This window comes from Dama dama, chromosome 30, assembly GCF_033118175.1.
Source record: "Dama dama isolate Ldn47 chromosome 30, ASM3311817v1, whole genome shotgun sequence".
NCBI lineage: Eukaryota > Metazoa > Chordata > Mammalia > Artiodactyla > Cervidae > Dama > Dama dama.
Genome location: NC_083710.1, coordinates 21,895,576 through 21,967,341, shown reverse-complemented (window position 1 = coordinate 21,967,341; position 71,766 = coordinate 21,895,576). Strand labels below are relative to the sequence as shown.

General features: G+C 39.2%; 1 protein-coding gene across 1 annotated transcript; it reads right to left on the bottom strand.

Annotated features, from left to right (window-relative positions):
- Window positions 1-26,299: 26,299 nt before the first annotated feature.
- Window positions 26,300-50,703, bottom strand: ITM2B (integral membrane protein 2B). The gene is made up of 6 exons (XM_061133127.1): window positions 50,520-50,703; window positions 31,910-32,038; window positions 30,218-30,424; window positions 29,274-29,384; window positions 28,226-28,376; window positions 26,300-27,091 (listed from the first exon to the last, which is right to left on the bottom strand). The coding sequence occupies exons 1-6, from the start codon at window positions 50,634-50,636 to the stop codon at window positions 27,006-27,008; spliced, it is 801 nt and encodes a 266-aa protein (XP_060989110.1). The 5' UTR covers window positions 50,637-50,703; the 3' UTR covers window positions 26,300-27,005.
- Between the last annotated feature and the right edge of the window lie 21,063 nt (window positions 50,704-71,766).

Sequence of the window (71,766 nt, the reverse complement as noted above, 5' to 3'; positions counted from 1 at the left end):
ACTAAGATCTCACAAGCATAATGAAAAAAAATAATAATAATGAAAAAGATCTCATAAGCTGTGCAGCCAAAAAAGAAAAAAAAATTCAATAGTAACTGTATATTTAATGAATTTTTATTATCCAAGTTTTAGATGAGATATAGTATTATGGTTGCTTTTTAAAAAAAGAATTCCTGTCTTGTAGAGATAAGTGCTAACATATTTATGGATAAAATAATTTGATGTCTGGAATATGCTTTAATACAGTGAAGGCAAGGGAATAGCTTGACAAAATAGATCAGCTAAGAGTTGATAATTGTTGAAGTAAGTTGATAGGTACATCAGTGTTCCTTCTCCCCCATTATGTATTTTTTAAAATACTTCTTTGAGTTGAATGTTGGTGGTAGTCGTACTGGATATACATATAGGAAGGATACTAATTTTTGCCAATTTATTTTCAGCCTACAATGACAGGCTTGTTTTCAACCTTGTCTAGCAAATCTGTTCCCTTCTGTCAAATGCTGTGGAACTAAATAGTTCCCCACATTCCAATTGCTTAGAAGCCAGAATAAATAGCGATATACCACATGGCACCATCAGTCCCTGTTCACAGTCCAGAAATATCATTAGAAAATAGGTAAGTAATGCACGTCTGTCGGCTGACGGTATCATGTGAGCCACAGCGTGTCAAAACCTGCGGACTGATTATTGCCCTACAAACAGGACAGCCCTGGAGACACCGAAATGGATTTTTAGGTTAAATTTATCCATGAAGGAAGCAGAGAGGCAATGTTTATACAAAATGGTAGGAAACTGGATATGAAACACACCATCTAGCTGCTTCAAACCATTGTCCCAAGAGCTTGTTATTGAGTGAACAATTACTTATTTCCTGCCATTTATTTTTAACTTTCATGTTTGCATTTAAAAGTATAGCATAATAAAATATTTTTGCTTCAATTTTCCCTAATGTTTTACATTTTTATATTTTTCTATATTTCAGTATTTCTATAATATGATAAATAATATTACAAACTTACATTCTTCTACTTATATTTGGGAATTAAAATGGCTGTAAAAGGCACACTTATTTAAACTTTTCCTGCAAAGGATTAAAGAAACTAGAAAAAAATATAATCATAGCCTAATTTAAATGTTTTCTCTCCCTGTCTGAAGTCCTTCTTTGTATCCTGGCCCTCAGCTTACACAATAGCAGGAAGCCATTCTTGGCACATGTTTTTGCAACTGTAGGACACTTCAGAATCCGGTAAAACCAGCGCCCACCGCAAGTGTAATGAAAAGATTGTTCAAGCATTTCCTTCAGTTCATAGAGGGAAAAATTTTCAAAATGGGTTAAACTCACATAATGGTGATCAACCATTTTGCCTTTTTGCATTTCTTTTTCTTGGGTGTGGTCTTGATCACTGCCAAAGATCTGAGTTCAAATCATGTCTTGATATCAAAGCAGTTGAGATTGTTTCCCAAGTCCAAGCTTGCTCTACTTGCCCCACACAGGTCAATAACATCCAAGAGACAAGGTGCGGAGGCACGGAATATGAATTTATTCAGAAAGCTAGCTGACTGAGAAGATGATAGACTAATGGTCTCAAAATAATCATCTTATCAGGGTCTGAATGCCAGGATCCTTCTGAGAACAGAGACTGGGGAGAGGTGAGGAGGTGAAGTAGGAAGGGGCATTAATCTTACAAATATCTCCTGAAATGGCTAGTCATGGGGAGGGGATGTGTTCATTTTGTCCTTCCTGTAGCCAAGTGGACAGGGTCCTGAACAAAGGCATTTTGGTTTAACATTCAGGTAGAGAAGCAGGGTTCCCTGAGGCAAGCCTTTATGTATGGACAGTATGCTTTTAGTAAACAAAAGCAAGGAGAAGCAAAGGTTAAAGTAAAAGAAACAGATTCAACTTGAGGTCAGTTCTTCCCTGTAACAGAGTGACCTGAGGAAAGTCACTGAACCCATTGGGGCTTTAATCTCTTTGTTATATATTAAGAATGTTCCAGAGATGAGCTTTAAAATACCATCCAGTTCTAAAATTCTGTGCTTCTTTGAATTAACCCATGCAACAGGTTATGTGTGTATATATATATATATATATATATATATATATATGACAAAATTTATAGATGACTGAAAACCCAGTCTCCCCCATCACAGATTTTTATCCACTTTTCCATTCTTTACACCTACTTTCAGACTCTTAACTATCACTACCACGAGAAAAGATGAGTGTTAGTCACTCAGTCGTGTCCAGCTCTTTGCGACCCCATGGACTGGGGCTCGCCAGGCTCTTCTGTCCATGGGCTTCTTCAGGCAAGAATACTGGAGTGGGTTGCCATTTCCTTCTCCAAAAGATCTTCCCAACCCAGGGATCAAACCCAGATCTCCAGCATTGCAGGCAGACTCTTTACCATCTGAGCCACAGGACACTTCAGGGAAGCTCAAGAAAAGAGAGAAATAATAAAGATGAAGAACACAGAAAACATGTAAAACTTTGTCTTAATCTCTGAGAAATGGAAAAGTTTCTGTACTTTGTTTCTCTATGCCTAAATGGGTTTGCCTTGCTAAAGATCAGATAAAATCTCTCAAACATGTTAAGCAATGATTACATTTTATTGTGCCCATCAAGTACATATTTAACTGACTAGATAGAATAGCCCTGTTTTATATCAGGATCACAAAATTCAGGAAGGAAATGAATGTTTGGACTTTGGATTTGAATCAGAAGACTTTAAGAGTCTGGACTCAAGAGTTAAAGACTCCAGGAAGCCTGAGTGTCAATCTCCTCTTTTGTTAAATGGGAGTATAACGTTAATACCTCTCTTCACAAGGTCATTGTGACAAAAAGTAAGAAATAATGTAGAGAACACCATCTGAGAGTGGACAGGAGTACCTGACCAGAGGAAAAGAATATATCGAACCACGCAAAACTCGGTAGGACGAAGGAACTAGGGGGAAAAATAGGAGTGTTAATAGGACTGGACCTGCTCTCAGTGGGTCAGGGAACTGAAGCAGGGGTCTGATTCCCACATCGGGGCAATCACTTGAGTCAGAAGAGAAACATTTAAGGCTGAGTGAAACAGCTGATCTGTTGCAGCCTGAATGGAATGAGAATCAGACAGTCCTTGCTGCAGCCATACCTACCCCGGACAGGGACGCAGAGTTTGGGGATTGTGGGGCCATCCCAGGGTGAGGGCTGCTGTTGACTGTGGAGAGGCGGGTCAAGAGGAGGTGAGGGAGGAGCCTGCGGTGGGAAATGCCTGTGGAGGAATGCTGTGCAGCCATGGAAGCAAGGCGATACCGCTGAGTCACGCGAAGGGGGTGGAGCCATCACCACACGCCACCATCAGCAGCTGAACAAGAGGCTGGCCCATCAAACGCCTGATGCACTGAACTACAGCATAGGACCCCAGCCAGGGGGGCCCTCTGTGTGCCTGACTCGCTGAACAACAGAGAAGGACCCCAGGCAAGGGAGCCCGCTAAGTGCCTGAACAGGTGGAGCTACAGAAAAAGACTGAGGAAAGAAGCCTGATCACCAGCTACAAGAGGCTTGAAAAGACTCTGATAGGGCCATAACTCCTGCGGCGGAGGCAGCCCGTGTCCCTGCACACTTGGCGCCACCAGGGTCCCCGCAAGCCAAGCAGCTGCACCACCTTAATGCTCAATTCTCACTGGGGCAGAGCTGCCACAGGCAAAAACAGTCTTGGACCTATGTGCGCAGGGTCGCTTCGGTAGCGTCTGACTCTTTGCAACCCTGTAGACTGTGGCCTGCCAGGCTTCTCTGTCAGGGAGTATTTCTCCAGGCAAGAACACTGAAGCGTATTGGCCAACATGAGTGGCCATACCCTTCTAGACCACGATATTTCCTGCTGCCCTGGCCGCCAACTCCCCTGAGTACCTGGTGTTGCCAGAACCCCTGCGACCCAAGCAGGAGCCCCACCTCCACACCTGGCCCTCAAAGGGGCAAACCCAAGCCCTCCAGGGCAGCCTCAGGAGCAAACCCCAGTGGATGACCCACATGCAGAGGTGGAGATAAAACCACAATTGAAACCCAGGGGCAGTGTGGCTAAGGAAGAAGGCCCAAAACCTTCCCACCAGCTGTACAAGCTGCAGATTAAATCCACACGATCAACGAGGCAGACTCTGTGTCTGTGGAATATATAAAAGGATGTTGGGGGTTCCCACAAAAGAAAACGCACTAGTTCTGCTAGCTGTGAGCATTGGAGGCAAGAACACAGAGGAGTAGGAGCAGATCAGAATCTGAGCTGCCCCCAGAGCAGGTCCAGAGGTCAGCGCGGTGTGAGAGGGCGTCCTAGGGAGGGGAGGCGGACTGTGACTCCCGGCGAGGGAAAGGACTCTGACAGCAGTGACTCAAGAAAAGCATTTATTGTTCTTATGTTTTGACTTGTTCCGTAGATTCTTTTGGATTTTTTCTCTTCTTTTTCCTTTTTTACCCCCTCTGTTGTAGTTGTTGATTTTATTGGCACTATGAAATCTAATTAAGCTTTTGAGCTTTTTTATTTCAGTCACATTTTTTATTGTTATAAACCTCTGCCTCTATGTTGAGCTTTTGCAGTTCTGTGGAGGTGGGTTTTTTTTTTTTTCTGTTTTTTTAGTTTTAATTTTTAAACCTATTATTATTGTTTCTACATTTATCCCTTTGTTTGCTTTTCCTATTGTTCTTTGCCCCTTGCTGTTAATCTACCTTTATCTATCTTTATCTACCTCTATTTAAGTTTGCATATCTATTCTTTCTTCCTTTTCTTTCTTTCCTTTCCTCTCAACATATTTGTCAGTTTTATTTTCATTGTTTTATTCCCCACTTGGCACCTTGCTTTAATTTTGTTATCCAGTTTGTGCTTAGTTAGTCTTGTTCTGGTAGATATAATTTTTGGTTTCCTTTGCTCGCTGGGTCAATCTATAGTACTTTATTTTTGTTGGACTGTTTTGATTTTGCTTATGGGTGTATATGTGTATATTCAGTCACATTTTTATTGTTGCTATAAATCTCTGCCTCTACGTTGGGCTTTTGCAGTTCTGTGGAGTTTTCCTTTTTTTTCCCCCCTTTTTTCTTTCTTCTTCCATCTTTTTTTTCCTTTTCCCTTTTTGATAATTTTAATTTAAAATTTTTTTAAACCTATTATATTTTTTCTACATTTATTCCTTTGTTTGCCTTTCCTATTGTTATTTTTCCCCTTGCAGTTAATCTTTAATGTATGTAAATCTTCTTCATCTACCACTGTTTAACTTTGCATATCTATTCTTTCTTTCTTTTCTTTCTTTCCTTTCTTCTCAACATATTTGTTAGTTGGTTTTCATTGCTTTATTCCCCACTTAGCACCTTGTTTTAGTTTTGTTTTCCACTTTGTGCTTTACTTAGTTTTGTTCTTAACTGGTAAATATAATTTTTTATTTACTTTGTTGGCCAAGTCAAACTACTGTACTTTATTTTTGTTGGACTGTTTTTACTTTGCTCATGGGTGTATATGTATATACATTACATATGTATATGTAATGTATGTTCCATTATTTTAATTATTATTTGCATGATTTTATAACTGCCATTTGTCTGGGGTTCATCTTTGGCTTCTCGGTTTTGGATATTTGTTTTAATTTCACTTAATGCCAAGCCAGGCTTCAGCAATACGTGAAACCTGAACTTCCAGATGTTCAAGCTGGTTTTAGAAAAGGCAGAGGAACCAGAGATCAAATTGTCAACATCTGCTGGATCATCAAAAAAGCAAGGGAGTTCCAGAAAAAACATCTATTTCTGCTTTATTGACTATGCCAAAGCGTTTGACTGTGTGGATCACAATAAACTGGAAAATCCTGAAAGAGATGGGAATACCAGACCACCTGACCTACCTCTTGAGAAACTTGTATGCAGGTCAGGAAGCAACAGTTAGAACTGGACATGGAACAACAGACTGGTTCCAAATAGGAAAAGGAGTATGTCAAGGCTGTATATTGTCACCCTGCTTATTTAACTTATATGCAGAGTACATCATGAGAAATGCTGGGCTGGAAGAAGCACAAGCTGGAATTAAGATTGCCGGGAGAAATATCAATAACCTCAGATATGCAGATGACACAACCCATAAGGCAGAAAGTGAAGAAGAAATAAAGAGCCTCTTGATCAAAGTGAAAGAGCAGAGTGAAGAAGTTGGCTTAAAGCTTAACATTCAGAAAACTAAGATCATGGTATCTGGTCCCATCACCTCATGGGAAAGAGAGGGGGAGACAGTGTAAACAGTGTCAGACTTTATTTTGGGGGGCTCCAAAATCACCGCAGATGGTGATTGCAGCCATGAAATTAAAAGACACTTACTCCTTGGAAGGAAAGTTATGACCAACCTAGACAGCATATTAAACAGCATGGACATTACTTTGCCAACAAAGGTCCGTCTAGTCAAGGCTATGGTTTTTCCAGTGGCCATGTATAGATGTGAGAGCTGGACTAAAAAGAAAGTTGAGCACTGAAGAATTGATGCTTTTGAACTGTGGTGTTGGAGAAGACTCTTGAGAGTCCCTTGGACTGCAAGGAGATCCAACCAGTCCATCCTAAAGGAGAGCAGTCCTGGGTGTTCATTGGAAGGTCTGATGTTGAAGCTGAAACTCCAATACTTTGGCCACCTGATGCAGAGAGCTGACTCATTTGAAAAGACCCTGATGCTGGGAAAGATTGAGGGCAGGAGGAGAAGGGGACGATAGAGGGTGAGATGGTTGGATGGCATCATCGACTCAATGGACATGGGTTTGGGTGGACTCCAGGAGTTGGTGAGGACTTGGAAGGCTTGGCGTGCTGCGGTTCATGGGGTTGCAAAGAGTCAGACACGACTGAGTGACTGAACTGAACTGAACTGAATGCCATAATAAACCACTTGTGGAATCCTTGTTCCTGACTGGAGATCAAGCCCTGAGCCTTTGGAGTGGGAGCACGGATTCCAAGACCCTAGACTACCAGAGAACTAACCCTAGGGAGTATCAAATAGTGAGAACTCACACAAAGGAAACCACTATAGTACAAGACCTGGCATCATCCAACCACCAGTAGCACCCCATAAAGGACTCCTCATCTAAACAACAAACAAAACAAAAATACAAACCAAATCACCAGCAGGCAGGATTACTACCTCACTCAATCTTGTCCATCAGATGAAAAACAAACAAAAACTCAGCACAAATCTCACCCTATATGAAGCTTACACAAACCACTGGACCAACCTTAGGAGGGCAGAAGCCAAAAGGAAGAAAGAATTCAACCTTGAAGACTGGGAAAAGGAGACCTCAAACTAAGTTAAAAAAATAAATAAATAAAGGTAGAGAAATACTACATAAGTGAAGGAACAAACTAGAAACAGAGAAGTCCAAATAAATGAAGAGGAAATAGGGAAACTACCTGAAAAAGAATTCAGAATAATGATACTAAAGATGATCAAAAACCTTGAAAACAAAATGGAGAAAATGAAAAATCAATTAACAAAGACCTATAAGATTTGAAGAATAAACATACAGAGACAACACAATTACTGAAATTAAAAATATTCTAGAAAGAATCAGTAGCAGAATATCTAAAGCAGAAGAGTGAATCAGTGAGTGGAAGATAAAATGGTGGAAATGACTTCCGAAGAGCAGAATAAAGTAAAAAAAATGAAAAGAAGTGAAGATAGTCTCAGAGACCACTGGGACAAAATCAGATGTACCAACAATTGAATTATTGGGTTCCCAGAAGAAGAAGAGAGAAAGAAAGCATATGAGAAAATTTTTGAAGAGATTATAGTTGAAAATTTCCCCAAAATGAAAAAGGAAATAGTCAATCAAGTCCAAGAGGTGCAAAGAGTCCCATACAGGATAAACCCAAGGAGAAACATGCCAAGGCACATACTAATCAAACTAACAAAGACTAAACACAAAGAAAGAAAAGTAAAAGCAGCAAGGGAGAAGCAACAAGTATCATACGAGGGAAACCCCATATGCTTAACAGTTGATCTTTCAGCAAGAACTCTGCAGGTCAGAAGAGAATGGCAGGATATATTTAAAGTACTGCACAGGAAAAATCTACAACCAAGGTTACAGTACCCAGCAAGGATCTCATTCAAAATTGACGGAGAAATAAAAAGCTTTTAAGATAAGGAAAAGTTAAGAGAATTCAGTACCACAAACCAGCTTTACAACAAATGTTAAAGGACTTATACAGTCAAGAAATACAACAGAAGAAAAAAGATCTACAAAATCAACCCCAAACAATTAAGAAAATGGCAATAGGAACAGATATATTGATAATTACTTTAAATGTAAGTGGATTAAATGTGCAAATCAAAAGACACAGACTGGCTGAATGGGTACAAAAACAAGACCTATATATATGCTGTCTACAAGAAACCCACTTCAGACCTCAAAACACATATAGACTGAAAGTGAGAGGATGGAAAAATATTTTCCATGCAAATGGGAAGCAAAAATAAGCTGGAGTAGCAACCCTCAGATCAGACAAAATAGACCTTAAAGATTACAAGAGATAAGGAAGGACACTACATAATGATCAAGGGATCAATTCAAGAGAAAGACATAACAATTGTGAATATCTATGCACCCAACACAGGAGCACCTCAATGCCTAAGACAAACACTAACACGTAAGAGGAGAAATTGAGAGTAACACAACACTAGTAGGAGACTTTAACACCCCACTCATACCAATGGACAGATCATCAAAACAGAAAATTAGTAAGAAAACACAAGTCTTAAATGATACATTAGATGAGATGGAGCTCATTGATATCTTCAGGGCATTCCATCTAAATGCAGAAGAATACATCTTCTCAAGTGCACATGAAACATTCTCCAGGATAGACTATATCTTGGGTCACAGATCAAACCTCAGTAAATTTAAGAAAATTGAAATCATATCAAGCATCTTCTCCAACCACAACACTATGAGACTAGATGTCAATTACAAGAAAAAAGCTGTAAGAATCACAAATACATGGCGATTGAACAACATGTTTCTAAATAACCAACAGGTTACTGAAAAAATAAAAAAGGAAATAAAAAAATTTCTAGAAACAAATGACAATGAGAACACAACAACTCAAAACCTATGGGATGCAGCCAAAGCAGTTCCAAGAGGGAAGTTTATAGCAATACAATCCTACCTCAAGAAACAAGAAAAACATCAAATAGACAACCCAACTTTACACCTAAAACAACTAGAAAAGGAAAAACAAAAAACCCAAAATTAATAGAAGGAAAGAAATCATAAAGATCTGAGCAGAATTAAATGAAAAAGAAATGAAAGAAACAATAGTAAAGATTAATAAGACTAAAAGTTGGTTGTTTGAGAAGATAACCAAAATTGACAAACCTTTGGCCAGACTCATCAGGAAAGAAAGAGAGAAGAATGAAATCAACAAAATTAGAAATGAAAAAGGAGAGGTTACAACAGACAATGCAGAAATATAAAGGATTATTAGAGACTATTATGAACAACATATGGCAATAAAATGGAAAAATTGGACAAATTCTTAGAAAAGTTCAATCTTCCAAGACTGAACCAGGAAGAAATAGAAATTATGAACAACCCAATTACAAGCACTGAAATTGAAGCTATGATCAAAAATCTCCCAAAAACAAAAGCCCAGAACCAGATGACTTCACAGGAGAATTCTATCAAACATTTAGAAAAGAGCTAATGCCTATCCTTCTAAAACTCTTTCAAAAAATTGCAGAGGAAGGAACACTTCCAATCTCATTCTGCGAGGCCATCATCACCCTGATACCAAAACCAACAAAGACAATACTAAAAAGGAAAACTACAGACCAGTATCACTGATGAACATAGATGCAAAATTCCTCAACAAAATTTTTGTGAACAGAATTCAGCAACACATCAAAAAACTCATACACCATGATCAAGTTGGGTTTATTCCAGGAATGCAAGGATTGTTCAGTATATGCAAATAAATCAATGCAATGCACCATATTAACAAATTGAAAGATAAAAACCATATGATCATCTCAATAGATGCAGAAAGAGCCTTTGACAAAATTCAGCACCCATTTATGATTAAAACTCTTCAAAAAATGGGCATAGAAGGAACCTACCTGAACATAGTAAAGACCACATATAATAAGCCTACAGCAAACATTATTCTCAATAGTGTAAAACTGAAAGTATTCCCCCTAATATCAGGAACAAGACAAGGGTGCCCACCTTAACCACTATTATTCAACATAGTTCTGGGAGTCCTAGCTACAACAATCAGAAAAGAAAAGGAAATAAAAGGAATCCAGATGGGAAAAGAAGAATTAAAGCTCTCACTGTTTGCAGATGACATGATACCATACATAGAAAACCCTAAAGATAGTATCAGAAAACTACTAGAGCTAATCAGTGAATTCAGTGAAGTTGCAGGATACAAAATCAATACACAGAAATCACTTGCATTTATATATACTAACAATAAAAAATCAGAAAAATTAAGGAATCAATCCTATTCACATTGCAACAAAAAGAATCAAATATCTAGGAATAAACTTACCTAAGGAGACAAAAGAACCTTACACAGAAAATTATAAGACACTAATGAAAGAAATCAAAGATGATATAAACAGATGGAGGGATATTCCATGTTCCTATGTAGGAAGAATCGATATTGTGAAAATGACTATACTACCAAATGTAATCTACAGATTCAATGTGATCCCTATCAAATTACCAATGGCATTTTTCACAGAACTAAAACAAAAAATTTCACAATTCATATGGAAACACAAAAGACCCCAAATAGCCAAAGCAGTCTTGAGAAAGAAGAATGGAGCTGGAGGAATCAACCTTCCTGACTTCAGATTATACTACAAAGCTACAGTCATCAGAACAGTATGGTACTGGCCCAAAAACAGAAATATAGACCAATGGAACAAGACAGAAAGCCCAAAAATAAACCCATGCACCTATGGGTACCTTATATTTGACAAAGGAGGCAAGAATACACAATGGGGCAAAGACAGTCTCTTCAATAAAAGGTGCTGGGAAAACTGGACAGCTATATGTAAAAGAATGAAATTAGAACACTTCCTAACACCATACACAAAGATAAAGTGGATTAAAGACCTAAATGTAAGACCAGAAACTATAAAACTCTTTGAGGAAAACATAGGCAGAACACTCGATGACATAAATCAAAGCAAGATCCTCTATGACCCACCTCCTAGCATAATGGAAATGAAAACAAAAATAAACAAGTGGGACCTGATTAAACATGCAAGCTTTTGCACAGCAAAGGAAACAATAAGCAAGGTGAAAAGACAGCCCTCAGAATGGGAGAAAAAATAGCCAATGAAACAACTGACAAAGGATTAATTTCCAAAATAGACAAGCAGCTCATACAACTCAATGCCAGAAAAACAACCCAATCAAAAAGTGGGGAAAAGACCTAAACAGATATTTCTCCAAAGAAGACATACAGATGGCTAACAAACACATGAAAAGATGTTCAACATCGCTTATTATTAGAGAAATGCACATCAAAACCACAATGAGATATCACCTCATACCAGTCAGAATGGCCGTCATCAAAAAGTCTACAAACAATAAATACTGGAGAGGGTGTGGAGAAAAGGGAACACTCTTGCACTGTTGGTGGGAATGTAAATTGATCCAGCCACTATGGAAGATGGTATGGAGATTCCTTAAAAAACTAGGAATAAAACCACCATATGACCCAGCAATCCTACCCCTAGGCATATACCCTGAGGAAACCAAAATTGAAAAAGACACATGTATCCCATTGTTCATTGCAGCACTATTTACAATAGCTAGAACATGAAAGCAACTTATATGCTCATCAACAGATGAATGGATAAAGAAGCTGTGGTGCTTGCTTAGTCACTCCAGTCGTGTCTGACTCTTTGCAACCCCATGGACTGTAGACCACCAGGCTCCTCCATCCATGGGATTTTCCAGGCAAGAGTACTGGAGTGGGTTGCCATTTCCTTCTCTGAAAGAAGCTGTGGTACATATACACAATGGAATATTACTCAGCCATAAAAAGGAACACATTTGAGTCAGTTCTGATGAGGTGGATGAACCTAGAACCTATTATACAGAGTGAAGTGAATCAGAAAGAGAAGGAGAAATACCATATTCTAACGCATATATATGGAATCTAGAAAAATGGTATTTACAGGGCAGCAGTGGAGAAACAGACACAGAGAATAGACTTACGGACCCAGGGAGAGGGGAGGAGAGGGTGAGATGTGTGGAGAGAGTAACATGGAAACTTACATCACCATGTGTAAAATAGAGAGCCAATGGGAATCTGCTGTCTGGCTCAGGAAACTCAAACAGGGGCTCTGGATCAACCTGGAGGGGTGGGATGGGGAGGGAGATGGGAGGGGGGTTCAAAAAGGAGGGAATATATGTATACCTGTGGCTGATTGTTGTTTAGGTTTGACAGAAAACAACAAAATTCTGTAAAGCAATTATCCTTCAATAAGAAAATAATGTAAAAGCACTGCTACATAGCAGGTGCTCAGACTACACTCTTCCTGCCTTCCTTTCTTCTTTCTAATATCATTCACAATAATAATAATAGGTACCCCAAAATATTTGTTAACTGAAGAATTTATTGGATGATATTTTAAAAGGCAGCATAAGACTAATAGGGAAAGAAGGGAAAAACTTTCAAGATTGATCAGTCAAAACAGAATAAACCTAGAAAGACATGTGCCAAATGTAAATGGTAGTCTTCTTTAGATTGTGGGAACGCACTTACTTTTTTATTTTCGTATTTATTGCCATCTGTATTTTCTAATTTTTCCACAGGGAATGTATTATATCATAATTAAGAATTTTAAAATAGAATTTTATTTAAAATAAAGAATTTTATTTTTAAAAAATTTTATATTTATTTAAATAAATTTAAAAAATTTTTAAATAAAACAAGATTTTAATTAAAAATCTACCTGAACCCATCAGTCAAGCTGATCATCACTTCCTATTGACATGATGTTATAGGAAGATTACAGCACAGCCAATGAAATGCTCTTGCCAAAATAAATAACCTGAATTTAATTCCTCATCCAAATCTAACTCAGTTTACAAAAAATACAAGAGATACAGGAGAATTTTAAATGATTTCATGGAAATGCAATCAGAAAAATCCAAAATTTAAGAAATACTACAGGACACTTGACCCAATGTTTCAGTCAATGAATGTTAGGAGGGTGGAGAAGGGAAGATGAAATCATATATTAAAAGAGGTGTAAAGGATATAACAGTTATTGTACAGCAGAAACCAGCACAATATTGTAAAGCAATTATCCTCCAATTAAAAATTGTTAGAAAGGATATACCAATTAAATGCAAAGTATGGACCTTGCTTAAATCCCAGTTCAAACAAACCAACTATCAAAAGCCAGTTGAAGAAATCTGAACATAGATTTAGATATATATTAGTTGATTAAAAAATAATGTTAATTTTGTTGAGGATGGGGATAACAGTCCTGTGATTTTTGCTAAGAAAAGAAAAAAGATAGTATTGATGGGTGAAATGATACTTGTTTGAGAGTTACTAAAATACTCCAAAAGAAATAAAAGTAAAACAAGGGAGGGATAGATGAGATGATAAAGAAAATATTGCTAACAGGTAAAGCTCAATGATGAGCTCATGAGAATTTATCATACTTGTGTTTCTATCTTTGTACCTGTATTGGAAATTTTCCATAATTAAAAGTCAAAGATGAAGACTTCCCTGGTGGTCCAGTGGCTAAGACTCCAAATTCCCAATGTAGGGGGTCCGGGTTCAATCCCTGGTCAGGGCACTAGATCCTACATGCTACAACTGAAGATCCCACATGCCTCAATGAAAATTAAAGATCCAGCATGCTGCAACTAAGACCCAGCACAGCCACACACACAAAAAAAAGATGTCTGTGATATTTAAAAGACAAAAAAGCAGTGTTCAACAGCAAAATGTCTCTTCTCTTCCTCCTCTTTCCTTGCTGTTTTCTTGGCTTGGTCTTCTGTTCCAGTCACATAGCATGTGACCGTATAATCTGTATGTCTAAGAAGGGCTGGCTGGGTCAATAATATTGAAAACTGAGTTTCAAAGTCATTTCCAAGAGATCTTAGATTTTTAATAGTCATTCCAGGAAGCCTGTGACTTCTGGGTAAAGGTATGACTTACAGAGAAAAGGACCTTCCGTTTTCTAAAGATTGATTCTTTGTGAAATAACTGGTCAACAAGTCATACCTAGTCTCAAGCTCATCTTTCTAAGTGAATTGCAATTGACAGTCATCAACTTTGAAACAAGGAAGTTTCTACCAATTAGCTTGTGTTTTCCTCATGGGTTTTTGTTTGTTTAATTGTATGTTTTGTTGTTTAGGGTTTTTCTGGTCTGAACTCTTTCACGCTGTGATTTTTCTGCTCTGGTTTAAGTTCTCCCTACCTGCAATGCCTTGTTTGTGTGGCTCTGTGATTAAACAGAGCCAGCACTCCTAATCCTTGGCCAGATCCCTCTGCCTAGAGTTAATCTATCCAGACTTGTTTAATTTAGCAAAGTCCTTCACAGAAGCCACATAAATATTTGACTTTGCACTTTCAGTTTTTATATGTACATGGCTTCTTAAAAAACCGATTACTCTGTTTTCCATACTTATTATTTCTGACCAGAATTTGGTGTGGAATGCCCTTTTCTTACAAAAGCCATAGTAACCATCTTCCTGACCATGGTCTCTGAGTATCTGGGGAAGATGAGTCAAGTATGCAAGGTTCACTACCCTCCCAGCCACGAGATCCACCCTTGGCTCCAAACTGAGCTGATACACTATTGAAGTGATATTATATCACGCTCATAGATCCTGTCAAAATCTGCAAAACAAATTTTAGCTGTTTCCGAAATACAGAAAGAGGTGATCTATAAAACAGTTTTATCAGTCAGCATCTTTTCTTCTGCTGGAAACAATAAGACTTATAGGGAAAGAGAGGGAAGCTTATCATGCTCCTTTCAACCAGTACCTCCAGGCAGACAGAAATTGCAGACTCCTTTAGTTCAGAGCTTAGTGCTGTAATCTGTACACAAGAGTGCTCACAAATGTACTAATTTTCCACCAGGGATTTGGATTTTCTGGGTCATCTAGCAGAAAATAGTTTACTATAGAGGCAATGTTAACTTAAAAAAATAGATCACAAGTAGGATTACATATTTGAAGGAAGTCTCTGTTATACTAGACCCTTGATAAAATTATCTCTCGAACTGAATCAATGAGCAGTTAACGGTTTCTGTTTTGAGTCTCCATAACATTCACACTCATTCAGACCCCAGAATATTCAGTGTTGAATAAGCAGGATCTTTCTCAGAATGCTGCTTCCAAGAGGCCTTTTACTTGTCAACTGGACTGGACTTCAGCCTTTTATTCTCCAAAGTAATTCAGGCTTATCACATTCAAGGGATCCCTAGATTACAGGCAATTTGAACTTTAAACATTAAATAAGAAAATAAATTTTCTTATACTCTGGCTACTGAAGACACAGTATCCAGTTCACTGTCCTAACATGGCAACAAAACCAGTGCCAAGTCTGAGGTATATGTGGCTTGCACTCCCAAGGTCATGAAAAGAAAGTGTCAGTCACTCAGTCATGTCCGACTCTTTTCGACCCCATGGACTGTAGCCCACCAGGCTCCTCTGTCCATGGGACTCCCCAGGCACGAATACTAGAGTGGGTTGCCATGCCCTTCTCCAGGACCCAGGAATCAAACCTGGGTATCCTGCATTGCAGGCAGATTCTTTACTGTCTGAATCACCAAGGTAGCCCATTTCAACCCCTAAATAACATTCTGAAACTCAAAGGAAAGAAAAAAGCCAAAAGAGAGGTTTGGTTTGGTTTGACATTAACAGCCGCTAAAGTCCTTACAATGATACCAATTTTGGGGGGAGACTACATAGAACGATGTTAAATGCATTGAACAAAATTAATTCAGTAAATCTTTATTATTTACTATGTGCCAGCTGCCATTCTAGGTACTGGGGAAGGGATATAGCATGAATGAGAAGAGTCGAGTCTCTGTTGTCAGGGAACTTAACATTTTACTTGGGGAAACAAGCAACAAATAGGCACAAAAGCAAAGATATAATAGGTCGGGCGATAATAAGAATCATGGAGAAGGTAAGGCATTATGGTAATTCATGGCTTCTAAGAGGACAGACCAGAAAACTCTTAGACCCTGTGGCGTGCAGGCAGAGATGAAAGGAGATTATCAAAGCCACAAAGTCACCCACGCACAGGCCCTGATGATTGGTCTCACTGTGCAGCAGAATGATAAGACAGGTGGTTTCCAGCTGCTGGATGCCGAGGGGTGAGGGGAGGCGGCTAAGGCAAGCCCACAGTTCTGTGCTCCTCGACCCTAGTGGACGTTTCACTCCAGACAGACTAAGGGGACCACAGAATCCCAGAGGAGCTTCCATGAGAAAACAGGGGAGGCTGTAGAGAGTGTTCCCAACCACCTAAAAAAAAATAAATTTTCCTTTTTAATATTTATTCTTATTTGGCTGCTCCAGGTCTTAGCTGTGGCATGTGGGATTTAGTTCCCTGACCCGGGACCAAACCCAGTCCCCTGCACTGGGAGCTTGGAGTCTTAGTCACTGGACCACCAGGGAAGTCCCCCCAATCACTTTCTTACTTCTTTCTTCTTTGCATTACTTATTAACTGTTTTAAGAGCATTGAGTCAAGTTCTTGTCATCATTTTTGCCCTTCCTTCAACTTGAAGCAGTCTTTGTGGTCTGGTCTGGGTTGGGCTAAGAACACAGTACAAATTGACATTGCTGGTGTTGAGGGTGGAGGTGGGATCCACTTTAGAAAAGGTGCTCAGACCAGACCTACCCAATGAAGTGACGCTAAGTAGAGACATGGATAAAGTAAGGCAGTGAGCCTTGGGCTATATGTAGGAACTGGAGGTAGAAGGGTGGAATTCCTGGCCCAGAAATAGCAAGTGTTAAAGTTCTGAGGCAGGATTGCTCTAGGTAGTTTAAAGAAAGGTGAGGCAGCCACATGACTGGAGAGGAAGGAGAAAGGGGAGAGAGAGCCAATGAAGGGGAGGTCGGGGGATCACTTATGGCCTTGCAGAACATGTGAGAACTCTGACTTTTATTCTGAATGAAAATGGATTGGAGTGACTGATGTACCTGAGACTCTAGCTGCTCTGTTTGGACTCGGCTCTAGGGAACAAAGATAGAAGCAGCAAGACTGGTTCTTAACGGAGGCTATTTCACTGATCCCATCAAGAGCTGACAGTGGCTTTGACGAGCATGTTAGCAGTAGGGACAGCGATAAGGGGCTGGCTTCCCGATAGTCTGTGTTTTGAAGGTGGAACACACCAGATTTACTACTTGATTAGGTGCGAGGTTTCTGAAAAAAAGAGGTATCAAGGATGAAGACACATTTTTAGCTTGAGCAACTGAGAGTTGAGATGAGAATATGGAAAGGCTAGTTTATTTTATTTCTTTTTGCGGGGATGGGTGGGATGGATAAAATTTTCCTTTGAATATGTTGAATCTGGTATGCCTACTGGACAAGTAAAATGAGGATGTGAAAAGACAGCGACTATAGCTTTGTTGTTGTTGTTTAGTTGCTAAGTCATGTCTGACTCTGTAAGCCCATGGACTGCAGCACACCTGGCCTCCCCGTCCCTTACCATCGCCCAAGTTCATGTCCATTGAATCGATGATGGCATCCAACCTTTAGCTTAGGGGAAATTTAAGTGAGAAGTTTTCCAAATGACGGATGTTTATTTGAAGGGATAAGTTATGTACTTGCCTTGGCCTTCAGTTTCAAAACAATGGGAAACTAAAATTTGTAAGTTGTTTTTAGTGTTTAAGTTATGATGTAAATCTAATACTGGGACTGCTGTATTTTCACTCCCCCTCCCCATCCAGATGTGGGGTTTACAATAAAGATACTTTCACAATGAAAACATTAAACAAACATTTTAAAACATGAGCTAACCACAAAGAATTGTGCATGAATGCTCATACCAACTTTATCCATAATAGTCAAGCATTGGAAATAACTCCATATGCAGGAGAAATGATAAACAAATTATAGTATCTATTAAAAAGTAAAATTGTTTAGTTGCTAAGTCATGTCCAACCCTTTGGGAACCTCATGGACTGTAGACTGCCAGGCTCCTCTGTCCATAGAATTCTCCAGGCAATAATACTGAAGTGGGGTGCCACTTCCTCCTCCAGGGGATCTTCCCAACCCAGAGATAGAACACGTCTCCTGCCTTGCCAGGTGAATTCTTTACCACTTCACAACCTGGGAAGCCCCTAGGTAAAATACTCCTCAGCAATTAAAAACAAATACTGATTCATGCAACAACATGGATGTCAAAAATATTAAGTGAAAAAAGCCAGACTAAAAGATTACAAGTTCTATGATTCAAGTAAATTTCAAGAACAACGAAAAACTAATCTATGGTCACAGAATTCAGCAAGTAGTTGCATCAGATGGAGGAAAAATTGATCGGAAAGGAGTACAAGGAAACTCTCTGGGGTAATGAAGTTGTTCTGGTGATTGTTAGCCCAGACATAGAAAATCATCATAATTCACTGTATTGAACACATGTACACTTTATTAAATGTAAATTCTATCTAAAATACACAACAGGACATGAGCCAACTGCTGAAAGGATTATATACTACTGAAAAACCTAGGCAAAAAGCAATTAGTCTAATTGAGCACAAACTGGGAGTTCTGAGTTTTCCAGCAATCAAAGCAAAAGGGAAACATTATTTAGCTCTATTATCTAATATCAGCATGTTTAAAAGAAAAAAATTTTGCTATCACTACATTTTAAAGAATATCCAGGGGAATTCCCTGGCAGTCCAGTGGTTAAGACTCAGCACTTTCAGTGCAGGGGGTGTGAGCTCCATTCCTGCTCAAGGAACTAAGATACAGCATGCCACAATGCAGTCAAAAAACAAAAAAGACTATTTCGATAAAAATATCTTACAAATTTTTTCAATAAAACCTTCCTAAAAGTTGAAGAAACATTTTGGGCTCGTTTTTATTTCTGTCAGTCCTCAACAGAAGTAAGAGAATATTAAGTTATGGCTCCATGAAGTAGGGCCTCCCTGGCGGCTCAGTGGTAAAGAACCTGCCTGCAACGCGGGTGATACAGGTTCGATTTTTGGGTCAGGAAGAGCCCCCGGAGAAGGGAACGGCTACCCACTCCAGCATTCTTCCCTGAAGAATTCCATGGACAAAGAGAGCCTGGCAGACTATAGTGCATGGGGTTGCAGAGTCAGACACTGAGCCACTTTCACTATGAAGGGATTTCTATGGGGAACCTGAAGGAGGCATTCAAGGTAGCTTTCTAGAGTGCCACCTAGCTGCAAGGATAGAATCTAGGGACTCATTCTTGAGAAATAAAGGATTCTCAGATTTCAGAAGCTCACTTTTCTGCATGCCTCAGCTGGGTTTGTGACAGGAGTTGGATATCAGATAATTAGGGGTTAACGAAAGTGGAATGTTCTCTGGAGTTGGTTAAAACTATATATATGGAGTTCAGCTACTGAACTTGTATTTGGTTAATTATATGTTTAAGAACCTTTCTGGGACTTCCCTCATGGTCCAGTGGTTAAGACTTTCAATGCAGGGGTACAGCTTGGATCCCTGGTTGGGGGAGCTTAGATCCCATATGCCTCTCAGTCAAAGAACCAAAACATGGAAACAATATTGTAACAAATACAATAAAGGCTTTAAAAATGGTCCATTAAAAAAAACAAAAACAAAAAAAAAAAAACCCTTAAAAGAAAAAAAAGTTCTAAGAAGCTGCCATATTCACACCCAAATAGAAAACCATGCCTGGGTCTGCTTAGTTGGGACTTGATGGATAACTTCCTCTCTGGCATTTAGGTATCTCTGCCACAACCCCTTCCTGTGCTTCCCAGCAGTGCTGTAATTGACAAAATTAAGCAGGGAAGTACTTTGTTAGGGCTTTCTTGGTGGCTCAGCTGGTAAAGAATCTGCCTGCCAATGCAGGAGACATTAAGAGATCCAGGTTCAGTCCCTGGCTTGGGAAGACCCACTGGAGGAGGAAATGGCAACCCACTCTAGTGTTCTTGCCTGGAAAACCCCACGGACAGAGGAGTCTGGCGGACTACAGTTCATGGGGTCACAAAGAGTTGGACATGACTGAGCATGTGCACACACATATACACACACACACAGTACTTTGTTGTTCAGGACTCCCACCTTTTAACACATTTTGCATCCTTGGCTCCACTCAGGAAGTACAAGTAGCATCCTTAGCCTTATGACAACCAAATAGTCCTGCTCTGTTTTTAAACTTAGCATCACCCCTTTCGGGAAACACTGGGGCTTAAAAGAAAGTTGGTATCCTTTTGAATGTGGAAGAGGATCTGATCCCAAATTCAGTGGAATCACATGACACAGAAATAGATATAAGCTTGGTTTGAAACATTTGGGGGACATATAATATCAGTTATCCACTTGTGTCATACAAAAACTTAATATGGCTCTCACAGAACATTTTACTTAGAACAAGGCTATGTCTTTGCACAATGAGCCTGCCAGGATAAAACAGCCTCCAAGTAAAATCTTCACCAGCTGAATTAGTTGAACCCACAAAATGTTGCTCATTCATTCAACAAATATTGATTGAATTGTCCATTCGAATGATGAAGATTATCTGCCCCAAATACTTTGGTTATAATAAAGTTGATGTTAAACTTTTTGTTCTCTAGATACAATGGTCAAGAAGTTAGTTTATTCCTTCATTCAGTGTTAAGACTTATTACATTCCAAGTAAAGAGGACACAGTGGTAAGCTTTGCTGATAGTCTACTGGAAGGTTTCAGGGAAATAGATAACAAATATGGAAGTTATTAATATTAGAATTAAAGAGTTATCATGGCTTTTTCTGAGGAAATGTTTAAATTGAGATATAAAGGATGAATAGAAATTAAATGTTTTGTTTGTGGGGAGGGAGGGGTTTAGGGAGAGAGAAAATTGTTTTAGGCAGGGGCACCAGATTATACAAAAGCCAGAACAGGTTAGCATGAAAACAGAAAACTGGTGAAGACAAATCTAGTGAGGGCAGAATTTTAGGGCTTGGTAATATTTCGACCTTTCTCCTAAGTGTAGCAAAACACCATCATAAAATTTACCAAAAAAAAAAGACATGATCAGACTTACATTTAACCCAACTCATTCAGGTCCAAAATGGACAGACTGGAGAAAGCCAACTTAGATTTTGGAAGAGACATCTAGACAACTGGGTGGGCAACGTTATATTACGTAGTAAAGGTGATGGTGGGCAAGACAAGGGAATGAAGGTGGAACAGGGAGGAATGATTGATTCACTGAGTAAATAATTATGAGCTCCAACTATATGCCAGTGCCCTATTAAGATACTGATGAGTCAAGTGGGGGAAATAAGCAGGAATAACAAAACAAACTTTCAGTCATAGTACCCTAAAGGAGAAATATGTGATACCATGAAGTCGTGAAACAACTCCTAATGCTTCAGAAAAGGTCTCCTTTGAGAAAGGGAACTAGATTCTGCAGATTGACTAGAAGTCAACTACAGGGCATGGCGAAAAATGAACGGGAATAATTTTCAAGGGAGGAAAAACAGCGTTTATACTGTAAGGAAGCCAGTGTGAGAGACTCCAAAGAGCAAAGGGGAGCTTGATGAAGACGAGGTTGCAGAGGTGGGATAGCACTGTATTATGCAGCAGTAAGGAATCTGTCCTTTATTCTAAGAGCTAGGGAAAGCCCTGAACATGTTTTAAAGCTGTGTGTATTATTTTAAAAAAAAACACATCAAATTTGTGTCTTGAAGAGATTGTTGTGGCTGCAGTAAGAATAGATTGCAGGGGTGAAGTGGATATTAAGCCATCTCTGCAAAAACCATAAAGATGCTGGGAGGTGAAGGACTTGGTGACTGGGGAGAGGATGGGGTTTCTGGGTTGGGCTTCTTAAACAGGCTCCCAGTTCATGACAGGTAAAAGCACATCACCTGACTAGAAGTTTTTCATCTTTTTTTTTTTTTTTTTTAATATTTATTTGGCTGGCTATGTCTTAGCTGTGGCATGCAGGATCTAAGTCTTTGTGGAATCATTAGTCGCAGCATGCAAACTCTTAAGTGGCGGCATGTGGGATCTAGTTCCCTGACCAGGGATGGAACTCGGGCCCCCTGCACTGGGAGCGTGGAGTCTCAGCCACTGGACCACCGGCGAAGTCCCTGTTCTCACCTTCTTACTCACTAGGGCAAGAATTACATCTTGCCCTGGTCATCTAAAAATTACATGCTATATATATGGAATTTAAAAAGATGGTAACGCTAACCCTATATGCAAAACAGAAAAAGAGACACAGATGTACAAAACAGACTTTGGGACTCTGTGGGAGAAGGCGAGGGTGGGATGATCTGAGAGAATAGCATTGAAACAAGTATACTATCAAGGGTGAAACAGATCACCAGCCCAGGTTGGATGCATGAGACAAGTACTCAGGGCTGGTGCATTGGGAACACCCAGAGGGATGGGATGGGGAGGGAGGCGGGAGGGGAGATCGGGATGGGGAACACATGTAAATCCATGGCTGATTCATGTCAATGTATGGCAAAAACCACTACAATATTGTCAAGTAATTAGCCTCCAACTAATAAAAATAAATGAAAAAAAAATAAAAATAAAAAAATAAAAATTACGTGCTACATTATACGTTCAACTGTCAACAATGGTGGGAATGGGATGAAAGAGGATGGTAGAAAGAGGGGGGCATTCGCCTTTTACCATCAACATTTCTATATTACATGACTTTTACAATAAAAATGTGAATACAAATGTAAGTTGAAAATTGAATATAGAAACCCCATCAAATTATTTACAAATACAAGCAAGAAAGCTAGGATTACCTTGTTTTATGGCACTTAGAAATGGATTTTGAGCTCTGAAGAGCCCACTCCCACCCATCCTGCTTCTTGGGAGTCATCTGCAATAGAAGACTGGAGGGATTAAGAGTCCACACCAAATAAAGGCTACAGTATATGCAGGAGATGCAAGTTCAATCCCTGGGTCAGGAACATCCTCTGAAGAAGGAAATGGCAACCCACTCAAGTATTCATGCCTGGACAGAGGAGCCTGGTGGGCTATAGTCCATGGGGTTGCAGAGTCAGACACGACTGAGTACACATGCGTATTTTTTTAATCTTAAATTGTGATTAATATTTTGTCAGTAAGATAAAAGCCTAACAATGATCAACAGTGAGACAGCGGACTAGACTACACTTTTCCCTCATGTAATACTTGAATGAGAAAGACCGAGAGAGAAGAGAGCTAACCCTGACTTTGGACAAGACATTTAACAATCTGACAGCTCTGCAGTTTTGTGGAGCTGAAACGATGTCCTTTTTATAAACACATACACATGACGTCCTCACCTGGGAAACTGAATCTCAGAGTTAAACATGCAAGGATTGGTGCCCATCATTCAGAGCAGGACTCATAATTCCAGCCAACAAACTCCTCTCTAGGTGGAAAGGAGGTGTCCAATAAACCATTAAATGTGCACTTAGCAGGATGTTAGCCATTCAGCCAGCATTAACTCATAACTGCATTCAAATGTGGCATCTGGACTTTTTCCTTCCAATAATCCACTTGCTTCTTGTTTTATTATTAAACTGCCTTTGAGTTTCTTTATAGTCTACACCTCACTTCTGCTGTTTGAGATAAATACCCTTGAGAACACTGTTTTGTTTTGCTTTGTTTTTGCATCCTACTTATTTTAACATGGATGTGGAGAATCTAAAACAGACACAGCAAAAGCCAAAAATTTAAAAACATGCACTGAAAAATAGGATCAGTGTTTACTTGCTAACACATACCAGTGATGGGGGTTCCCAAAAAACTAGATAAGGGTTACCAACAACTAGACGGCACTGTACAAAGCTCTTTCACATTTATTATTTTGTTCCATCTTCTGCCACAGTGATCAGACCAGAGTCCTAATGACGTGCAAAGATTTTAATCTTCTGACATGTATGCTCTTTATTCAGCCATGCAGTAGGATGTTTCTGGAAGGGAGCTGGATTAGAGCAATCGTAGATAAACATGCACATACACAAGACCGAGAGCCTCGGAGAACTCAAGGGTAGGGAAGCATGTATGAGTCTCCTCCCACACCCCAGGAAACCAGGCAGTCCTCTCTGCCTGCCTGATTCGGTCATCTTCTCACTCACTTCCTTTGCCTTCTGCTTTCCCCAAGCTCATGACCGTACCAAGACTGTAGTCTCAGGCAGGGCGTGAGTTCAAAGGGTACAATCCTGAATCTCAGCTGGAGCTCCAAAATTCCTGGGCCACATCTGACTGACCAAGTTTGGGTGAGAGGGACACCTCTGTTCAACTGACTCTAAATAAGGGATACACACCTCAGCATTTTTAATGGCAAAAATGTCATCCATTACCAAAATGTCCAACAAGAGAGAACTTACTAGACAGTTACACCACACCCACAATAAATATAATGCAGAATGTTCAATGACCTGGGAAAGTGCTTATGTTAAGTGGAGGAAAAGACCATACAACAGTAAAGACACAGAAGTGCATACATCAAAATAACAACAAAAATCACAGTGAGTTCTTGGTAGGGAATAATTTCCCCTTTTCCTTGTGTTTCTATGTATTTTCCAAATCTACAAAGAGCATGCTGCAATTACAGCTAAGATGATACAGTTTTAAATATACACTCAATTCCTTATTATGATTATTGCTGGGTAATGGAATTATAGAGGGAGGATCTTTATTTTCTTGTGAGTTTTTTTTTTCCTTCATCCATGCGAACTGTCCACTCGTGGTAAAAAAAAAAAAGACAATGCTTTGTGTTCAGCACATCATTTTGGTCCTCTTCCTGGACACACCTGATGACTACATTCCCCACCTCCCTTACCACTGGCCTGAGGTCATAGGGCTGGGTTCTGGCCAATGGAAATGGGGAGAAGTGATGCATACCCTAGCAGGCCTGCCCATAAACCCCTCCAGCTCCTCTTCTTCCAGGGCAAGTCTGAGGATTCAAAGCTGGCACTGTCACAAGATGGGCAAGTCTGGGTCCCTGGGAACCTTCCTGCCACATTGAAGTAATGATGAAAATGACAAAAGTCCTGCTGTCCGAAACCACTGAGATGTTGGAATTGTTACAGCAGTTCATCTATCCTATTACTATTATCAGTAGGAAAAGACAAATTAAGATGCTCCTTCCAGAACACAAACCTTCAATATCAGTCCATGATCTATTAGAAAGAAGTCCTCAGGATGGCAGAAAAGGTCCACCATGACCTGGTCCCATGCACTTCACATCCCCAAAAATCTCACACTCCTAAAGGCTCCTAAAACCTCTGGACCCAATCTTCCCATATTCCGGCACCAATCACAACTGTGTTACAATTAGTTGGTTATTAATCGGTTCCTCTCATCAGACTGACCGTCTCTGCTAAGGCACAGTTGTCTTTCTTTTTCACAGGTGTAACTTCAACACTTAATGCCATGTGCACGGCATATAAAGGATGCCAAGTATCTGCTGAATGAATTAATAATGTGCTCCTAAGTGTTCATAGCCCCTAAAAACCATGAAATTTTAGTGCCTTGGAGACAGGAAAAGCAATTCTCATTTCATCAGAATATATTCTCTTCTAAAACAAATTTCAATCCCCAGGTATCTGTCTAGCCAGCCTAAAGCTTTTGCAGTATTACTGAAAGGAAACCAAAAGCCAGGACTCAAAATAATATCCTTGTAAAATAATAATAACAATATCCTTGTTAGCCTAGTACTGGTTCCTAGACTAAATCTTTTATGGGTTTGTAAAGCTTTAAAAAATCTGACTTCTTAAATTCAGAATTGGAATTTGTCTCAAGAATTTACAGTGAAATTACTCTTAGATATTTTAAATAGAGGTGGATTCTAAATTATTTCATATAGGAAACAAACTTAGAAATATAAGAATCACCACGATAACTCAAAATGCTCCATTTGTGAAGAGATATTCCCAGGAAAGCACTTTAGTTTATGCTCCTTGGAAAGTTTAGGTTTAATGATAGCCCTTCCATTAAATACAAAAACATTCCTTCAAAATGTTTAAACAGCATCTTGAGTCTTAGATGTTACTTGAACAGTATCCATGAAGAACATAGTTATGAAACCTATGACTTTACCCACTGTATATAGAGAACTGGATTTTTAAGAAATAGTTTCTTCTTTAATATGGATTATTACCTCAAGATATGAAGGACCAAATTACTCTTTGGTTTTATTATATGGGAAAAACAACACACAGTCCTTTAGTCAAACAGCTTTGTGATATTTATATTCCATTGCACAAGTAGAGATTATACAAATTAGTAATACAAGTTATTCCTTAAATTCCAAACAGTTTCTAAAATATCATTACACCAGATGCCTAGAATATTAAAACATCGAGGTGGAAATCATACTCTAAATAGTTAAATATGACACTGAAAATACTACACATTTTAATTAGAGGAGAAAATTAAAATGTGTGCTAAAATGCTCTAACAAACTAAGTAGCAGGGCAACAGCTACAAGTAAGTCCCTGTGGTCCATTTTAAGTATGCATATATGTGATTAATAGAGAACCTCTCTTCTTGAAAATGCATAATTAAAACACAAAAATCTGGGTACATGGATTAATGAAATTTAAACACTTCCTAATACCTAAGCTCTATGATGAAATGTACTATTACCTATGACTTCATATAACTAATTCAAGATAAAAGACACCACACTTGGAAAGAAAAAAAGATTTTTAAAGATAATGGTTTTAATTGAGTTAATGAGATGAAAAAATCGTGAAGCCCTATGTGCTACTTACATGAAAGAAGATTTTTTAAAAAATAATCACTGCACAAAATACAAAGGGCGGGGTTATGCTGTGGTGTTAAATTCTCTCCATTATGTTTTTCTTGACTGTTCAAGAGCAAATTAAAGTTTCCACGGCAAATCTGTTCTCAAAATGCCGAATCGTAGCACAGACGCTGGCTTCACGTTTCTGAATACCTGTTTAAAAGGAAAAGTTGTTTAAATTTCTGGTTCTTCAGTAATAAATATTCATATTAATCTTCACAACTATTATTCAGACATATACAAATATTTTACTCTATCTATAGTCCATTAACTTCTGTAGTTTGATTTGTTTTAACATGGCAGAAGATAATTTCCGATCTTTTCTACACTAAGTATCTTTACAGAGGTTGGTAACAATAACAATGCCATACATATAAATTTATGACCCTGAAGGTAACAGAGACATTCTATATCTTGATATGGTGGTGATCTGTTGAAATTCAGAACTACACACTAAAAAAATTATGTATAATTTTATTATACATAAAATTATGGCTTTAAAAAAATTATGAACCATGAAGTTCATTTCACAATGTAAGACATCAAGCCTCAGGTTTCAGCTAACTCATCATCAAAGTATCATCAAACAGTAGATCAGAATCATCAAAAGTGCTAACAAAAAGCCAGAAATGCATTTAACCAGGTGCCACAATTTCAAAGAAATCACATCATAGTGTATCTGCATGGCATGTCTTACTTTCTAAAGTTCTGTCACCTGTACTTTCATTTTATTTTTTCAATGATCTTGAAAAGAAATGAGATAATGTCAGCACGTGAGAAAACAAAGGTTAAGCGATTCGGCAAATCGCTGTTATAACAAACCTTAGTTATGTCAATGCTTCTAATTCTTCAGTCCAGTTCCTTTCTAACTAACCTGACTGTGGTTATCTTCAATGCGATCCAAAAGGCACACTCTGCTTAGAACCTGAGTACATGCCTGAGAGCTACCTTAGAGACTCTCTGGGTAAGCAGAACCCTTGCATAGTATGGCTGAACCCAAGTGGGAGGATGGAAATGTAGATAGGGTGACCATACGGAAAGTGAGCTAACAGCACATCTAGGAAATGAATTTCACATTCACCTATTCTCTACATCTGAAAAGGAGTAGATTTAGAATTAAGGTGATTCTTCAGTAATCTAGAAATATTATACAGTGTACAATACAGTTTTATTTCTTACTCATGGCCAATGTAATGGTAACAATGACAAGCTTACAACTAAATCTAATTTAACACAATGAAGTGAAACAAACTTTTCTGCCAACACTCTAACATTCAAAAGTATTACCTTTAATGGTTTCTCTGCGTTGCAGTTTGTACGTTTCCTTGTCATGGCACAGTCGATAAATATAGAAACCCAGGTGGTCAATGTTTTCAATGCGATCAGTGATGACCATGTGTTCATGAATCAGATATGACTGAGGCAAGTAGGTCCCAGCCTACATTTGGAAAAGAATTATATTACATGGATATCTCAAAACATACATTGAACAGACAAAGAAAACAAACAAAATTTTTAGAGATTATATACAAAACAGAGATTGGCAAACTATCACCCACCATCTGTTTCTATAAAGTTTAACTGAGGACTTCTCTGATGGGCCAGTGGTTAAGAATCTGCCTGCCAATGCAGGGGACACAGTGCGATCCCTGCTCTGGGAAGATTCCATATGCCACAGGAAAACGAGGCCCAAGAGCCATAAGTACTGAAGCCCAAGCACCCTAGAGTCCATGCTCCGCAACAAGAGAAACCACCACCACGAGAAGCCCACGCACCGCAACTAGAGAAAGCCCGCACACGGCAACAAAGACCCAAGCACAGCCAAAAATAAATAAATAATTTTTAAGAAGTTTTATTGGAGTGTAGTTGTGCCCATTTGTTTACATGTTGTCTATGGCATCAAAATCGAATAGCTGCAACACAGACCTTATTTCTTAAAAGCCTACTATTTATCCTCTGACCCTTTAGGAAAAGTTAAATATGATATAATTTAAGAAATCACATTTTAATTTCAATAAATAAAATATTACAAGAGACAAGGAAAAAAACCCAAACCACTAGTTTCAGTTACTTGTCATAAGATGCTTATTAGCTATACCGTCAGTAAGTGAAGTGAAGTGAAGTCACTCAGTCGTGTCTGACTCTTTGCGACCCCATGGACTGTAGCCTACAGGCTCCTCCGTCCATGGGATTTTCCAGGCAAGAATACTGGAGTGGGTTGCCATTTCCTTCTCCACCGTCAGTAAGATGGGCTCCTATAGGGCTAATTTCTCAATAAGGAATTCCAAGATCCTATAATAGCATCAATAAGAAGAAGTATCTGAAAGTTTTATACCTTTATGTTAATAAGTAACTCCAATAGGTTTTTGGGTGGCATGACAATGGAAGTGTTCAGAGGAATCACATAGCACTTATCCAGGTTAAGATCCAAATAGGCGGTGAGTTTCTGGGAAGAAAAAGATAATATTTTTGTTAGATTCATGTATAAATATTACAAATATATTTGTAATAATATTTGTAAACAGGCAGCAACTAGATTTTTAAGAACAATTTGTACCATTAAAATGGGTTGGCTTTAGAATGTGTCAGTCACTTGCATTTCAACAAATCAAGAATTTGGTAGGATAGGAATGGAAGTAATAAGGGGAGAGGAAATTCTGCTACTAGTTAGTATTTACATAGTGATCAGATAACAACAAACTATTAAAACTAACTCCAATGACCTATCATCTGATTAAGAGACTTAGTCCCTGCACTTATAAACCATCATGCCCTCCAAGGCATCCATCTATTGTATATAAAAATTAACTTCTCACTGATGCATCTAGAAAGTATTGGCTAGTTACTACCATCCACCAGAGAACTGGATGAAATTGACTGAAATAAGTCAATTAAATGACTCTGTTCTTATGGTTCAGATGAGAAAGCGTGATTGAGAAAGACTAAGTCAACAGGATGGTTCTTAGGATTAAAATGAGTTAAACCAAAACATATAAATATTTAGATTTCTAAAAGCAATTTAACAGCAGAGAAGGAATAGCATCTGGTGTGCATTAAGATAGACAAGGAAAGAGGGAGAAAAAGTAGGTTTCCTGAGGGTTAGCTTCAGACAAAGAGCCCATCAAATGTTGGAGTTTTTCTTGTAGGGCAGAAGGCCTTTTTTAAAATTTTCTTTTCAAACAGTAAACCATAAATAGAATAAGTTAGCCAATATTAAAACTACAAAAGCATCCATCAAGGGGCCTGCATTCTTTTTACACTTCAGGGCACCTGGCTCACCTTGTTAAAGTCATGAACAATATTGGCAGGGTCACTATCTGCAAACTCTGGGACAGGCACGCTGATGAATTCAACCTCGTCTTCCTCAAAGATCTTGATATTTTCCTCAATGGTCTGGTAGCGAGCGGCTGGGGCGTCTGCAGAAGGCTCATTTAAGATGACATCATCTTTGATGTACTTTATTCCACAGTAGTAGACATCATCTGGCTATAGAGAGTTTAAACACTATTTCAGCAATGCAGTGGGAGACAGGTTTTTAAATGTAAGTATTACTTAAGCTGCCACCTTTATCTAAACAGCATTTTGCTTGCAAACTCCTACTTTTAGATGACAAGTCAGACAGTTTAATTACAGAGTTAACACATTCTTTAAGATCAGGTTTTGAAGCATTGTTAAAAAAACCGGTTCAGAAGGAAAAAAGCAGTTGATTTCTCCTTTACTTTTTGTATTTGATTAAAAATAGACTATAAAAGCAATTATCCATCTGGTGACAAGTAAATCTGAAGAAACATACACCTCTTCCTACCTGTAGACCTTAATTTTATAAAAGGAATATACTCAGAAACCAGGAATATTTTTCTTCAAGAATATACTTTTAATTTTGCTGTGATTCACTGATTAGATGATTTTTCTCTTATTAGCTAAAAAAGGGATGGTTTTTCTGTCATTTCTGCAGGCATACAGGTAGCTCTCATTTTTCCTTAAAATATATCACAGTTAAGTGGAAAATATCAGATTACAGCCAATCATAAAGATTTTTTTTTAAAGTAGGCATATATAATAAAGATTATGAGCATATAACAAAAAGATAGATCAACAAATATCTGTAGACAGTGGAACTGCAATGACTTTTTATATCAAAAATACATTTCTTATAAAAAACTGCATTAAGATGACTTGTATTTCACTAAAGTCTATCACCGTGCTATTATCTCAAACATACAGAAAATGAGAACAAAACTTATACATCCTCTATAGAATGTTTCATTATTTTAATAAAATCTATCTGTCAACAGTTTCTCCAAATTCTGGTATATTAAAAGAAATAAACCTATTAGATTATTGCCAGAGAAATAAGTCACAAAAGAGAGATCATAAATCTTAATAATTGTAATCAGAAGAAAAAAACTGCCTCAATCCACTGGAATTCCTATTCTATAACAAATTACAAACAACTTTCATCCTAAATTACATCAGCATTATTGCCAAAGTCCCAATTCTTAAGATAAACCAGTGGCTGAGAAAGAGGCAGAGAGAAATGCAACAAGTGTACCCTGGGCCCAGAAGCAAAAAGCTACTGTGGGGAAGCCCAAAATGTCGATCCAATAAATTACAGTTCATCAACATGACATCTGAGGCTGGTATATTTATTCAATTGGCAACTGAAAAATCCTGTAACTTAGCTATTAATTATGGTAGGAAAATTGAGGGTTAGTCAGTTTTGAAAAATCATCCAGCAATCTATATCCTTCAGTCAGGAACATTTCAAAACAATGTTATTCTGCTTTTAGCGACTGTCTAATAGGCTCAGTGAACTTATGCTCAGGGAATTTTTGAACATAACCAGAAAACAGAACCACCACTCTGGCTAAAAGGCCACGGACAAAAAGCGCAGACTTAGAATAAGTTTGGGCCAATTTTCTAGTACAGGTGAAGGAAAGGCAGAAGTGTCCTTAGCATTTTCCCACTTACTTGAAGTGCAAAGTATTTGTACAGGTACGCTCCCCCTAGAATGACACCCGCGAGCATAAACGCCAGTCCAAAGCACATGCACCAACACCAAGCTCTTCTTTGGCCAACTGGAACCACTTCATCTGGGTCCTGAAATGTGAAAGACTGATGGTCAGTATCTTATCTCCAGTCAGAACCACAGAAATGTCAAGCCTGAAAGAAACCTTAAGAATTATCACTTCCCACCTGCCACCCATACCTCTAGAGCAATCAATAACACACTCAACAATTTCTACTTTCTGTGCATTAATTTTTGTGGTTAAAATATCTTCTAATATTTAAAAATTCAGAAAAGGCTACAACCTTGTCATGCAAAATTATGGTGCTGAATCTTGTGTATTGGGCTTCCCCTACGGCTCAGTGGTAAAGAATCTGCCTGCCAATGCAGGAGATTCAGGTTAATCCTTGGGTCGAGAAGATCCCCTGGAAAAGGAAATGGCAACCCACTCCAGTATTCTTGCCTGGAAAATTTCATGGTCAGAGGAGCCTGGCGGGCTATAGTCCATGGGGTCACAAAGAGTCATACATGACTGAGCACACACACACATCTTATGTATTACAACTTCAGGGTATGTGAGGTTATTCACAAAATTATATGTCAGCCTGCTGCAGGTAGTTAATATTTCACACTAGGTACAAAGCCATTCCTAACCAAACACAAGAAAAATTAACAGGAAAATTGGGACAGACCAAATAATATTAAACAGATTCTTTAAGTAATCAGAATCTCAAAAGAAGTAGGACAAACATATTCAGAAATAATCCTATTAATGCACTGCTCTACCCTAAAGAATCCCAGTTTGTAACAAAGTTTTTCACTTTAAAGATAGAAGGAGTAGAAAATTGAGGAAAGACTCAGTAAGAAAAACTTAATGATTAAGAGACATACAACTAGTATGCAATTGTTAGAATTCTGATTCCGACCCATTCAAGGAAGTAATTTAGCCCTGAAACATCACCAAGGATCAGGATATGCACAGCCCTTAGATACACTTGCCCTTCTAACTCTGTCCTTCCACCCTGCCATTTCAAAGTTACAGCTAATTTCTTATCTGTACTCAGGTTTATGTGCAAAGAGCTAACAAATAAATGAGATTAGCTGCTGGTGTTATATAACCAGTGACTCAAAAAACAGTACAGACAGCAAAAGAGAGGCTCCAATGGACTTGAAACCAACATAATAAAAGATGATCTAGTAAGTAGTATGTGTGTGCACCTCTCAAGTACTGTATGTAACTCTGACCTTTACTTGGAAAACTCATTATGGGATGGGTTAAAGGACAAAGTAGACTTGACCCCACAATTACATAGATAAATAGGATATAACTTAAGAGTTAGGAATGAAAACTGTATGAACCATACTGGAGGGAATTCTCTGGTGGTCCAGTGATTGGGACTCCGAACTTTCAATGCCTCGGCCCGGGATCGATCCCTGGTTGGAGAAAAGGGATCCTGCAAGTCATGTGGCACAACCAAACCAAAACAAAACAACACAGCAAAACAAACACTGGATATAACTGAAGCAAGAGTTCAGATAGGAAAGAATGAAAGCTAAACTTACGTTTTCAACTCTTAAGATGAGGAATCTTAACTTGATGTCACTTAGGAAAAGCCCAAGCCCAGATGTCCCAGCCAACCAAGAACAATTTAAGGCAACCTGGGTTGGTTGAAGTTTAAACACTGTAGAAAAAATGTCTCTCAATCTAGGGATTAACTCAGATGCTGTGAGATCATCACACTTTGCTGGGGTAGGTGTACCTGTCAACAGACTGTATGTATACTTAGAGGACGACAAGTGCATTGCAAGGAATTAGAATGTACCAGAGAATAAACCTAAGGAATTTATCAGGTCAGGTAAGACATCCCATCTGTGAACAGAAAGTTACCAGAATTCCATGGAGTCATCAGGTATTATGAATCCTGAATACCAAAGAACATACAGTGTTTTGCTTGAGCCCTTGTCTGACACAAATATCTAAGAAGACAGGAAACAGTTCCAAGGATAGTTAATTTTAGGGTGGAGGCAGGGTGGGGAGATGAAAATGACAGATGGAAACAGTAACTTCTAAACATTTGGTATCAGCTGCTGAGACCGTCAGATGTGTGTATAACACCCCCGTTTCAGCAGGCCCTCTTCAGCAGCAGCACTTCAAGCAGGAGCCAGAGAACATGGGGAGACCCTTGGAAAGGAATATGCAGTCCCAACTGGTAATTGGATGACAAGTTTCCAGGCCTTTTGCTCTACCATTTTTAATGGGTCAACAAGCAATATTTTCAAGACTAAATTATAAATGCCTACTATGGGCCAAGTGCTATGGGTATATAGCCACAGCCAAGAAAGAGGGCATTCAGGTCAGCCTGGAAAATCAATCTACAAAAAAGAACATAAATATGATACAAGCTCTAACAGGAGAAGGTAGAGAACACAGGAGGACTGATTTGGGAAAGACTTCCCAGGGGAGAAAATACTGGAGTGGAATGAAGGACAAATACTCATTAACTGTGCAGAAAGTGGAGTTAAAGGGCGTCATATGTAGGGCAAAGAATGAATAACCAGAGCGCGTTACTTCTCCAGTCACCTGGGGTATGGCTAGAGTGCCCAGTATGGTGGCAACTGGTGCAGAGAGGAGAATGGAGGAGTTACTGGGGCGGGTCGCAAAGGTACTTTATGTAACATGCTATCTCTTGTTCATTCAAAAACCACATTTCAGGGCTACGGCAATAAAAATTTAAACTTCTCATAAGAATCTAACTTATACAATCATTTATTGCATAAAAGAATCTTCAGGTCTTCAAAGTCTAACTAATCTCTTGTTTTCTCTAAATTCCTACAAGGTTAGTATGGTAGCTCCAAGCCAACCTTGGCAATGGCACTCAATAAATAACTGATGAGTGGATAAAATTTAAAAGCTTTAAAACTTGGTTATTTTTTAATGACCCCCAAAGTTACATCAACAGCCAGCATGGTAATGAAAGGTGGGGGCAACGTAAGAATTTATTAACCCACAAGAGACTGTGGCTCTTTAGCAAAGAATAGTAGCCCTAAGTACTTAGCCCAGTTCAACATTAAGGGCCTGTTATTTGCAACGTACTGTGCTACATCCTGTGGGAAATTCAAATGTGATTAAGATATGGCTGAGGTCTTAAGCAATTTACAGTCAAAATTAACAGTATGCATGACAGTTAAATGATGTTCCTTTATTACAGTCTTAAGTTAGTCATGGAGAAGGGATGAAAGTATATCCAAGATAGAAAACTTTTTAACCTAAGTGATTAAAAAATGTATTTTTAGTAACTAAATTTTAAAACTTGAAAAAGCTCAGAGGAAAAAAAAGCCACATATAAGATTAAAGAAAAGACCCATGACCATCTCAAAATATGTAGAAAATGCATTTGATAAACTCTCACTCCCATTCATAATAAAATCTCTTTTCAAACTAGAATAGTTGAAATTCATTAACATGAAAAAGGTTAATAATCAAAAATCTGTCCCAAGCCTCACATGTAACGGTTAAGCTTCAGAGTTAAACCATAACCTTTCAAGTCAGGAATATGAGGACGCTAACTAGAACTGATTCTTTGTTTCTGTTTGAACACTGTACTAGAGATCCTACATAGTTCAAAAATGACAGAACATGAACAGAAAAGAAGATTAGAAAAAAGAATACAAAGCTGTCATTATGTTAAGTGATATAACTGTCTATGCAGAAAATCTGAGAAAGCCACATTATTCAAACTAATTAGAGTTCAGCAAAATTGCTGAAGATCAGTAATGAAAAATCAACAGGTCAAAGATTTATACATAAATAGTCATAGCATCATTATTCATAATAGCCCCAAACCAGAAACAACATAACTATCCACTAACTGATGCACGGATAAATAAAGTGTGGTTTAATCACACTGAATCTCAAAAACATTGGAGTGAAAAAAATTCCAAATCAAAAGACTAGCTATGAAAAGGAAAAACTACAATGACAGAAAGCAGCTTAGTGGCTATCAGGGTGAAAGGAAGATAGAAGAGCCACAGGGAAATTTTTTAGGGTGATGGAAATGTTTCATATCATGAGTGGTGGTGGATATGACTTTATACAATGACCATAATTTCAATCAAATTATATACATAAAACAAGTGTATTTTACTGTCTGTAAAGTTGTTTGTTCTTGTTTTTTTTTTTTTTTTGGCTGCTCTGGGTGTTCGTTGCTGTGCGTGGGCTTTCTCTAGTATTGGGGCAGGGGCGTCTCACTGCGGTGGTTCCTCCTGCTGCAGGCTTAGCAGTCGTGGTGCACGGGCTTAGTTACCCCTTGGCGTGAGGAATCTTCCCAGACCAGGGACTGAATCCGTGTCCACCACACTGGCCGGCAGACTCCCAGCCACTAGATCACCAAGCAAGTCCTACTGCCTGTAAAGCTTATTTCAATATGGGGAGTGAGAGAAAAAAACATCAACTGAGTTCCTATACACTCGGCAATAAAAGAAAGTCTAACAATACCAGTGCTGGATAAAGTGTGGAACAATGCGAATTGAGAACTTTCGCACAGCTAAAGACAGGAGCTGGTACAAATGTTCAGAATGACAATCTGGCAGGATCTAATACAAATAAAGGTATGTATGTATCTTACAAGCCAGTAATTCCATTCCTGGCACTATAACCCTAGATAAACACTTTTGTACAAAGAAAAGAGGCTCAATAACGGTAACTGCAGAATGGTCATTAAGAAGAAAATTGGATAACTTAAATGTCCATCAAGTAAAGAATAAAGTATTACAGGTTCATACAATTAAAGCCTAAATGAAACCAACTAGCACTGCTGACTTTGAGATTAATCTTAGAAACAGAATTCTGAACCAAAAAAAGTCAAGTTGGATTAAAAAATGACACCACATATTTAACATTTAAAAAACATAAATGGTACTCTAAACTCTTTTTTTCTTTTTGGTATGTTTGGATTATTTCATAATTAACCATCACAGTAAGAAAAAGGAAAACCACTCACGAACAAGAACATCTTCACTGAGATCTATAACTTCACTTGGCCTAATTTAAACAAGTAACAGACATTTCCTCCCCTGGTACTGCAATAAAACTGGTGCACCTTAAATTATGCTGATAAGGTAAGAGAACTCCCACAGGTGCTATACAATTATCATCTCATTAATCTTCCTAAAACCTCAAGTTTTTTATCCCAGTTTATAAATGAAGATGCTGAAGCACACAGTGGCCCATAATCACCCTTGTCACCCTTCACAGTAGGAACAGAAAGAAACTGCTTCAAACGCATTATCACTCCGACACTACTAATCTCTGGTTCAAATGAATCTTATCACCGTATTATAAAGTAAAATTATTTAACCAGTTATATCTTAAGCAAAATGAAGGATAAATTCAGTTCTGATACTTCAATTAGTTAAGAATTAGGTCACCTCAATGAATTCCCTAAGAGGCTTTACTAAATGTGCTTCAGTTATAAACTGAACTCAGACAAGATGCAAGGGTTTTCATATAATTTTTATTCTGTTCCACACTAACAGCTCACTTCACGAGCCTTTGCAGAATGATATGAGGAGACATTTTTTCAAAGCTCCCAGAAATATTACTTTGCATTATTAGAGCAAATGCAACAGGGCTGTAAGAACCAAAATTACCAAAGAGGAAAATATCTCTCAGAGTTAAAAATCGTATTACAAAAAAGAAAAAGAACGTGATGGTGTAAAAACACTTTAATATAAATACTGAAATACAGGGGAAAAAATACAATTTATTCACCTCAGAGCAGCGTCAGAAGTAGATTTAGTTTATTTCAAAATATGTACTTTTTAAAACACATTCAGTAATATGGATAAATATGGGGATGCACAGGCTGGCTGCCCATGGGTGTGCTGTTTAGCCTGTATACTGTTTTACAAAATTAGCTGCCAACATTTAAAAAAATCTAATAATTCAAATTTTCATAAATAAACTTCTCATCTATGTTCTCATTTTCTCAACTTCTCCCTCATCATTTTTCTTCCTGCTGCTAAGTCGCTTCAGTCGTGTCCAACTCTGTGCGACCCCATAGATGGCAGCCCACCAGGCTCCCCCGTCCCTGGGATTCTCCAGGCAAGAACACTGGAGTGGGCTGGTTTCCTTCTCCAATGCATGAAAGTGAAAAGTGAGAGTGAAGTCGCTCAGTCGTGTTTTTCTTCCTAGTGAAGACCAAATATACTAAGTTCTTTTCTACAAAGTCACTTAATTTTGAACTTCAATCTTCACTTCCATACCTATGATTAGGTATGTATGATTCCTTCTGAGTATCTAATTTTAAACCACTTCTCCACATAAAAGGATTTAGAGTTCTGGGTTTTAGAGACTACATTAATATGGTGAATAAAGCATCTTAATCCTTTAAATGACAGAACAGGTATTCTTTTGCAAAGAATAAATCCAAGCATGAATGGCACAAGCAAAAATGGTGACAGAGATGAGCCAGGTATCAGATAAGCTCGGAGAAAGCTATGGTCCAAGAACTGTGGGCATCAAAGATGTTTGAGATGACGCCCAGTTCTCAGGACAGGAACAATGAGAATGACGGACAGCCACTCCCGGTATAATACCGTCGGAATGAGGTTCTGGAAAGGGTAAATTATAGAAACAGAAAACTGGAACAAACTACAAAGTGATATGATCACACAACTGCATATATTGGTCAAAATTAACTGTATAAAGTTCGAGGGGCTGAAACTTTCAGTATATAATACTCCAATAAATCTGAATTCCTCTCCTTTCCCAGCTTATGAGGAGCAAGGAGAGGATTTTTTCCTAAGACCCCATTAAATGAAAGATTGAAGGCAGGAGGAGAAGGGGATGGCAGAGGATGAGATGATTGGATGGCATCACTGACTGGATGGACATGAGTTTGAGCAAACTCCAGGAGTTGGTGATGGACAGGGAAGCCTGACGTGCTGCAGTCCACGGGGTCACAAAGAGTCAGACACAACTGAGCAACTGAACACAAAGTACTGAAAAAGCCAATTAAAAAAGACATTACTAGAGGAAAAGAAAATGACTTCCTACTCCAATAAGAAATAAAAATAAAAACCTTGGTCATCACTTAAGATCTATTTTAAAGTATTTCCAAAATAATTTCCTAACTAGACTCTTCAAACCACTGAAGTAATACAGGCAATTGCTCCATCTGATTACTATCATGTAGAATAGCAATGTCACTCATTTACCACTGGTACTTGTTCTAGTCACCTGGCTTCTACATTAGCTTTCTTTCCCATCATGGAAGCATCAAAAAGACACGATCCAGCGAGATGTTCACCATTAACAGCATTAACTGGTTACCAAATATATTCTGCTATATGTAAAACACAAAAATCTATGGCTAAGAAGCTAAAAAATCTATAAAGTCACCAAACATCTGTTTGCAGTTTCTCTTGCTCATTTAAATAAGTAACACTGAACTTTATCTTCTTATTTGACTTTTCAAGTAAGTAAGACTGCTACTATCTCAACCATGTGAGAAAGTCCACATGAGATATCTTGTGTATTAGATGCAAAAAGGGAGCAGTTTTCCAAGTGATTGGCATTATATGGATAATATGGTTATTGCATTATCTTACACTTGAGTAGGGAGAGATTTTTCACAATAGAAACTAATCTAAAAGTATAATGTCTACAAAACCAATTTCTCTTTATCATCCTTTATTTGTTAACAAATCCTATGACACAAACAGCAAAACAGGAATTAAAAAATTAACAATTTAAATCCACTGCATAACAATTTAACTACTGTGAGAAATTAAAAATCTGAACCAAATTATTGGCATTATGTAAACTTAGCACAGGCTGAGGTTAAACAAAAAAATAGGCCAGAGCTATAAAAAAGAAAAAGATCAGGCTGTAAATGCTTTTAGTGCTGGATTGTCACTTAATCACTTTTTACATCAGGAGCAAGCAGAGTATCTGGTACATAGCAGAATATTCATATAGGAATACCTTAAAATCTTCTATTCTTTTATCTACTTATTTTAAAAGATGACCATTTCTATGTAGTGTTTATTGCATTTACACTGAAGAGAAGTGTAATATTTCATCAGGTTTTCAAATTCATATGAGTAAGATATAAAGGTAGTGGGTAGTCAAAAGAAAAACCTAGAACACTAACAGATGTTTGTAAACAACACTATAATATACACATGACATTTACTGTGAGTAACAGTCTTTACAAGGGATAGACAGACTGGTCACAACAGATTTCTTCTGCTACTGACTGAGTCATGAGTTCATACTGTTCTTAATGAGAGTATCAACCATCTTCCAAAAATTTTCAAGTATGATAGGAATGCTCTGCTCTATAATTCATCATAGAATTATGTGTCAAGATTAGAGGGGGGAAAGCAAACCTGTTCTGGACCCATTTTTGTATAAATCTTCGACTTCAATGTCATTCAACAAGATAATTATACATTTGTATTCAACTATGAGTCATTCTATTTAAAATGCAGAATTTTTGACAAGAAAATTCCAAGTATAGTCTTTTAAAAGTATAAAATAATTCGAAGGTGGAAAGCTATATCTTCCATCCAAGTTCAGAAATTTGGAAGTTATACAAAATGACTATTAGAAAAAATAATTCCAGTTCCTGAGATCACAGATATTTGTATCTGTATAGTGAACATGTAAAACATGTTTTGAACCTATGCCTAGCACCAAATACATGTCCAGTATAAACATTCAGCAGTCATTTGATTTCACTCCCTTATCCGACTACTCACCTCACTCTTGGTTGGATCCAGGAGGGTTGTTCTTTGGTGAAAACAGATACAGACAGCTCTTAGAAAGAAATGATCCTCTATGCAAGAGCCGTGAGAAGTCATTTAGTCCAATACGTCATTTTACAGATAAATATCCAACCAGAAATGATCTGAGTTTCTACAGCTTTTCCCTATCATAATAGGTTTACTCAAATTGAGTCACACTCATAGGAAGCACAATGTGTTAACTGTTACAACAGTAGTGTTGTTGTTATTAATGTGTTGACAAAGTTAATAGAATTTTTCTCTATTATTCATCAAATTAACACAAAGGATAGTAACAAAAAGTACTTAAATCATATGCACATGAAGGAAGAACAATGAAGGAAAATAAGTCAGGCTCACTAGGATATAAACATTTCAAAGATGAAAAAGGCAAGATGTTATTACAAAAATGAAGCTAGTAAAGTCAGAGAAATAAAGTCACAAAGCAAAAATCATGAAGTTGGCAGTGAGGGAGCTGTGTCTAAAATTACTCATGAAAAGACAATTTTGGAATATTAAAAAAGGAGACAAGTCGATGCCTCTCTATAGGTTATCCTGTCAGACCTTAAACTGATGCTAATAAAAATGAACATGGTTTCCTATTATTATCTACTATTCCTATTGTTATCTATTATTATCATTAAAAGTCCATTTTCAATGTTAAATAAAACGATCTAATAAGTCTTAAAGCTATGAAGACAGCTGAAAAAGTCCTGTTATTGATTTCCAGTTAAACAGTCATCTTTACTTCCTCCTGAAAGCTCGACAGAGTGATTGTAAAGGGATCAACAAATAAACCGTAAGCCAGAAAATGGAAACGACAGAAGGTAAAGTATGTCAATAGAAATTTTAGAAGCTGAAAGCATAAGGAAAAAAAATCTCAAGCTTCTTGAGGGAAAGTAAAACAAAAGTGGTCATATTCAAAGAACCAGGAATCAGAATGGCATCAGACTAGAAGATGGAGCAATGCCATTAAAATGCTGAAAGAAAATTACAGCTAACCTAGAATTTTATGCCCAGATAAATGATCAATTACATGTGAAAACAGAGTAAAGATTCTCAGACAGGTTTAAAAAAAAAAATTCATCTCAAATGCTGTTTCTTGGATTTATAGAACTGAAGAGCCAATGGAAGATGGAGGCAAAGGCAGAAAAACTTGAGGATAATAATTACTCTCAGGACATCTGTGCAGCCACATACCTAGAGTACAACCATCTGGGTGGAAAGGCTGAAGAATGACAAGTGAAATATCACCACGAAAAACTGAAAACTCGGTAAATTATCTGATAAGTCTGTAGATATGAAAGTTTGTTATCTGAAAGTTTGTCAGAGACATTGAGGATGAACTAGCAATACACAGAAAATTAAGTAACCCTCTCTTGACTCAAGAAGCCAATTATCAAATTCAGGGAAAATAAAAATGGCTTTGTACAAGAAAGGAAGTAGAAAAAGTTATACTACATTACTCTGATATAAATTTCATGTCAATTACAATAAAAGCATGGGCCAGAAATTTAATCAGACATTACTATAACTATACCAGGACAAGAGACTATGTATATACTACATAAACAGATAGAAAAGGCTAAATAGTCACTTCCCATTTTAGGAAGCCAGGAGGTAATATCTAAAATTGCAAAAAACACAAATGAAAACAAAAACCATGAAATAGCAAGTATTTAGAAGTTCTCCAAATGTGCTCTAAGGACAGACACCACAATGTCAGGGGGGTCCACAATGTCAAAACTAATTTCGTAATAAAAATAAGACTTCCCCCCCATTCTCACTCTCTGGACAGTGTACAGTGGAGTTTCCCAGAAGCTGAATGTGTGACACACACAGAAGCTAACTGGAGAATTCAGCTGTCTCCTATGAAGCCATCGGTAAAGGGTAAAAATTTAAAATGACGTTGCTGTTACTGTTCTTAAAATCTGTTGGTTATATGGAAATTTTTATTTATAAATGTTATTTTTGCTAACATAGGTTTTGTATTATTTTAAATCAATAAATAGTTTTAATTTTGAATACAGTAAATATCAATAAGTATAACCAATATAAATCAAAAGCTCTTTGGGACCCTCAACAATTTTTAAGAGTACAAAGGGGTCCTGAGACCAAAAAGTTTGAGAATCATTAGTGTACAAAGTGGGTTCCCAAAAAAGGTGCGTTCTTCAGAGATAGGGCAGGACAGTTATTTGCATTTTAAAACTAAGTATTACTTTGGTTAAACCCCCAATTAAATTTATAAAATTTTATCAACATTCTATTCTGTAATAAGAAATACTTCTATACAGAAATGGACACAGCTACTGAATGCTAAGGATTTTTATGTTGCAGGAATGACTCTTTGGCAGAATATCTAGGGGGAGCAGGGTGTTACTTATCAACAATACTGTAATTTAACTGACATGTGAGGTAGGGATAAGCAATAATAGTAACACAAGAAGTAACATTCCAACAAAAGAATGATGAGGGGGTAAAAATGGGACTTTTAACAGATGGGGACTGGGGAAAAGTGCTAACATTTAATGAGTTTCTATGTACCAGGGACTGTTAATTCTACCACAAGAACACTATTTAAGGTCAGTGCCATTATTCTATTTTACAAGTGAGGGAACTGGGGCTTGGGAGGTTGCGGGACTTGCCCAAGTTACCAGATCCAGGTAATAATATTAATCTTTGCCAGTAGGCTCTGACACTATCTGAAAACAGTGTTGAGTTTGAAGTATTAACCTATAAAAAACAGTACAAAATGAGTAACTGCCCTGCTTCATTAATTTTCTACTTCTACCTGGCTTCCGCTATGGCTGAGAGAGTATAGAGTCTGCCTGCAATGCAGGAGACACAGGAGCCTCAGGTTCGATCCCCTAGAGGAAGGAGGAAAGGGCAACCCACTCCAGTACTCTTGCCTGGAAAACCCCATAGACAGAGGAGCCTGGCGGGCTACAGTCCATGGGGTCGCAAAGAGCTGGGCATGACTGAGCACACAGCCACATCCACCCTGAAGTCTACTTCCAGAAATCTCTAAGATGCAGCAGTGCCAAATAAATGGAGAAGGAAATGGCAACCCACTCCAGTGTTCTTGCCTGGAGAATCCCAGGGACGGCGGAGCCTGGTGGGCTGCCGTCTATGGGGTCGCACAGAGTCGGACACGACTGAAGCGACTTAGCAGCAGCAGCAGTGCCAAATAAAAGTTTGAATCATTAAAAAAAAATCTGTAGTAGCAATAATAGCATCTACTGAGTCATACGCTGTTCCAGGTATTGTGATACACTTTTTACAAATTATCTCATTCCCCAGTTAGCTGATGCAGAAAGACACAGAGAGTTGTAGTAACTTACCCGAAGTATCGCAGTAGATGGTAGAGACAGAATCTAAACCCTTAAAGTATAAACTGCATAGTCTGAGTTCTCAATAAGTAGTGTGGCTCCCCAAACGATACCCTTTTTTCGACTGTGAGGGAACTGGAGCAAATGGGAGAAATTGATTATTTCTCCCCAAACATCTAAAAATATGTATTTTTAAAAAATCATTCTTGGCTCACGGGTTATACAAAAACAGGTAGTAGGCCATAATCTGCCAGTTCTGCTCTCCACTGTAAAGGAGACTGTAAAACGGTGGCTTGTGTCAGTCACCCGTGTTTCTGCATGAAATTTTTGTATGAATTAGTTGTTAATATTTAAAAATCAAGTTTTAAATGAAACCGCTTCCAGCTTGCCTTTAAAACCTGGAGGATCAAGCAACATTGGATCCTTCACTTTTTAAATGAAAATGAAGAACATTCTAAGTTGCTTAATATGCAAAAAAAATGAAAAAAGAAAAAAGCTTAGCTTCACTAAAATATCTACTCGGGCCCAAGAGCATTAAGTTTGCCATCTCTGCTTAACATTCCTAATTTCTGCTCGAGCTAAAACTGATGGGATTAGGAAACTCTTCCTAGCATGAAAACAAGGTAAAATAAACTAAAGAGAAAGCTAGAAGATGAAAAATGAAAAAACTGCCAGAGTATATACAGCAAAAATGAAATACTAGAGAGGCTGGCTGAAAAAAAAATGAATTTTAAGACATGAAGACTAGGTTCCCTAGTGGCCTAGTGGTGAGGATTCCAGGCTTTCTCTCATGGCCGGTGCTCAAATCCTGGTCAGGAAAGTGAGATCCCACAAAAGCCACACAGAGTCCTCCCACCCCCACCCCCCAAAAAACTGCAGACCTAGATGGACTGACCCTTTAAAGTCATTTTTCCCAGCATAAAGATGATTCCTCTTCTGGATGTTGCAGTAAGTGACTTAATAATGCAACTTACCTTTTAGATTTTTATATTACAAAATTTTAAACATCATAATCATAATTAAAGCAGAGAAAACAATCCAAGATTAACTTTGGCATTAAAAGTTAAAAACATTCAAACATACAAAACTTCGTTAAACCTTCTTTTTTAAAATATGAAATTCAACTATGCCAAAAAAGGTTTATGCAAGTATTTCAGAATCTTAAAAGTACTAAATACCTCACACCCACTTAGTACCAATTTCCCAAATAAACTCCCTATATATTTAATTTGAAAATGTTTAGGATTTATAAACTGTGCAAATTTAATTTCAACATTAATTTATCTTCTGACAAATATATCTTAGCTTGAGCTTATATAATTACTGCTAGAAATTTATCAATGTTAATATTATCATTTATCAATGATAAATATTGATAAATATTAAATGAAAAATTAGAATATCCCTCTATCATAAAAACAAGAGTAATTTTTTCATTTTTTGGAAATTCTTCTGCATAAGTCTATGTTCGTTTTACTTGATTTTCCCCGAGATGAATTATAGAAATACTTCATTAAGTTATTAAGTTCTTTTTTCCCCGTTGATCAATTCAAGAGTTCAAAAAAACTTCAGTTGTTTACAAACAATTTTGCTCAACTGTTGGTAACATAAAATAGGATTATTTAAAGCTACTACGTATATGTATCATAAACACTGATTAAAAGAGAAAATCACAATTGAATTATTTTTAATGATATTCTTAGGGTCATATCTATAACAAAATTTCTAATTTTCAACTTTCAGTTGTCTACCCTGTAAAATTTTCATTGTTAAGCCGTGCAAAGTAAATAGGAAAGACAGGAAATAACTCTTTACACATAAGCTTCTTGAAAACATAACTCCAGTGTTACTGCTTTCTATAGCATTTTGACAAAAACCACCACATTCAGAAATTCAGCACTGTCAAATCCTTTATTTTTAACAGGCAGCAGCTATGACCTGAAAAAGTCCTTTGATGGCAGAGTCCTTAACTCCTTCAGTCGAAGCTCTAATAAAAAGTGACAAGTTTACCAAAAAGTTTAAGAGGATGGATTCACTGATGTCATTTTGAAAAGACACAAATTTTTTTCTGGCTCTTCCTCTGCTGACACTGTGATAAACAAAAGAGTTCAAGAAGTTTTAGTTATGCCATGAATTCAGAAAGCATTTTCCTTTTGGTGGAAAAAAAAAAAAATGCCTTTTAAATAGACATCCCAGGTATTTAAGTTAGAGTATGAAAGAACAAATAAGAAATAAAATGTCCCACCTTACATCAAGCTCTAGCAATACATATTGAAAACTTTTAAAGTTAAATTCTAAGTCAATTTAAATAGGCCTTACCATGTGTTCCGAGAGATGTTTCTGGTTAAAGTAATACTTCTATTCACCTAAATCTCTAATATGGCTGAGCTGAATTCCAAAATGTCTTACAGGTTTATGATTTTGCCAAGTATAATATACTCGGTTCTATCTAGTCCGAAGATGATTATGTTTAAGGTGACACTGGGAAGACCCCAAAAAGGGTCTTGGGGCAGTTTCCAGCTGCACAACGTACACTTTTTCCACCCTCTGGAGCAGCAGCCGCCCAATGAGGCCTGTGTACACACGAGATCCTGCCAAGGTCACTTGGTATGCATAGGGGCAATTAATTTATCTCCCAGCAGTAAATCCTCACTTCAGATATCAATACCCTCACGAAGAACTAAAATGCAGTGACTGTAAAGGTTTTGCTGGCCAATGTTTTACTGACACTAAATTATACAACGGGGTAATGATACGCACTTTTGTTAAAGGGAACCAAGCTCCCCATCCCTTCTCTAAAGACCAAAACATTTTAGTATATGGCATCAGATTTTATGTTCCTCCTCCCCTCTACTTCTCCCCAAACAAAAAATAAAATGAACACCAACACCACCAAAAAGCTAAATGACCAGTCCTGTTTTATGCAGAGAGAAATGCCAGAAAGTGAAAAGAATTAGGAGGGAGATAGCCGTTTTGTGATGGGTGGACTCAGAACTTACTGGGTTAGTAGTCCTTCACTTAGGCTTCCATCCTGCCCTTTCTTTCCCCTCCACAAGCATTTCACTTTTCCTTTTAAGGATGTCTACAACTACAATGCACTGCAGAGAAGAGGCAACATTATTTATCAGCAAAACAATTTACAGGGTTATCTATGAAGAAAACTTGAGCTTCTTCGAGGCCTGATACTGGGAAAGGCATTTCATAATCAGGCATGACAACAGGAGTTATTGACAGCTACTGTTCTACAATGAGGTAACCCAAAATGAAAATTTAGCTTATTACATAATACCTCTAGCCATCTCCTTTCTCCGTGACCCACAGCTACTTAATAAGAGGAAGGCATGTAACAAGCTGAACAAGGGGAGGAAAAAAAGGAACAGTCTAGTTAGGGTGAGAGGGGAACTATTATTTTTCACAGCTAAAACTATCTGACTCCTGCCAAATATAATTATGTAATTCTTGCCATTTTCATAGAATTTTAAAACTGAAAGAGTCCTCTACAGACCATCTGGTCCTACCCTGTCATCTTACACATAAAGAACTCTTAAAAAAAAAAAAACAAACTTAAACCCAAGATCAAGCAGTTGTGTACTGACAAAACTGGGACTTCTGACTCAGGACATTAAGTATTTTCTTTGATATTTACACATATATAACAAACAATGTTTCAAAGTTCAAAGTAAAAACACAGAAGTTCATGAATGAATTGCTGCCTCTCACATAAAACATTCGTAATTTCAAATTCACCTCTATTACATAAAACCTAGGGGGAAATGTAGAGAAAGAATAATAAACAGCAAGCTAGTTGAGACAATATAATCCACAGACGTGGCTGCTGGGATTAATAGCTACTGAAAAGACAAATCTGAAAGATGGGACAATGCAACAGCTTCCAGAGAAAAGAGTTAAAGAAATAACAAAAGACAGGAGCAGTGTAAAAGTACTGGAATGTGAGTTACATAAGCCAGCCGATTGGAGGGATCAGAATTCTTTACTGCAGAAGGTCTGAAGAATCTGCATTTTTAAACCAGAATCCCAGGTGATACCAGGTGATCCTTAAGGGTACAACTGGAGAAACAATGGCCTTCAGGACACCGTGGTCTGGGAGGGTTAAAGATCCTCAAAATTCTTATTCAGGAGTTTTTGCTAACTAGCTAAACCGGATCCTCTTGACCAACCGGGCAAGGAAATGCCCGAGGCAAACACAGGAAGACAGATTCTGTGCAGAATTCAGAGTCAGACTCAGCGGTCACGGTACAGTCACCAGAGGAGTCAAAGAACATTATGTAACCACCGTCCGAGCTCTAAGAGACCGTCCGCAAATGCCTGTTACTAAGCAAGCTTTGCATTTACTGTTAAGTGACTGACGGGTTATAATGATTCTCCTAACGTACAGCAATATTCTGTCACTCACTTAAGAGGTCTTTGAGTTCACAGCTCGAAAAAGAATTAGTCATTTTGTATCTGCCAGTTCATCCATGACTGCTGTGTGGTTATAAAGGAAGACAGGCCCTCACAGCTTAGTTCTAGCATTTTTCTTTGGATATGGGGATCTGAGAAAACAGCTAGGAATGGTTACTTTTTTTTTTTTTTCTTTTACTGCTGCTATGACCACAATATTTGAATATGGTGAAATTGTGAGAAATTCTGAGAATCTGAAAACACAGTCATCATTTCAGAACTGATAATAAATGTCCAAAATCAGATTTACAGCTGCCCAGCAAATTATTTCTGATTTTTGTCCAGCGTTTCAAATCTCCTTCACAACAGGAACTGGGAAAAGCTATCTGAAGTGACATCATCGGATTCTTTCTTCCTCTCTTTTTTAATGAGAGGAATTGTATTTGTTCATAGGATTTTTAAAAAGATATGTAATAGGATTAAAATCTACCTAATCTCTATATATGTATTTCAGTCTGTTATGACAGGGTACTTGACTATCAATCTAATTTAGGTACAATGAATGTTAGACAAATACAGAACTCAGATAATAATTTACGGCTGGAATTATCCTCTGTGGATTCCAAACATTTTCTCTAAAACCTAGACTTTGCAATGGGTTCAGGCAAACAAATACCAATACCAAAACGCTTAATCCTTTTAGGGAATCTGTCCACTTCCTATTTCAAGGCAAGACAGTCATTGAAAAATCAACTCCTGACATTTGTGTTTTTAACTAGAACATTTCCAAAAACCCAGTATAGGCACGTGCAGATTAACACTGTATTTTCACACATTTTTCACACTGCGTTTCCCAGTAGTAGTAATATATTAAAAAACAGTGTTTATACCTGCACAAGTTACTGGGTTTTTTAGAGTTAAAACTAAGTTTATCCTACTTATAGCAGGTCTTCAAAAATGCTAACAAAAAAATTAAAAGTTACAGAACATAAATAATTCTACAACTAATTTCTACAGGATTAAATATTTGCAGCCTGAAGATCTGGTAGAAAGGTTGTGAACCTTTCCTGTTTATTCAACTTCTGAGACAATTACAATCACATCCTAAATGAGTATTACTGTAGCACGATAATAGTTCTTCTCCGGATTTTTGCTTAGGGCTAAAAGGGGGATTTTGTAAAATAAAGAAGAGTTTTTGAAGGGACGGTGGACAATTTTAAAAGGGATGAAGGACAATTTTGAAAGAGACGCGGGACAAGTTTGTTTAGTTTCACTTAGCTTAAGGGGTTCTCGTAAAGTTGCTGATATAATTTAAAAGTCAATTGTCGGTTTTACACTAACATCCAGATAGTAATTAGTAACCTTTACCAGGAATATTTCAGTTATAAAGTGAACAGCCAGAACCTACTCTGAGCAGACCATCACCTTGCCTTCTCCCCTCGCCCGCTCCCTCCCTCTCCAGACCCCACGGCGAAGTTCACCTACCGCTACCAAAGGGCCGCGAAGAAAGAGAAGGTTAAAGGGAAAAAAACGCTTTTAAAATTAAGAGGCTTACAGGAGCCGGACTTAGTCCTAGTGCAGTTCAGCCTGGAAACGAAAGTAAGGAAGCAACTGCGGTTTAGGCTTGTGATGATGTCAGCCATCTTAGGGACATTATTTATACTGGGAGGACGTGCCAAACTCTTGTTGTTGTTTTGTCGTTTTGCATGTCGCTGCCGGTCTCCAGGCGGAACGAACCCCGGCCCGGCCCCACACACATTCCTCGACTGCACCCAGCACCGTGCACTCGGCCCCTTTCTCCAATCCTCCTCCCCCGGAGCCCCCCAAGCCCCCGGTCCCGCGCCGGGCACCGCTTTCTGCACACGCACTCTCTTACAAAGAAGCTGCGCCGGACAGGAACGGGGAGCAGCCAGAGAGAAGGGAGCGCTCGGCCCTCTCGGGGACCCCCGTCCCGCGCGCGCCCCGCGCAGCCCCGGGCGCACAGCCGCCCTGGCCTGGCGCAGCTCTCCCGGGGCCCCAGCCGGCCCACTTCCCCGAGCCCCGGCCCTCGGACCTTGCAGTCCACGGCAACGGCGTCCGGAGGGATGATGAGCGCCTCCTCGCCGCTCTTTGCCTCGTCCTTCTTGGCCTCCTTCTGGGCCAGAGCCGAATTGAACGTCACCTTCACCATGGCGCGGCCTGGGGCGCCCTCGGAGGGCGGCGGCGGCGGCGGGCTCGGGGCGCGGGCTGCGGGCTCCTGGCGGCGGCGGCAGCCTCCTCGGCCGGGCTCCGAGCACAGCTAAGCGGTGGCGGAGGCGGACCGGCAGCTGCGCAGTGGCCGAGGCGGCGACTGCGGCACCCGTCCCGCAGCCTCGCAGCTCGGGGGCGAGGGCGGAGACGGCGCTCTCCCCGACGGGGGCGGGCCGATCAAGGTGGGCGGGGGCGGGGCGGGGCCGGAGGCCATATGGGCGGGGTCCCGCAGTCTGACCCCCACAAGTGACCAACCGATTCCCGGGGGTCGGCGACCCCTGCCCTCATCCGAGTCTGAGGAGGGGATCGGGCAGGGAAGGAAAGGCGTGGGGGAGCGGGGGGTGCTTTGGGGCGAGGGCCTGGATTTTGCAGTTCCGATTTCGCTTCCAACCCTGTTTACCTCCGTGCACAGGATTGTAGCTTTTTAGCAAAATCAGGTGAACTTTCCTGGGTCCGCCCTAACCGTGCGTTGACCTCTGGCATAGCCAGGTCGACGCTTCCCTGCCTGTTGCCCCCACCGTGAACCTAAAGGCTGTGGACTCTGGGGGCCTCCATACCTCCACTGTCTAACTTTATTATGGATCCGACTCAGTGGAACACAAATGTTCAGTGCTCTCTGTCCTTATGATCTCACTTCTTTATCTTCCCCGGACCCCACCCAAGGGCGTTACCTGACTCACACTTGCCTTGTTTTCTGCCCCCCCTCGCCGCCCTCGCAAGGTCCCAGGCTGCCCTGCCTAGTCCCAGAGCAATTCGGAGGAAGGTTCTTGGCAGATTTGTATTTCATACATCTCACATTTCTAAAACAAAATGTTCCCCTCTTGTGTAGACTTGGACAAAACCCACATGCACACGGGGCTGATTTGTGATTCATATTCGCTGATGAGTCTTTAGCTGCTTTCTGCAAAATTAGAAAAAAAATATGGATAAAGCAAAATTTTGTTTTGAAGCGATTTCACTTACAACTAATTCGAGAGAGGATACGGGCCTGCAGTGATACTGTTAATGACAGTCAACAGATGACCCTTTGGACGAATGGTTGATCTTGAATCTTTGTTTCACTCCACTCTGTCCACAGTAAACCAGAGATGTGGGCGTACTCTCCAATGTTTCAGCTGTGTCAGCTCTGCTCTGAGTCAACCGTGAAGAAAGTGGGTTGAGTGTGAGGTTCTGGGGATTTGGTTCTGTTCAAGGAGGGGGTTAGGTCTCTTAGACTCTCCACAGAATCAGACCATGTGTGAGTGCTAAGTCCCTTCAGACGTATCTCTTTGCAACGCTATGGACTGTAGTCCCCCAGTCTCCTCTGAGATTCTGCAGGCAAGAATACTGGAATGGGTTGTCATGTTCTCCTCCAGGGGATCTTCCCAATCCAGGGATGGAAGATGTGGTCTGTTGTTTCCTGCGTTGGCAGGTGAGTTCTTTACCACTAGGGCCACCTGGGAAGCCCATAATCAGACCATAATTCCCTGCAATCATACCAAGATCTCAGAATCTTCCAGATCATATATTTACAAGAGTCATCCTGGACTGAGGTAGAAATCCAGCCCAAACCTTGAGTCTGCTTAAGCATCCTGAAATTCGAGTACAAATGAGTTATGTGTTCAGTTGAAAATACTAAGAGTTAGGTTCAAGTCCTGCCACGTCCTGACCCTAGCTAGCCATATGACTTGCAGTGATTTATTTAAACTCCCTGGGTTTCCCTAGTCCGGGGATCAACTCTGTGGGGCTGACTCTGTGAACTGACATAGTTTCAGAGATTTCTTGAAACTCTACAATTGAAGACCAAGAAATTCTGGGAGCAAGATCTAGATGATTGTAAATGGTTATACATATATCCTTCCTGCTCCTCTTTTAATGATACTAGAATGGTGGAAAAATACCCAAGGCATTTTGCACTATAGAGAATTAGGGAAGAAAACAAAATTATGAACAGCACTATTAAACAAATTAAGAAACTGAGGCAAAGAAAGAACAAAGATGTTTGACAGAACCAAAAATTAACTACCCCCTCCCATTTCTAGTCTAAAAATTCAGGAATAAAACACTATTCCTTGTTTTGTGTACCAGCAGCAAGCAATAGTTTAAAATCAGCTGGCAAGCAGTCTGGGACTAATCTGGCTTTGTTTCTCCACTTTATCCGGTGTGTCTACAAAACTGTGTAGTACACAACAGAAGAGATAATGAAGAAGCTGGAACAAGACCAAACAAAGCAAATCCAGTCCTGTGATTTATAAAGGGTTGCCCAATGGCCCTGGATACCAAGTCGGGGAGGAGGAGTCAATGACTTAACAGAAGAAAGTTGAAAACATAGTCATAAGTTACCACTAACTACTGAATGTAAAGAGAGTCTTGGAAGACCTCTGTCTTCCCTTTCCATGTTGATTTTGAGAGAGTGATGGGAGGACAAACTAGAGTCAGCAAAATAAACTCAAGGATCTTAGATCATTTAGATTTGTGTGATGTGCTGGAAAGGGATTCAGTGGCCAAATCCCTCCCCGCCCCACCCCCTGCCCCTGCCTGCCCCAGGGTTCTTTTACATCTTCATACTTTCTGTGCATTCTCCTTCAGATTTAGCAGGTTGATCAGGAAAACATTTTTGCAAATATAGGACCCTTAGTGAAACAACATCCCTGAATATGCCCTTTAAAATGTGTTCTTGACAACATCCCTCTTAACCCAGTGTGTGACTATAGCTGAACACCTTGTGGCTTTGTCTTAGCTTTTATCTATTTATTTTTTTAATGGTGTTTCTTCTAGGCAAAAAGGTGAAGGCATCTACTTGCTTCTCTCTAGACTTAAGCAAGCACTGTTTTCCTCACTCCTTCCTAATTTCAAAATTGTTGTTGTTCAGTTGCTCAGTCATGTCCGACTCTTTGTGACCCCATGGACTGCAGCACACCAGGCTTTCTTGTCCTCTACCATCTCCCGGAGCTTGCTCAAACTCATGTCCATTGAGTCAGTGATGCCATCCAAACATCTCATTCTCTGTGGCCCCCTTCTCCTCCTGCCTTCAATCTGTCCCAGCATCAGGGTCTTTTCTAATGAGTTGGTTCTTTGCATCAGGTGGCCAAGGTATTGGGGTTTCAGCTTCAGCACCAGTCCTTCCAATGAATATTCAGGGTTGATTTCCTTTAGGATTAACTGGTTTGATCTCCTTGCAGTCCAAGGGATTCTCAAGAGTCTTTTCCAACACCACAGTTCAAAAGCATCAGTTCTTTGGTGCTCAGCTATCTTTATGGTCCAACTCTCACATCTGTACAGCTACTGGAAAAACCATAGCTTTGACTAAACAGACCTTTGTCGGTGAAGTAATGTCTCTGCTGTCTAGGTTGGTCATAGCTTTTCTTCCAAGGAGCAGTCGTCTTTTAATTTCATGGCTGCAGTCACCATCTGCAGTGATTTTGGAGCCCCCAAAAATAAAGTCTGTCACTCTTTCCATTGTTTCCCCATCTATGTGCCATGAAGTGATGGAACCTGATGTCATGATCTTAGTTTTTTTGAATGTTGAGTTTCAAGCCAGCTTTTTCACTCTCCTCTTTAACCTTCATCAAGAGGCTCTTTAGTTCCTCTTTGCTTTCTGCCAGAAGGGTGGTGTCATCTGCATATCTGAGGTTGTTGCTATTTCCCCCAGCAGTACTTCAGATAGCCTTTATTGTTTCTAAATTTCTTACCTCCCAAGTTTATATATTTTATTGCCTCCCCACCTCAATTGTTGTTTTTGTTCAGACACACCAAGTTGTGTCTGACTCGGTGACCCCATGGACTGCAGCATGTCAGGCTTCCCTGTCTTTCGCTGTCTCCCTGAGTTGACTCAAACTCATGTCCAATGCCATCCAACCATCTCATTCTCTGTTGCCTCCTTCTCCTCCTGTCCTCAATCCTATATATGTTTTCCAATTATTTTATTTTATACCATGTCACTGTTTTCCCGGATGAACTAAATTAGTTCTTAGGGGTGTTGTAATAGGCCAGTGTTAGTCGCTCAGTCATATCTGACTCTGCAACCTCATGAACTGTAGCCTGGCAGGCTCCTCTGCCCAAGGAATTCTCCAGGAAAGAATACTGGAGTGGGTTGCCATTTCTTTCTCCAGGGGATCTTCCCAACCCAGGGATCGAACCTTGGTCTCCTGCATTGCAGGCGGATTCTTTACCTTCTGAGCCACTAGGGAAGTCAACCTGTAATACACCAACCCTTTGGGAATTGTCTTGTTTATAAATGTAGTTCTCTTTTGATTCGATTGACTGTGGCATTGACATTTTTACAGTATTTCAGTTTGAGTGTGAGAAGAGTAGGTATGTTCCACTCCCAGTGCTTTAGTTTTCTAGTTGCCATCTGTCTGTTGCCCTCCTCCAAAGCCTGGCTATCAAGTCCATTCATGCTAAGGATATGAGTCTTCACATTTAAAACAGAGGGCGGGGCGGTGGGGGGGAGGTGGTGGGAAGAAACCATAAGAAAAGCAAGTTGAAAAAATAAATGACAGAGATATGAAACGAGAGATATGGCAAGAAGGCACAAAGATAGTCCAACGGACAGGATCCGCTCAGACCTGAACCCTTCTCTGGCTTAAACCTCATCTTGCCTCAGATTTTATCAGCAGTGCTCAACAAATAAACCATCTGTTCAGAGTAAGAGGTTGGAGGCTGGAATGACCTGGAGGGGCCTGGTAAGTTTTCACAGAGACAAGATTTTAGTTGGAGGAATGGGAAGGATTTGGATGCAGACAGCGCGAAAAACTCCAAGACCACTAGAAAGGACTGAACCAGGCAAAGAGCGGCCTCTGGGAGAGGGTGTATGCTAAGCAATGTGGGGATCAACAGCTGCAGAGGGTGGATGGAGCTATAAATCTGCATGTCCTGTTAGAATGACTAGTGTGGAATTTTTCCTGAGGGGATTGCTGAACATTTCTGCAAAAAACCTATTTGGAAAAAAAAAGTTTTCTCTATAAAGATTAATCTGGCATTCTGAGGAAATGAAAAAGAAGCAAACACCAAAAACCGTTAAAACAGCTTTCCAGACCATTGAATCAACTTCCCTCTTAAAAAAAAAAAAAAAAATGAGGATAAAGATGTTCCTTAATGCTTTTATTTATGTTAGAATAAAGGATACCATATAAACCAGCATAGCTAATAATAACATATGATAGAGAGAGAGTATGTGTGTTTCTAGGTCAAATAAGTTTTTATAAAAGTCAGGCACGCAAAGACTGGCCGAAGACGATAGAAAGTCTGCCCTGCTCTAGTTAACTTTCACCAAGCGTCAAAGGCCTTCCTTCATCCAGGAAGCCTAAGAACTTTCAGGCAAATGGTGCAGAGGTGCTGCTGTTGTCATAACTATTATTTTGGCAACACAGATTGTGGGGGAAGGCGCTAATATTTCTCTATTGTGAGTGCATATGTACATAGTCCACACACACAGGCAGTGTGTGTGTGTGTGTGTGAGTGTATGTGCATGTGTGTAGCCTAAACTTTTTAAGGTCCTCTATCATCGAATCAATCTTATGTTCCCAGTGAACTCTCTTCAGTCTATTCTGGGCAGTCTTGTCCAACTTGTATCTTTTTCAGAATCTTTTTTTCTCATTAATACAGAGAAAGCAGATAGTTTGCCGTTTTGTTACAACAAAAGAGGAAAGAATATGAAATCAGTATTAAGAAATTTATTTTCATGAGTTTCTTAGATGTTTGATGAAATTTCCAGATAGTTTCTTTTTTTTTGTTCACTTTTTAAAAAATTAGACACTGTTACTGACACTTTTGAGTCCCAACAAAGGTTCTCATGCCCGATGTTGCTTGAGCCAATAGAACAAGACCAAGTTCAGCTCAGAAGCAACAGAAATTAAAAAAAATTTTTTTTATTTATAGTATTATTTGGCTTCACCAGGTTTTAGTTGCAGCATGCAGGATCTCTAGTTACAGCATGTGGGATCTAGTTCCCTAACCAGGGATTGAAACTAGGCCTCCTGCATTGGAGGGTGGAGTCTTAGCCACTGGACCACCAGGGAAGTCCTGGAAACATTTCTTTTATCAAAGAATGGAGAGCCAAGTGTGAGCTTGGGCTCCAGAGCACTTAACTCCACAGGCTGTGGGCAAGCTGCTTTATAGGGGCCTGTTCAGCAGGGAGGGGGCAGGGTTCTCCCAGGAAGGTGCATCTGAGCAACACAGCCTGTCTGCACACAGCCCGCCACTGCCATTGTGGACTGAGGTATCGTGTGTGTGTGTGTGTGTGTGTGTGTGTGTGTGAGATCTGCAAACGGCCCTCCCAGCTGAGGTGTGGAAGGAGCCATTCTGAACCAGGAACTCTGGTCTGAAGTGCCAAGTTCAAGTCCTCTGCACGTGGCCCTCTATGAGCATGTGAAACTAGATTAAGCACAGAAGAAAAAAATGCTTGGATTTTATTTTCTATTTTGGTTTCCCAGGAATTATTAACAGGCTTGGTCAATGACAGTAGGACACATATGAACACCTGAAGGCAGACTTCATCTAACACTGATTTTTTTTTTGATGTATTCATTACCCTAGGATTAACAGGCCCCATGTGATTCCTAAATATTTTTTTCTTCCTTACTTTTTGACTTTTTCTTTACAGCTGAAACAGAAACAGTGCTCACTACATGAATTCTGCTGAGTTATTTACCATTCCGACACTTTAGTGACATAAAGGAAAGAATATCACTTAACCCTAACTCCAAAAGTATTATTTGAAGTGTAGGTGCATTTATTATTGGAACGTATGGCAACATATGTTCTCTCCTGGAAATATTTTCATAAATTTAATTGCCAAATAACTTGTAAAATTAATTTGCCTAGAAGCTTTATGAGAATGGCTAAGATAGTCTAGTCATGGTTTGAGATACCACATCTCTAAATATTTTTGTATATTATATCTTGTATTTAATGTATACTCATTAATTACATCTAAGTTATATATGCAATTTTAAATCTAGGTCAAAATAGAAAAATAAAGGTTGGGCAGGGAATTTAAGAGTTAACTTGGCTGTTTGGGAATAGTCAAATTTCTGAAAACCATAAATGTGAAATCTCATGTTCTCAAACTAAACAGCCAGAGGATTTTGCCTTGTGTTCACTGTTCTACCTAATACAATCAATGTCCTGGAAAAGACTTCAAGAAGTCTTCTGATAGTTGTTTTACTGCCTTGTCCAAGAACAGACTGCAATACAATCTAATGGGAAGGCCATGCTTCCTCAGACATAACGCAAAATAACTTTCCTTCCAATCGCTAAAAACAAAATTCAAAAAATAAAAAAAAAAACTTGAATTCATTTGGTCTCCTGCACAACTGTGGTCAACTGAGCTATGATCACTAAAATGACATTTCCAACTTGGGACCTCAAGATCCATTGCATCCAGCTATGGTTATTAAGCAAGGAAAACATTCATAAAGCAGCATAACTAATGGGCTAGTAACAGTAAGGGCTTTATTGCACATTGAATCTTTGTGGCTTCTAGGTGGTAGTACAACCCAAACCCAGCCATAGATACTGATTAGGAGGCTATGTGTGTGTTCCTGCTAAGTCGCTTCAGTTGTGTCCGACCCTGTGCAACACTATGGGCTGTAGCCCGCCGGGCCCTTCTGTCCATGGGATTCTCCAGGCAAGAATCCTGGAGTGGGTTCCCATGCCATTCTCCAAGGGATCTTCCCGACCCAAGGATTGAACCCACATTTCCTGCATCTCCTTTTTCCAGCAGTAAAAGAATCCACTACCGCTGAGCCACCTCGGGAGCCCAATGAAGAGGCTATTTCCTATTTACTCAGAGATCATTTCTTAGATCACCATGACAGTCTATGCCTAACTAAAACTTTCCCTGTATTTCTAGCCCTTAGTAGACCCAAAGACCTGGGAAAGACCTTACAATGAGTTACTGACAAACCCTTAGCCCCTACTTGCGCAGTTAATCTGTGTTGCCCGATTCTGACTCCTTGCTACTACACTCCTAGGGCAAACAGAGGTGGGGCATATATTCAGAGCTGTGTTTCTTAAACTTGGTAATAATTGCAAGATCTTTGGGATGGTGAATGAGTTGCTTTCTTCTCTTCAGTTCTGCCCCAGTAATCTCTAAAAATACTTTAAGTTTTTTCCATGCCCAAGAGGAGACTATTAAAAATATATATCTTTAGGGGATGATATCTGTAAAACAAATTAGCAGACTACAACTAAAGGAGCTCAAGATAAGATGTATAACAATGAACTGTGCTGTGCGACCCATACCAGGGACAAAAGAAGGTCTTGGGAAGTATGTTTAAGAGCCTCCCCATCAGATTGTACCTTAAAAAACACTTGGATACAAAAGGAATTATTTTATTCCCCACTTAGGGAATGTGGGTGCCAAATCACTTTAACCAACTGCAAAAGAACATGAGAAATGCAAATAAGTCCACCAGAGCAGGAGAAATCTACTTGGATTTTTACTTTGAATGTGGTATCATCAACTTCCTTCTGCTTTGAATCGTAGCATAAGAGGGAAGGCATATACCCAAGAGAAAAACTGTACCTTGAGTCAGAAAGCATCTAAAGAGATCATTTCTGTATAATCTTTCGTTTAGTTTTCCTCTGGCTAAATTTAAGAAAAGTGGGGGGGGGGAGGGGGGCGGGGCGGAGTTTGATTTATGAAAACTCTAGAGAATCAAGACCCAAGTATTTATTTAGAAACTTCTTTTTTATGTTTATAATTTCCTTTAAAAGATGTTTCAGGCAGATAAAATAGGAGCAGAGCTGGAATATACATTTTGAAGGCCAAGGGAAATTCAGGCATGCTAAGTATACTAAACACACACGTTTCTCCTTAGGATGTTCTTGGAGCTGGTTGATTACACGACGTAATAGGCTTATAAAATCCATCTTGAGAAATTACCTGACCTAATCCAGAAACTGCTCATTTAGCTGCCATTTGCTTTAAGAGACCACATGGAAGGGAAAAAATAATATTATAAAAGAAAATCAGATAAGATGCTAAAAGATAGACCGAGGAAGTGGCCCACCTTTGGTTTCATCAGAGATAACAGCAAAGGAATAAAGAATAGTATCTTCTTCCTCTTTCAAAGTGCTCAGTCTGGACGATTTTTTTTAGATGTATAAGAATTGAAGGAACAAACACAGTAAGACATTCCCTGAAAGAACAAAATCGTGCAGAACTGCAAATAAACTTCCAGTCATAGAAAAAAAAAATTCCTTGTAGTTTCAGAAATGTCCATACACTTAGGCACGTATTTAAAGTAGCCTAATCTCAATGATCATCCTTTAAGTTACTAAAAGGAAAAGGGAGATGTGGGGGCAATACTTCACTGCGACTTGCACTATTCAGAAGAGGACCATTTGTTCTTTTTGTTAAGATTTTTTTTTTTTTTTTTTTGATGTGGACCATTTTTAAAGTCTTTGTTGAATTTGTTACAGTATTGATTCTGTTTTATGTTTTGTTTTTTCTGGCCATGAGGCATTTGGGATCTTGGCTCCCTGAACCTGCACCCTCTGCACTGGAAGGCAAAGTCTTAACCACTGGATCTCCAGGGAGGTCTGAGGATCTTTTGTTCTTAACTCTTTCAATGCCTCTCAGCGCTGTGGGTCAAACCACCACCTATGGAGCCTGCTGCTCTAGATATACCACACCGAGTTTTTCTTTCCTTTGGGTTATTCAGTTTTCAAAAAATTCATTTCTTTCTAAAATGAACTAGTTACATTTTTGCAAAAAGAAAGATGATACTTTGGAGGCATAATAAAGTTTATTGCATTATAGACAATCCCAAGAAATAGCATGGCCATCATTCTAAGACACCAGGGTTAATTGAATGAAAACGAGAGTGCTTATAACAGACCCAAACGTGTGTATGCTGCAGATGAGGAATCTTAATGGCATTTAACCGAAGCAATTCAATTCAATTTTTTAAGAAACCATTTGCCACAGTACCTATAGACACTTTATAAAAAGGCATAACTGAAATAAGGAGGGTGAGAAAGGTCCCTTGTTAAAAAAAACAAGTAGATTCCTTGTTAATAGCAAGTTGGCTGCAGAACAGTGTGCCAAGACTCAAAGATAAAGGAAGACTTGAGCAAAGAGGGTGACGCCTATGAGACGTGGAAGAAAGGACACATATCATTAAGAACAAGCAGTTTTGTGAGGCAAGAATTTAAACTAAAATATCTTATTGTCAAATGGAATGCATCCAAAAGGAAAGTAAATGGCTGAGTTGATGCTTCTGTCAGGTTTCCAAGAAGACTTTCTTACTGAGTTCCCAAGAAAAGCCAGTCTTTTGGGATCTCTAGTACCCATGATCTAAACGGTATTTTCAAACAACTGAGGAGGGAGGCAGGACTAACATGCTTGAAGTCATGACTTAATGAAGAAGAGAAGGTAGGAGAAGAATTATTGCTAAACTGAAGTTAACCCCGAACCCAAAGGCACAGAGCATGCAAGCTTCTATTCCCAAGGTGATGCTGCTCTCATTTGGGGAACTTCGCCCTCCCATCCAAACTGAAAACTCTTACTTAGAGTAGGCTCCCTTTGGAAGAAACCTGAGGAAGATATAACACACACACACACACACACACACACACACACACACACACACAGAAAAGGAAGCGAAAAGAGTGTTTTTAGTCTCACACATCCTGTGCTTTTTTCAGCTGCTATTTTGAAGGATAAACATTACATTTGTGGTTGAATTTTTCCCTAGGGTCAAGAAAAACAAAATAATATGGTCGTGAAAAGAAGAGATTTGAGAGGGAGCTGCTGATCTTGGAAATGCAAGCTGCTTTCCTGGTTTTTAAAAAAAAAACAAAATAAAACAAAGAAACCTTTTTAAAAAAACAAAACCCAAACATAAAGTGGCTGAAAAAGAGTGAAGACCTTGTATCTATCTCCAGTGGCCAGGGGGCCCCAGGCTGCTTCTGAAGGAACCCAAACACAAAGACACTCTGTCAAGTGGGAATTTCTGTGAGCAGAGAAAAGACATGCTGTACCTGTATGGCTGCATTCCATTTTTAGGTTTCATTCAACTGGCTTTTTGTAAGGCAGGACATCTTGCTCAACTCTGGTCTTATGGAAGCTAGAATGTTTCCATGTTCTTCTCAGCCAGATAATTATAGCCAACCGTATTTAGGAAACTGGCAGAATTTTTTTTCAAGATTTGAAGGCACCTACTTTACCAGCGTGTCAGTTCCATACAATTATTTGTTTTCATATTAGATACCAAAGGTAGTTCTTATTTCTAAATCCAGGAATCTTGCTGTCATTACAAACACTGTCCTAAAGGCTAGAGTCTCCTGAGAGATGGGAGAATTTGAAAGGTGACAGATCCTTGGAGATCAACCTGCACAGAACTGGTGGGGGCAGTGGGTGGGCAGTGCTGATCTGCATGCTATTGAGCTGCCTTGAAAAATAACTCAAGCTGGCTGATAATGTATGTGTGGAAGGGTGCTGTAAAGAGGCTTCTTTCACTCAGTTTACAGTGTGATTGACTTGTGTGGTGCCATTAGGTCAGAACTGGAAGATAAAAAAAGGTTTCGGGAGCCCACGAATGTATGATTCTTAAATCTCCCTATAACTGAAAAAGTATTATTGGATGGGAATCATATTCACTTCTTATGGCGGCTCTAACAAATTATCTCAGAAGTGATGGCTTCAAGCAATAGAGATGTATTCCCTCACAGATCTGTAAGTCAGAAGTCCTGAACTCATATCACCAGACTGAAATCAAGGTGTTGATGGAGCCACACGTCCTCCAAAGGGAGAATCCATCCATTGATTCTTCTTGCTTTTGCTGGTTCTTGACATTCCTTGGCCTGTGGCTTCATCAGTCAAATCTTCAAGCACAGCATCTTTAAGTCTGTCTCTGCTTTGTCCTCTTTGTTTAGTCACTAAGTTGTGTCTGGGCTCTTTTGTGACCCCATGGACTACAGTCCACTAGGCTCCAGCACCTCCAGAATTTCCCAGGCAAGAATACTGGAGGGGGTAACCATTTCCTCCTCCAAGGGAACTTCCCAACCCAAGGATTGAACCCGGGACTCCTGCATCTCCTACATTGGCAGTCAGATTCTTAACCACTGTGTCATCCTGGGAAGCCCATCCTCTACAAAGCTAGAATTTAAAAGTAATGAACCACCTGGACAATTGCACTCATCTCACACGCTAGTAAGGTAATGCTCAAAATTCTCCAAGCCAGGCTTCAACAGTACGTGAACCGTAAACTTTCAGATGTTGAAGCTGGTTTTAGAAAAGGCAGAGGAACCAGAGATCAAATTGCCAACATCTGTTGGATCATCAAAATAGCAAGAGAGTTCCAGAAAAACATCTACTTCTGCTTTACTGACTATGCCAAAGCCTTTGACTATGTGGATCACAACAAACTGTGGAAAATTTTTCAAGAGGTGGGAATACCAGACCACCTGACCTGCCTCTAGAGAAATCTGTATGCAGGTCAGGAAGCAACAGTTAGAACTGGACATGGAACAACAAACTGGTTCCAAATCAGGAAAGGATACATCAAGGCTGTATATTGTCACCTGCTTATTTAACTTCTATGCAGAGTACATCATGAGAAACGCTAGGCTGGATGAAGCACAACCAGGAATCAAGATTTCCAGGAGAAATATCAGCCACCTCAGATATGCAGATGACACCACCCTTATGGCAGAAAGCAAAGAGGAACCAAAGAGCCTCTTGATGAAAGTGAAAGAGACAAGCGAAAAAGTTGGCTTGGAACTCAACATTCAGAAAACTAAGATCATGGCATCTGGTCCCATCACTTTATGGCAAATAGATGGGGAAACAATGGAAACAGTGATAGATTTTATTTTCTTGGGCTCCAAAATCACTGCAGATGGTGATAGCAGCCATGAAATTAAAAGACTCTTGCTCCTCGGAAGGAAAGTTATGACCAACCTAGACAGCATATTAAAAAGCAGACACATTACTTTGCCAACAAAGGTCCGTCTTGTCAAATCTATGGATGTGAGAGTTGGGCCATAAAGAAAGCTGAGCGCTGAAGAATTGATGCTTTTTAACTGTGCTGTTGGAGAAGACTCTTGAGAGTCCCTTGGACTACAAGGAGATCCAACTAATCCATCCTAAAGGAAATCAGTCCTGAGTGTTCATTGGAAGGACTGATGCTGAAGCTGAAACTCCAACACTTTGGCCCCGATGCGAAGAGTTGACTCATCTGAAAAGACCCTGATGCTGGGAAAGATTGAAGGTGGGAGGAGAAGGGGATGACAGAGGATGAGATGGTTCGATGGCATCACTGACTCAATGGACATGAGTTTGAGTTAACACCAGAAGTGGGTGATGGAGAGAGAGGCCTGGCGTGCTGCAGTCCATGGGGTCGCAAAGAGTCAGACACGACTGAGTGAATGAACTGAGCTGAACTGATTGATTAAACAGGGGCTTTCCAGGGGGTGCTAGTGTTAAAGAACCCACTTGCCAAGGCAGATGTAAGAGATGTGGATTCCATCCCTGGGTCAGAAAGATCCCCTGGAGGAGGGCATGGCAAGCAACCCAATATTCTTGCCTGGAGAATCCCATGGACAGAGGAGCCTGGCGGGCTACAGTCCATGGGTTGCACAGGGTGGCCGTGACTAAAGCAACTTGGCACGCACACATTGATGCTGCTGCTGCTAAGTCTCGTCAGTCGTGTCCGACTCTGTGCGGCCCCGCAGGCGATAGCCCACCAGGCTCCTCTCTCCCTGGGATTCTCCAGGCAAGAATACTGGAGTGGGTTGACATTTGAAACAGCATATATTATCAGAATCAAGTTGTATACTCTTCAAAGTGTTCAGTGAACATTGTAGTTGACAGTCCAACACCTATTCCATTCTAATCACATTTAAGAGATTTGGTTATAGATTGAGGACATACCCAGTGGATGTAAGTCTTCAAAGAAAAGCTTTTTTCCTTTTATGAGAGAACCAAAAGAGAGATGACTTTTCTTCTTCCTTTATATTTTGTCATATCTGGGTATGACAGAATTATTTTCACACTATGTTACTTTTTTTTCCTTTTTGGCCTTGGTCCATGGCTTGTGGGATCTTCATTTCCTGACCAGGGACTGAAGCCAGACCCTAGGCAGTAAAAGCACAGAGTCCTAGCCACCGAAACACCACAGAATTCCCCCCACTGTGTTACTAATAGAAAATCTAAGAGCTAAATAGAACCTGGGTCTTTGATGGCATTACAAAAAAATATGGTAGTGAACTAATTTATTCTTATTTTTTTTTAGGTTGGCTGCGGTGGGTCTTTATTGCAGAATTTGGGTTTTCTCTAGTTGCTATGCTCAGGTTTAGTTGCCTGGAGGCATGTGAGATCTTAGCTCCCCAACCAGGGATCGAACCCATGTTCCCTGCAATGGAAGGCTGATTCTCAACCACTGGACCGCTAGGGAAGTCCTCTGATGTCAAGACTGAGATAATACACTGACCCACTGCAGATCGCCCCTTACCTCTGCTTAAGTTAGTTAAGCTATTTCCTTCTTAAGTCAGTTTTTATTGTGGTTTGTTTTTACTCTGTTTTCTGTAGCTGTACTAGAAAGAACCCTGACTGATACCAAGTATAAAAATAAAGTAAATGTGTATCAGTGCAACTTTTTTGAAAAACATGGAAAACACAGTAGAGAATATGTGAAAATATGTAACTGCTGGGAATGGCTAGCATTTAAACAAGATTTGCTGTTGGCTGGGCACTGGGCTAAGTATTTTATATACGTTAACTCATTTTATCCTCATAATACTTCTAATGAGGTGATTACCATTATCATCCCACTTAACAGATAACAAGCTACCTGTTGACAATTAGTCAGTGCTTGGCAGAGCCAGAATTTGACCCCAGGCAGTCAACTTCTAGAATACTCATATGTTATGCTGTATTACCTCTCATGTCTCTATATTTCTCTCTCTCTTTTTTTTTTTAAGAGGCTCTTCCAAATAAAGAGTTAAACAACTCCATGTCAACATTCCTAACTGCCCTTGATAAGTGGTTAAAGGAGATATGCACACTGTATCAGTTATCAACTGTTGGGTCACAAACCAGCCCCAAATTCTGTGCTTTAAAACAAAAACAATTATTTATTTTGCTCATAAATGTTTAAATCGGGCAGCACTCAGCAGGATTACCTTACTTCTGCCCCTCACCCCACAGCATCAGCAGGGGTGACTAGTTTGAGCACTAGTGAGTCAAGATGACTCATGCATGTGGTTAGCAAGTGGGTGCTGGCTTGTTCTGAGCTCAGCCAGGACCATGTGTTGTAGGCCTCTGTAGTGCTCCACCTGGACCCCCTCACAGTGACTTGGGCTTTCTCACAGCAAAGTGGCTAAGTCCTAAGAGCAAGTGTATAATTCGATGCACTTATTTTGAACTGAAGCAGACACTATATTGCTTTTTTTTTTTTAACTTAGCCTTGGAGGTCACATAGTGTCACTTCTGCCAGAGTCACAAGCCCACCCAAAATCAAGGGGAAGAGCATAGAGCTTATCGCTCAGTGGGAAGAGTGTCAAAGAAAAATGTATTGGATGATTAGGTTGTTATAGACAGATTAGGAAAACATAATCTGCCACAAACACTTTTATGCCTGGGACAATACAGATAGGAAGTCAGTGAGTGGGAAAACACAGTCACAAAGGTGGGGGAAAAAAATGCCAATTTAAAAACTTCCAAAAGAATAAAAAATTTTGTGTTTGGCAAGGCTGAAGGTGAACTGTAAATGGGGACTTTTTTTAGAAAGCCTCTTGACAGTATTCATACTCTTTGACACAATATAAAAATATTCTTAACTCTTAATACTGAGAAGATATCTGTAAAGATGGATGATTTCCATTCTGTATGACAATTATATAAGTAAGGCTTCTCTAGTGGTGCAGAGGTTAAGAATTTACTTTGCAATGCAGGGGACGATCCTATATGCCGAGAGACAGCTAAGCCCATGCGCCACAACCCCTGAGCCCGTGCTCTGGAGCCCACGAGCTGCAACTACTGAGCCCACGTGCCGCAACTACTGAAGGCCACGCACCCTGGAGCCTGTGCTCCACAAAAAGAGAAGCCGCTGCAATGAGAGGCCCACGCACTGCAACTAGAGAATGGCCCCTGCTCCCTGCAACTAGAGAAAGCCTGAGCGCCTCAGTGAAGATCCAGCACAGCCATAAACAGATAAAATTATCTTAAAAGTAATTATGTGGGTAGTAAAAATGGCAACTTTGTAGAACTGTAAGTATAAGTAAACACGTATGCTAACATAACAGCACAAAAGTAGTAAGCATAAAGTATTAGGACTATGCAATATGTGTACATATATACTGATAGATTAAAAGTGAACATGGAACAATAGAAATAGAATTTAATGGCTTTTGTGGTCTTCTGTAAATTTACTTAAACATACAGTATTGATGTATCATTTTAATATATGATATAAGTTAAATATATCATAAGCTCCAACAATCATAAGTATAGCACATTAAAGAAAGAACCCATGAAAACAGAGCCCTGCTGCTTCATCATACATAGGCTAATACACATGATTTGTTATGAATGTAGAATATTTAGTGAAGAATAACTTACTCATCTTTTAGAATTTAGAAGATTCTCGGTAAATTGGAGGATTGCTGATACAAGTTAAAATAACAGCCTGTGGAAGTTAATTACTACCTCAGCCTCCTTTTTTTGAAATTATGGTAGCACTGTCTCTCTAGAAGATTGATTTAAGATGGAGGACTATAAGGAAAGGTCTCCCTACCCACCTGTTCCAGTCCCTCAAAATTACAAAAATTATAAAGACAAAGCAGAATTCATACTATTGCTTGAAAATAACAAAATATACTACCAGTAGGTCCAAGTGTTTGAAGAATTCCAGAAATATTGAAAGCTTGTATCATTGGATTAACAGAGCAAACATCAGCTGAAAACCAAATGCCAACTGTAACCAATGCACCACACACTGAGGCGGATGTTGATGGTGGGGGAGGCTGTGTGGTGTGGGGAGGGAGTATATGAGAACGGCCTGTACTTCCTGCTCAATTTTGCTGTGAACCTAAAACTGCTCTAAAGAATAAAGTTTATTAAAAGAACAACAGCAACTAGACATCCTAGTGCATCAGAGACTCTAGAGGTAGGAAGGACTCGGGCAATGTTAGGATGTTCTGATATGATCATTGAAATAAAAGTCCTAGTAAGTAAACCAAATAAGGGCTTCCCAGGTAGATCAGTGGGAAAGAATCCACCTGTCAATGCAGGTTTGATCCCTGGGTCGGAAGATGCCCTGGAGAAGGAAATGGCAACCTGCTCCAGGATTCTTGCCTGGAGAATCCCATGGACAGAGGAGCCTGGTGGGCTACAGTCCACGGGGTCCTAAAAGAGTCAGACACAACTCAGCGACTAAACAACAACAGATAAACCAAATAGCAACATAAACACATCAAAGTATATTAACTAGTGAATTTTAAGAAATGAACCAAAAAATTCAGCCACAATAGAGTGTACCAAAGATGAAGTGTAATACATATAAAAAGGAATTTAAAGAAAATAAATTAGTGCATTTTAATCTCGTTACTGTATTTTTGGGGGAAAAAAAATAAAGCAACTTGTATTTACATGTAAATGTGGTAAGCAGTTTTCTAAAACGAATCTTAATAATCCCTGCTAGTAATGTGATCTTGTAAAGTTTTAATCTACTTTTCTATAAGAAGGGAACTTGATAGGCCAACATTATGAAGTGCTAACTTCATAAGATTGGTGGGAGAATTATTACAAAATAGACCTCAGTTGCATAGTTTATCAATTACCACACGTTTCCTTTCCTTTCCTTTCTGTTATGGTGCTATTGCCTAACCATGACTAAGATTTTTTCCCCCCATTTCACAATGGGATCTTAGCATCAATAAGCAGGTTTGAAATGATTCAACAACTTTCTCTAATTTTATTGCACAATGGTAGTGAGTAGAGCCCTGAGTCAGTTGGAAAAAAACAGCATATTTTAAGTCAGGTGAATAAGAACCACTTTAATAATAGTAGCCCTCAAACTGCATATTTACAGTACTTTACAATGAGCAGTTAATTGTAATAAGAAACTAATTGTCCACATATTACAGTTTAGCAAAGTAGAAAGGCATGACTTTCCAAAACATGTGAAACAACAATACAATTGGAATATCTCATAATTCCTAACTTTCTGATATTCCCTTAGACTTCTACAAGGGACTTGAGGCTCAGATAGACTTAATTAGACTTAGATAATGAAAAGAGCTAATACTGAGAACTATTATATCCCAGATACTATGCTAAGTGCTTGATGTGTATTACCTCACCAAATCCATCCACGGGACACCTATACGAGTTAAGTAATACTGTAATTACTCCCATTTTTTAAGAGAGAAAACTGAGATCCAAAGATGTTTGAGCAACTTGCTAAGGACTCACAGCTAGTTAGGTAGCAGAGTCCATGTGAATCGGGCAGTTTGGCTCTAGAGCCCATGCTCTTGACTTTATGCTTTGGGGAGATGCTCTGGGGCTGTGGATCGAAAGGGTAGAGAGCTTTGAAGAGTTTTAATGGGGTGGGAGTTGAGAGATGAATCGTACTATTGAGCAGAGCTATTGCTGCCTGGCAGTAAATGCTGATTCTTCTTCCAACAGGCTTTTATCTTACTCGATTACTCTTTCCCTTGACGTCTTTTCTTCCTTTCCTCCTGTGGATTCATATCAAGCTTCAGGAGGGGTGGCCACCAACATGAAGCCAGCTGTCCTCATGTGCAGAACAGTGTGTACACACGGGAAGGGAGAGGGAGGTTCACATATGGTGATCTTTCAAATTTCAAAGCAAAATATGGGAAGCCTGGTTTCATTCGTTTGCCATATTGTTTTTAAAATTACATCTGTTATTGGTTTTGTTTTTGTCAAGATTTTCATAGAAAGATATATCTGTACTATACTAACTGGTGACTATATTTTTAAAAATTGTGATACTTATGTATACTCATTGTAAAAAAAAAAAAAATCAAAGAGTTCAGATTTGTGTAGAACAAAAATTTTTAACTTGGATCAGAGACTCAAATGTAAAAATGAGCCCGTAAAATAAGTGGAGAAAAACATTGGTGAATTTAAATAATGATATTGGAGTGAAGGAAGAACTCTAAGTGTAAACAATACCCTGAAATGATGAAGGAAAACATCAACACATTAGGTTGAATGAAACTTTCTCATGAAAAAAATTTATCACAAACAAATAAAAATGATTAACAAAAGCAGGACAAAATTTAACACCTATCAAAAATAGCTATTTGAAAAATATATACAAAGAGCTATCTCAAATCAATAAGAAAAATAAAATTACATAGAAGAGTAGGCAAAACATATAAACAGTTTACAAAACACAACAACCATAAAAATGTTTTGACCTAGTTCAGTTCAGTCACTCAGTCTTGTCTAACTCTTTGTGACCCCATGGACTGCAGCACACCAGGCTTCCCTGTCCACCACCAACTCCCAGAACTTGCTCAGACTCATGTTCATTGAGATGGTGATGCCACCCAACCGTCTCATCCTCTGTCGTCCTGTTCTCCTCCTACCTTCAATCTTTTCCAGCATCAGGGTCTTTTCAAATAAGTCAGCTCTTCGCATCAGGTGGCCAAAGTATTGTAGTTTCAGCTTCAGCATCAGTTCTTCCAGTGAATATTCAGGACTGATTTCCTTTAGAATGGACAGGTTGGATCTCCTTGCTGTCCAAGAAACTCTCAAGAGTCTACTCCAACACCACAGTTTAAAAGCATCAATTCAGCGCTCAGCTTTCTTTGTAGTCCAACTCTCACATTCATATGTGACTACTGGAAAAACCATAGCTTTGACAAGATGGACCTTTGTTGGCAAAGTAATGTCCCTGCTTTTTAATATGCTGTCTAGGTTGGTCATAGCTTTTCTTCCAAGGAGCAAGCATCTTTTAACTTCATGGCTGCAGTCACCACTTGCAGTGATTTTGGAGCCCCAAAAATAAAGTCAGCCACTGTTTCCCCATCTATTTGCCATGAAGTGATGGGACAAGATGCCATGATCTAGTTTTCTGAATGTTGAGTTTTAAACCAGCTTTTAAACTCCCCTCTTTCACTTTCATCAAGAGGATCTTCAGTTCCTCTTTGCTTTCTGCCATCAGCGGTGTTATCTGCATATCTGAGGTTATTGATATTTCTTCCAGCAATCTTGATTCCAACTTATGCTTCATCCAGCCCGGCAGTTTTCATGATGTACTCTGCATATAAGTTAAATAAGCAGGGTGACAATATACAGCCTTGACATACTCCTTTCCTGATTTGGAACCACTCTGTTGTTCCATGCCCAGTTCTAACTGTTGCTTCCAGACCTGCATACAGATTTCTCTGGAGACAGGTAAGGTGGTCTGGTATTCCTATCTCTTGAAGAATTTCCCACAGCTGGTCGTGATCCACACAGTCAAAGGCTTTGGCATAGTCAATAAAGCAGAAGTAGATGTTTTTCTGGAACTCTCTTGCTTTTTTGATGATCCAGCGGATGTTGGCAGTTTGGTCCCTGGTTCCTCTGCCTTTTCTAAATCCAGCTTAAACATCTGGAAGTTCTTGGTTCACGTACTATTGAAGCCTGGCTTGGAGAATTTTGAGCATTACTTTGCTAGCATGTGAGATACGTGCAATTGTGCGGTAGTTTGGCATTGCCTTTCTTTGGGATTGGAATGAAAACTGACCTTTTCCAGTTTTGTGGCCACTGCTGAGTTTTCCAAATTTGCTGGCATATTGAGTGCAGCACTTTAACAGCATCATCTTTGAGGATTTGAAATAGCTCAACTGCGATTCCATCACCTCCACTAGCTTTGTTCACAGTGATGCTTCCTAAGACCCACTTGACTTCAGACTCCAGGATGTCTGGCTCTAGTTGAGTGATCACACCATCATGGTTATCTGAGTCATTATCTCTTCTTAATATATTCTGCTTCTGTTAGGTACATATCATTTCTGTCCTTTATTGTGCCTATCTTTGCATGAAATATTCCCTTGGTATCTCTAATTTTCTTGAAGAGATCTCTAGTCTTTCCCATTCTGTTGTTTTCCTCTATTTCTTTGCA

Excerpts from the sequence above, each read along its gene's own strand:
- ITM2B (XM_061133127.1), bottom strand. The coding sequence starts at position 50,636 with ATGGTGAAGGTGACGTTCAATTCGGCTCTGGCCCAGAAGGAGGCCAAG. Across the intron at positions 32,039-50,519 it reads CCGTTGCCGTGGACTGCAAG|GACCCAGATGAAGTGGTTCC; the intron begins GTCCGAGGGCCG and ends TTCACATTTCAG. Across the intron at positions 28,377-29,273 it reads AGTTACTTATTAACATAAAG|GCTGGGACCTACTTGCCTCA; the intron begins GTATAAAACTTT and ends TTCCAAATGTAG.